General features: G+C 40.5%; 1 long non-coding RNA gene across 1 annotated transcript; it reads left to right on the top strand.

Moving 5' to 3' along the window:
- The first annotated feature begins 32750 nt into the window (after positions 1–32750).
- LOC127526829 (uncharacterized) lies at positions 32751–71596 on the top strand. The gene is made up of 2 exons (XR_007934266.1): positions 32751–32906; positions 71487–71596. It is a non-coding gene; the product is annotated as an uncharacterized LOC127526829 (long non-coding RNA).
- The last annotated feature ends 493 nt before the right edge of the window (positions 71597–72089 follow it).

Below are 72089 nucleotides of genomic sequence, written 5' to 3'. Positions count from 1 at the left end.
ATTTTTCTTGTGTTTTGATGACCTGTTGCGTCATATTCAGTCCTTCATCATCATTCTGGTACTAACATAACCAGCTTCACCATTTTGGATACACATCTACCCAGGGACATGTGGTCAGGGGAGGCAGGCGAGGCTCCATTATGAAAAGTAAAAAAACTAATAATGATAACATAAAATAAATTTGCCCACTGGTCTGTGCTATAAATTTGTTTTCTGTATGATTCCAATAATTTTGATCATTTTTATAATCAAAATCACTTAATTTGCACATTTTCTGTTCAAATACAGGGGAGAAACACAAGGTGTGGCAGCGATGAGCCTCACCTCGGACTGCGCTGTCCCTCACACACTGGGTTGATGCATGCAGTTGGTGTGTGCCTGTTGCTGTCTCTCTGTATGTCACCAATATAATGTTTGCAGACACATTTATTATACACCCTGACTTTCCACAGTCTGGCTAATATCTTTAATGAATGTGTGTGACATATTTAGTCTTGCTGGGTACTTTGGCTAGTAATTAATATCAATAATAAAACTCTTTTGACAGACTCCCTGGAAAGCCACAAATGATATCTTTATAATTGTTTCATTTTGTTGTATACTATAATTTACTTTTAAGGGATACTATAGTCATTTTCAACCAAACGTACGTCAAGTGGATTTGAGAATTGTCTCATGCTGTTCTGTGGTGCCATTACCCTTATTTAGTAAATTCGACTGTATGTGTTTGGACTTTGGGAAGGCTTAATAACCAAATTAATTTCTTTCAGCTCTTCTGTGGTATTACATGCTGCTTTTTTGTTGGCATGTTCCATTTCAGGGGCAATGATCACATGGTATAAAATTAGGAAAAAATAAGATAATCAAAAGACTGTTTTTTTCTGAAGACCCCAAGAATTTAATAAAATTGGAGGAAGTCTTTTAAATGTTGCAGTAAAATAAATGGGACTTAAAAGTAAACAAAACTTTAGGAGTGGCTCACTGAATACACAGATGTCATAGAGAAGAATAAGATGTTTATCTGCCACATGCTCTTTACAGCTTTAGGTTGAAACTGAGCAAGTTATTCCTTTGAGTGTCAAGACGTCTTTATTGCACAATTTCTGGTCCAGTGTAAACACAAATAATTTGAATCAAATAATCCATGGTATGAGGCACTACAGATTGTAATCAGCCTGATGACATAGCTTATTTCCACTTACGCAGTGGGAACAAATGGAGCAGCATGGTAGAGCAATTGTTTAGCATTGATACTTACATTGCCTAAATTCTGGATTGAAATCCTGTGGCCAGTCACTGCCTTTGTTCTTCCTGTTCCTACGTGAGTTTTCCTCCCAAGTTACAGTATGTTTTCGGGCCATTGTAAACTGTACCCATATGAGTGTGGATTTGTGAGTGAGTGGGCTATGTAGGGGATTGGCACTTCATCCATATTTGGTTCCTTCTTTGCTTAAACAGCTGCCAAGAAAATAATAATATAATGAGCTTTATTTAATAATAATACATTTTATTTATTCGTAGGCGCCTTTCTAAACACTCAAGGACACTGAACAATAGATAAAACACACATTATAAACAAAACTAAAATACAAAAATTAAAATCAGACAGAGCAATTGTAATCAAAGATGAAAAGCAGTCTTAAACAAATGAGTTTTAAGTTTAGATTTGAAAAGTGAAAATGATTCAATATTTCTGCACTCAGATGGTAGTGAGTTCCAGAGCTGCGGAGCAGAGCAACTGAATACTCTGCTCCCCATGGTGATAAGATGGACGAAGGGGACAGTCAAGTGGATGGAAGAAGAGGATCTAAGGGTGCGGGAGGGAATGGCAAACATGGAGGAGGTCAGACAGATATGGAGGGGCAAGGTTGTGGAGAGCCTCAAAAGTTAAGAGAAGAATTTTGAATTGAATGCGGAACTTAACTGGAAGCCAGTGAAGCTGCTGTAAGACGGGAGTGATATGGAGAATAGAGGGGGTTCTAGTGATGATGCGGGCAGCTGAATTCTGGACCAGTTGAAACTTATAAAGAGACTTGCGAGAAAGACCAAAGAAAAGGGAATTGCAATAATCCAAACGAGAGGTGACAAGGCTAAGAACAAGGACAGCAGTGGTGTGGGGAGTGAGGGAGGAGCGAATACGATTAATGTTATGCAGGTGGAAATATGCAGACCGGGAGATGCTATTGATGTGGGACTGAAAAGATAGAGTACTGTCAAGGATGACATATTTACATATACTGTACAGCATCACTTTTTTTAGTATTAGCAAAGTGACTCACAACAAAAGAGACAAAAATATTATCTACAAAGATCAGCTGTTAGGGGTTTCGATGTCACATCCAAAGGAACATTCAAATCTCCTATTATTAAAATCGTAATTAATAAAAAACTTACTGTGTAAATCCTCAAGCTCATTAAGAAGACCTATATGGAGTCTCGGCGGGTGGTAAATAATTAACATATTTGTGACCATTCAAGTGGTAGGCAGTCAGCATCCCCCAGAGTCAGCCTACAGTAACAGTGCAAGTGGATCGAGGTCTGATGGTGGTTGATATCCATTCCCTAATTCCCAAAATGTTGTGACATTTCATTTGCCATTCTACATTAATGACTCTGAATGACAATCCACAGTACTGATTCAGATGCTAGCATAAACGTTGGTCTATCAGCTGATTTATTCTAGCTAAAAGTTCCGTACACCTCAGCAGTTCCAGACAAGTCTAGTATTTGCGTCAGATACCTAAGGAAAGAGGAATAAAAGTATTTAATTTCCCATAATCTGATATCTATGCTGGTTTAATTGCCATTTCCTAGGCATTAGCAGCACAAACTTTTGTGGTTATTGGAGCAGACGTTTTTCTAGCTGATGCCTAACTCTTTTGGTCATCTTTTATGACACAGAAAGGGACAACGACCTCATTTTGGTCACAGAGTTATTTTCCTTAATTTGGTATAAATTGGAAAGTCTGCTTTTGAGTTTTGGCATTTTTTCTGTAAGTTCACTGCAGCCTTAATGGCTATCAAAAGTTGTAAAAAAATAAGAAAATACACAGATGCAGTGTTGAGGTTCTTGTTTGCACCCTACTTAATGAAGTAATTATAGAAATAATAATATCAAGAGACCACTTGGTTAGAGACAGGGCTTCTTTAGCCTCAAACTGGAGCTCTCAAGGGCAGGGATCTATCTCTGTCAGTTGCTGGTTAGTGAATGAACCCCGACTTCCAGTCCGACCGGTTGTTAAATAGAGGCGGGACTTCAGGTTCCAGAGAGGAAATGACATCAGAGGCTCCTTCATTCTAGGATTAAAAAAAGAAAGAAAGTTAATGACACTGTCACACCAACCTCAGTTCCCCCATTTCCTACCTGTAGAAACCCCCAAAATGCACACCCCCTTAGGTGTGTGTATCTGACAGCAGGTTTGAAGTTACTGGAGCCATTTTAATAGAAGATTTATTTAAAGGAGAAACTTCAGCCCTCATGTGTTCTGTTCTTTTAATAAGGTCAGAAATCAAAAACCCTATGGACTTTCACAGTTCCCCTTTGAATATATCCGGAATATCAAAAAACATTTATATGGCAATTTCATTTTATGGGAAAACTTGTGAGCCTTTCATTTGATTTCCGAAATTGCTTTTTAACAATCAAGCCCTTCAAAACTCAGAATCAGCAGACTTAATTATAACAAGCCAAAACGTACACAAAGCTCTAAAAGTGTATTTTGAACAGGGAGATAAAACCATAATCAGATCAATTATGTGTTTATTCCTGTAATCAGCCGCAGTCACTTTCATCTCTCCTACGCCCACGCATACCAGAAACTGATGACCTGCTGGCAGTTTTCTTTTCTGTTTTGATGCTCTGTGGAGCCACATGGTGTAAGAAAACAGTAAAAACTTTTCAGAAAACCCAGTGAAAGTTTTTTGGTTTTTTTTTGGATAATGAAAGTTGATCTTGTTTACACAGAAAAATGACTGGAATCTAGAAACAACAGATGAGAGTTAAGAAAACAAGTAAAAGAAATAATCATCCACCTCATGAAAAGACCTGAATTCACACTTCCTGTTCACAAGGACTGAAGCACTTGTGTGGGAGCCGGACTCTGATTCATTTACTGATTTTAAACAACCGCACATCAGAAGAATCCTTTGAAGTATTTATTGTTTTTTACTGCTTCACTGTAGTACTATAAAAGTTGTATTTTGATCTGTATCTTGTGATGGGGTTCCCAGGGGACAGGAAGTTACCAGAGAGGAAAGGGACAATTTGATCACAGAAATAATAATAAAAAAAAACATATAGGTGCAATGTAGAGGACTGCCAGGGAGTGCTAAGCTATAGCAATGTACCGGATCTCTGGAAGGAGTAAAAACTCACTGCAGGGAGGAAGACAGATCTCAAAAGAAAGTGCATGAGCGACACAGCACATGTGCTTTGGTGGTACTTTAGAGGTGGACACGTGAATGAGCTACCACACCTGTAACAGAACAATTCAAATTGAAAGCCTGCAGACTTTGTTTACCTCTATTTTTTCCCTTTGTTCATATTTTTCATGTGTGTTGTAACAATAAACACACTATTTTTGTATTCTTTGGAATTTTTGGTATTTATTCTGAGTGCAGAGGTTTGGCAGTATAGCCAACTCTCTTCTATTACAAAGTTTAAAGATCCAAACAGAAAGCTATCTATTTGAATTCAACAAGGCTGATCATAAAAATTCTATTATGCCTTTGTGCAGACTCTGTGACATTAAAGCTGGCCCTGTTAAGAGGAGTCAATGTCTTGGGTATCTTGCATGCCCGGTTGAGAACCCTCCAAAGTACATTTTGTTATCTTGTAACTGTCACTGAAGTTCAGCTTGCTAGAACGCAGGTCAGGTCAGGTTAGGGAGCATTGGTACAGTTTGTTGCCGCACCCACCACACAATAAAACAGCTCAGGATCCTGGTTGGCAACCTCCCAGGCAGACACGTGGTCCAATCCCAACCTCCAGAAATGACCCTCTGTCTGTTGCAGCTCGTGTTATGTGGGCATCCCCTTGGCCTGGTCCAGCCACTCAGGTCCCCAACAATGAGGATCCTGCGAGCCAGATCACCCTCAGGGAATCGCGCCACATAGCCGTAGTGCTGTAACTGACACTCCCTCACAATGCAGGTATTGTGCCTCATTTGGGATTCCATTGGCAACCGGTCATTCGACACAAAGTCAACCCAGCAGTTCCCAAGGATTCTCCGAAGAGACACAGTGCCAAAGGAGTCCAGTCTTCATCTCAGGTCACAGGATAACTGATTGTTATTCCAAGAGCTAAGCATAAAAGAAGTGGTGAAGCAGATGCTATTATTCACCAAAATCTGAAATGCTTTACCAACAGAGATATGCTAAGCTAACACTGTGTATCATTTTATAAAAATCTTAAAAACAACTATTTGAATTTGGCCTTCTCATAACAACAGTTTAGTTCTGTCCTTAATAAACTAGATATCCATAGAATTATCATGCTCTTCAATGAATCTGTATTCTTTGTTAATCTTCACCTTTTTCTGTTTTCTTTTCTGATTCTTCTGTGGTGGTGTGCCACCTGATCAAAGTAATGTGCAGCGCCTGTGATGTTTGAATGTTTAAATAAAAGCAGAATCTTCTAAGACAAACCCTTAAAAAAAACAGTAAAGAACTACTTAAAAACATTTATGTTAGGCAGAGTACCCAATTGAGACTGGGACCCCTACATATTCTGTTTTACTTTAGTTTTTTGTATTATTATTTCTGTTCACCCTGGCCAACTGAACTTATCATCGGACCGTCATTCAAAGACATAAAAAGTAAAACAATTCTATATTTAGGGACTCTATTTCTCTTAATTATATATCTATCTTATGTAAGCGTGCATTATTTGTGGGTACTATTTATGCATTACATTTCTTAACTAATTGTTATTTGTTTTCATTTGCATGCAAGTACTTCTTTGACATCGTAAAGCACTTTGAGCTACATCATTTATGTGAATATGTGCTATAGAAATAAATATTGTTTTTGTTGTTTTCTCCATGGATTAACACATTCAGAGTGAAGTGCTAGCTTTTGAAGGGATCACAAAGGCAAATTAGAGTGTAGACTATCAATCAAGCAATCTTCATTTTGTATAGTGCTTTTAAATCTCCTCTTGAGATGCCATGCCTGCACATGCTCAATCAATTCAAGATTTATTTTCTTTTGAAATATTAGCAGCTATTCTTGGCAAAGTAGGAAGCTGTCGAGTCATAAATAGTTTCTGATAAGATAAAGTCAACACACCAATATGTATTTAATTTATTTATGATATTTTAGGCTTTGGACAGTCCAGTTTTTAAAAACTACTTTCTCTTTTGCCTTCAATATCTTTTTACTTGTGACTCGAGCAGAGGTTGTTTTTTCTGGCATGTGAAGTGATTTTATCATCCCTTCTGCAACAACAACATTTATTTCTATAGCACATTTTCATACAAATGATGTACAGTAGCTCAAAGTGCTTTACAGGATGAAGAAAGGTAAAAGAAAAATATAATAATAAGATTAGGCAATACTAAGTAACAAAGAATAAAGTAAGTTCCGATGGCCAGGAGGACAGAAAAAACAAACAAAAAAAAACTCCAGAGGGCTGGAGAAAAAAGCAAAATGTGCAGGGGACCAATTGTAGTAAGTTAATGTTAACGTTAAATTCTTAACCAAAATAAAATGCTAGTTTTACCTAGCAGTGTGAATACAGTAATGGAAGGATCTGTTTAATCCCCTAAAAGCTACTATGTTAATGGAACATTCTGATGTAACAACAGAAGCTTGTATAAAGCTGTGTTTTTTGGCTTTGCCAGGGAAATTTCAATAAACAAAGGGCATTAGCTATAGTTCTGTCGGTTAATGTATATCAGATGTACTACATAACTTACTACTTTTCTATATAAAATATTTGTAGTGTGGACGCTAGGGGTCGCTGTTGCCCCGTGAAACCCAACAGATAGACATTCAGGACACACGTTTAAAAGCACCAAGTGTAATTTTTAATTAGTTTCTTCAATACAGTCCACAAAGCACCACAATCGCCACAATTCTCAATACAAATAATCAATAATCAATAATAGTACACTAATCCTCCACTTCCAGCAGCTTCGTCACCCAAACTCCCAACTCTGACTCAGCTTGCTGGGTCTCTACCAGTCCTTTATATATTCCTTGACCCGGAAGTGCTCCTTCTCTTCTTCCGGGTCAAACGCCACATCACCAGTCCTCAAGTAGCCCGGAAGTACTGTGGGCTTCCATCCTCCTGACTCTGAAGTACTTCCAGGTTGTAGGAAAAGTAGGAGTTCCCAGGTCCTTTATGAGCTCCCCCTGGCAGCACCCACGGCACCAAACAGGGCTGAGAAAACAGACTCCATGTCCCAGGATGCCCTGAGGGAATCCAGGGCACAGTTACCGTCCAGGGAAACTGCCACTTAGCGTCCTGGGGGAGGCAGTGTCCTGGAAAGGCAGCCTTCCTCCATTCTTCCAGTTCGGGGACGTCCCGGCCGGATTGAGCTGCTGGCCGTCTCTCACAATAGTTTTTTTTTAATTATTGGCAGGCAGTGTGGTGTAGTACTTAAGGCTTTGGCTCTAGGACTTTAGACCCTGTGAATGTGACTTCAGATCCTGGTATTGAAACTGCGTGACCCTGAGCAAGTCACTTCACCCACCTGTGGTCCAATTGCAAAAACAAAAGAAATATAACTAATCGTTCCTCAAATGTTGTAAGTCACCTTGGCTAAATGCATCATTCAAATAATAAGCAATAATGATATTATTAGGTCACTGAACCTACTTACTCTTGAACATGCTATACAAAATTATTCATGAATAAAACATTCCTCCATTAGATCAATTTCTGCTTTTCCTAGTGACTGGACTTTAGTTGATGGTCATTGCAAAGCACATTTTAGAGGAATGTGTATTCTTTGAAATTGAAATGTGTAATCAGTAGGAATAAGGTGAAATTTGAATATATGCAATTATTATAATGATTTTCATTTGTTTATGTCGCTCACTTGAGTGTTTTTGTCAGTTGTATGTAGTCCTCCTTTAATATCTGATTGTATATGTAAAGCAGTGCTTGAAGTGGATATACATAACTGTATGTGTTAAATGGTGTATTAACGTAAAGAGTGTAACTTCGAGCATTGCAACACAGTTTCTGTGGCTCTCATTAGAAATTCATGATCTAAGACCAATGCTGGGGTATTGTGCTTTTAAAAGCACTTCAATACAAGAGTGGGTAGTGGTTGGCCATTTCTTTTTTATATCCCCAAGAGAAGAACAGATAATCAAGATGAAAGTCTGTACACATCTAAATGTACTGGTAGTCAATAGAAACAAAATAGGGCTCGCTAACCACTAAGCTTACTATCTTTCTTGAGCTTTGATTAACTTTCTCTTTGCATTTCATGTGATCACATCTCTTTTTTCTGTCCAGGGCACCACACAAGCCTTTAGTCTTCTATCCGCCTTGTTGGTTAGTGGCACTATTCAAATGCCCCGTCATCAACTATACATCAACTATCCCAGACCCTTTCTGTCAGTTCTGTGCCTTCACAGATCCTGGTATGTATCTCCACATATTCTGTAGCCATCCTTCTACTTCTCTGTAGAGGCCACACACCTCGATATCTCTTTCTACAATTCTGGCTACAAACATTTCTTTCTTCTCCCTCTCTCGCTCTCTGTGTCTCGTTCTCTTTCACAACTCCATCAGAAAATCTTTCCTTTGCAAACTATAACTGATGAGAAGCTGAGTGTTTCTACTTGATTATTTAGAAAGTCTCATTTTGCAAACTACTGCTAACTCTCAGCCTTGCAGATTAATGGATCTTCCAATACAAATACTAAGAGCTGGTCCTCTGCTCTAACACACATCCAGAACTGGATGCCCTTATAGAATCAACTGCATACTATCTTTGCAGTACTCACAAGTTTGGGAGCATTTTTATTTTTCATTCATCTTTCTCCTTTTGTTTTCCATCCATCCATCCATTTTCTAACCCGCTGAATCTGAACACAGGGTCACGGGGGTCTGCTGGAGCCAATCCCAGCCAACACAGGGCACAAGGCAGGAACCAATCCCGGGCAGGGTGCCAACCCACCACAGTCCTTTTGTTTTCTTCCAGAATATTTCTATCTGAATTTACATTGTTATGTTTGAACAAAAACATGCTTATGCATAAGTGTTTACTGGAAATTGTCTTTAGTGACAATTTGATCTCAAAAATATATTCTGCTCATTTATTTAAAATGAAATTCCTTGAAAGAGTGAGGCATACTACATTGCCTATTAAGCAGCTCATGCATTTTTAAGATGCCAGGTACTTATAGTTCATTATAGTTGTAACCAGATCAATGTACACATTACAAAAAGAGTGACCTTTTCCAGAAAAGTGTGTTTTTATATCCCTTTGACAATGCAACAATATACTCAAACTCACACCCATGTTTAACTTTCAGTTTTAAACATACAGTACATCCCCACCTACAGTAAATGTCCATGTTCAGACACGCTTAGGTTTAATTATTCACAGCATTTCACAATCACCTTCCTATGCACAAACATACCCAGCTTTGCATGTGTGCCTATAGAATGAAGCCTGTCAAAATTGACGTATGCAGCGCTATGGCTTTCTTGTGGTTGTTTTAAAGGTTTTCACGATTCACTTCCACCTTCAGAGTATTTTCATTTAGAAGCATCTGTTCTGAGGGTATAAAGTCTGCATCCTTCTGAATGGACTTGAATGTTGGCAATGATAGCCAAACCTGATTCTACCACAGTAAGCAAACTGGTTAGCATGACATTGCAGTCCTTTAAATGTTTGTTTAGTGATTATTTTAATATTACAAATATTTTGCACATTCAGCACCTGACTGTCAAACTGTTGTAGAAAACAAAACATTTATTTCACTGTTTAGTTTAATTTAATGTGTTTACCTCCTGTGGTATTGATATAATCAATACAAATCAAATTTGAATAATTACCTTTCATGTTAATCTTATTTTAGTGTATACAAATCTTGCAAAGTGTTAGCATGAGTGGAAAAGGCTCGTTTCATTATTTTTATTTATTATTATTTTTCCTTCATCTATTGACACAAGCGTGTGCTTGGGACGCAGCTTAAGGGCACAGGTGATGGTAATTACTCGCCGAATGAGAGGTTTCCATTGTGTTCTAACGCCCTCTCTCTTCCTCCTTCTGCATAATGGAAGATTAATGTCACTTTTGTTGTTCACTGTCATGGACCCTCCCCTTCCTGTCTTTTGCTTTACACAGTCATGCCTCAGACCTTTTTTTGTGTTGGTTTCCTCACTTACACTATCTATCTATCTATCTATCTATCTATCTATCTATCTATCTATCTATCTATCTATCTATCTATCTATCTATCTATCTGTCTGTCTGTCTGTCTGTCTGTCTGTCTGTCTGTGTTTACTAATTAGAATCTGATAAATGCTATACGGATGATATAAAAGAAGTCTTATTAGTACTTACACCAAGCAAACCTAAGTGAGTCAAGGGGGTCAGACAAGGAACCCTACTAGACCTTATGGTCAGACAGAGATGGAACAAATTACCCAGGTTTCTTTGACAACCAGCAAGTCCGCGATTCTCAAAAGAATCACAAATCCAAGAATGGCTGGGAACTTTCTGTTCCCTCCGATACTTGAAGGGATGAAATATCATGGAGGGTGGGTGCGTCCTGAGAAAGTTCATGTAATGAAATAAATATATTTGTACTAAAGCGGTTTCATTTTGGAGCTGTGACTCAGTTGTAGGCGCCTTCGTTTGTTTTTATCCATGCAGTCTCTTTTTTGTTTTTCTATGGCTGTGTCGTCAACGAGAAGTCGGTTGCTTACGGCGGCGGATTCGCGTGCTGATTTCCGTTAGTTGAGTGATAGTTGAATCACATCTCTCCGTTATGTGATCCAAATATGCCACACAGACCGCTGACACAGTGGATTAGAGCAGGTTTAGTTCACAGGTTGTGTTGTTTGTGCGCCTACTGATTCTGGGAAGCCGCTGGGTTTGACTCTGAGGCGCAGTGCGCATGCGGTGCGTCCGCCGTCTGTGCATAAATTAAACTGTGGTTTAGTAATATAGATGAGATGAGAGTAGAGCCTGTAAACTGCAAGGACACCATCTGCCACCACAGAGAAAGCTGGTGAGAATGTTTCAGTGTCTTTTATGGAGTCCTTATTTACAAGTACTACAAAGAAATTTGCTAAGTCATACATCTCAGCAATTTACTGGGATTTGCTTATGTACATATTTAACATTGGCCCAAGAAACTTGGCTGTTAGAAGGCCTGCATCTCCTTTCCGTATTTTTCTTTTCTCTGGAATAGAATTCATTGGCAAGAAACAATGCTTGAGTGGTACCATTGTTCTTACTCTGCTGTAAACTCAGTGTCTGCATGATGCTTCCCATAGCTTCATTTTTGGTTTCTAGCCATCAGGGTATGGTACTCCTTCCACTGGTAGAAATGGTCTTAATAATTTTCTTGAAAAGAGGGACTTCCCTTACTGCAAAGGTCCAGAATATTATAATTGTTTTCAAACATTTCTTTAACATAGAAAAGATTCTGCAAAAGAATCAAAATTATAGAGTTTACAATGCTGCAGTGAAGTTTGCTGGTTTTGTTCTCACATACACCAAGCCAGGAAGTTCATGGGAAGTAATATTCTAGGTCTTGAGAAGGGAAACTGCAGGGCATCAATCCTGGGATAACCTGCTTGTGTTAAAGGGGTTTAGGGATATTCTTATCCTGGGAATTAAATCTGGGGTCTCCCCTATCAGTGGCCCATTGAGCTTAGAACTGTTAGGGGAGTTGGGGAAAAGGCTCAACTAGCTGGAGTTTGTGTTGCCCAGGAGAGAGGAAGAGAGAGAGTAAGAAAGATGCAGGTAAGTGGTAGAAAGTGACTCTTATTGTGAATTTGTGTTTTTTGCCACTTTTTTTCCAGTTTTGTCATAAGTCATGTATGATTTCTTTTAATTGTTGTTATCATTACATAACTGCACTGCCATTTTAAACATTTTGATTGTGTCTCAGCCATCGTCAATTAGTCACACAGCAGCCTACATGCAGACATCTTGTGTATTATCAACATTACTGTTGCCAGTCACTGGCTTTGTTAGATGTAACATTATAATGTTGTGGTTATTAAAGATGGCATTACAAGGATGTGTGGCATTTAGTTTTCCGATTTAACATTAAAAGACCAATCCATGCATAGAAATATCATTTTTCAGCAGGTGTTTTTGATATGCTTTCTGATTAAGATTGTTTGCTTTTTTTGGGTTGGTGATTGGTATTTCAAAGCTCTTCATGGTACATAGTTTTTCCCTGTTCATACTTTTTTCCCTATTCCAGCATCTTGGCTGTTGCTTCTGTTTAGTGGATACTCCATTAAACCTTTTTTTCCCTGATCTAGAATTAGTTTTTTGCTTCACTGTGAGTATTGCCTTGCAAAATCCTAGCAAGAAGTGCAGGAAATAGTTTCTGCTCTCCATGAGACTGAACCAGCAATATCCATTTTGAACCCATTTTGTCCAATTTAAGGTCATGGTGTATCTGAGTCTATCCTAGCAGACTTGGCCATAAGACATAAACCATTCTTGGACGGGGCACGTGTCTATCACAAGTCACACATTTATTTACACACCTATACTCACACGGGGTCATGTAACATGCATGTAATCCAAGCGTGGGAGGAAGAATGGAGAAGCCACACAGGCATTGGCATAACATAACAACTCCACACAGATAAGGAGCATGCCTTGGATTAGAATCCCACTGTGGTCAATGAGTGCATCTTTTCATTAAAATATGCATCTTGGGTTTGTTTTTCGGAAACTAAAACACTAGCAGGAGTTAATTGATTGGAAAAAAAAACATTTGTTAAGGAGCAAAATAAAAAAATAATAGTCATAAGATCTAATAGTCAAGAACATACAATTTGTTGAACACGTGCTTTAAATTTTCTGCTCTATTGAGTCTTCCTTCTATGTTATATATTGTTTCCATTGTGTGCATTCAGTCTATTGCTGTTGACTAACAAGGTGGCTGTCACGTTATCAATTAGCACATATGCTCTGCAGCAACAGTAAAAGTGTAACTGGAAAATAGGGGAATGCTAGCACAAAAGACAAAAAAGCTCAAAATAGAAGCAAAACTTAATTAGAAGAAACCCACATATTGAAAAATATTCTAATTTGTAAAAACAGATTCAAATGCCGGGAGCTGTGAGACAGAAGCAGTCCAAACCTCGCCACCCTGGATAACTAATAGTGGGTATAAAATTAGTTAATCTCTGAAGATATAAAAGATTGTGGGGCTAGTTGAGCATTGTTATTTATTCCCAGGTTGCTAAAACCTATTCATGTTAGGATCCATAAATTTCACTTATTGAATCCCAATAGTTCCTAGCACTGTAAAACCTTCTCCTATTAGTTAGAAAAAATAATGTGGAGGTGGAGGGATTCACAGTAGCATAGACCTCAGCTTGGTTACTGGTCACATGAAGTCTTCATGTTCTCCCTGTGTCTTTGAAGACTTCCTGTATGTATGCCAGGTTTCCTCCTACCTTCCCAAAGCGTGCAGGTTAGGTTAACTAGTGATGGAATTTAGGAGTGTGTCCTGTATCAAGAGGCAGCTCCCTATTACACTAGTGAGTAAAGTTGCTATGGATGAGAGTATATATAAATTAACCAAACAAAAATTAATTTAATCCTGACTTTAGGCACAAAAAATGGAAGCACAAAATAATTATTAGCAGATGTATGTAGCAGAGTACTCAGCTTAGATATTTTTGCAATAAAGGTTTTTATAAATTATAATTTTTTTCTATGGCCCCCCCAGGTAATTAAGCACCAGAACAAAACCATTAATTTCCTTTTATATTTGCTCTTGTCTAGTTTACAGAAGAAAAGCAGCATATTTTGCCTGCGTGACAGCCTTAATTCAATTCCTGGGGTTTTGTAATTCAAAACCAGGGGATGGTTATCCCAGTTCTCACGACCTGCCAACTCAGTCTTATCAAGTCTGTGAACTTTAGAGGCGTGCTTTTTATCCCGCTAATGTATTCTTCTAAGTTAATAATATATTTGCTTTCTTTACTCAATGCTGGCATCAAACCATTTTACCCATGTAGCTCACAGAATGTGTTTATTGGCATTTGTGAAGTTCTGAGCAGGATATTTTTGTCCTTTCTGGAAATTTCCCATGGTTAAACCCCGCCTTCACTCTTTTTTCCCACACTTCTCCATGACGTGTTTCATTTTTACTTATTTCCTCTTGAAGGGCTTGTGGTATGGTGTTTTTTTCATACAAGGATTTTCTAAAAGTTTCAATTCACTTTATTACCTTCACACTGAGAGGAATCAAATTACGTCATTATCATGTTAGAGATGTGTATGTTTCTGAAAGGAGAGGTCAGGGATATTTAGACTCTTTGGTAAAGGAAAAATGAATTGCACACTCAGGCAAATGCCACCAAGAAAAACTGAATAGGGAGATGGAGAGAAAACTCAGGTAAAGAGAAGGGGAGCTCAGGGATGATAAAGAAAAAAGAGACACAGACAACGGAATGAAGCATAGTTAGGAAAAGAAAAGGGCACAGTAACGGATGTTATGTCTAGAGCAGGGGTGTCAGACTTACAATTTGGAGGGCCACATTTGGCTGCAAGTTTTAATTCCAGTCACATTCTTAACTGGTAAATTTTCCCATTGCTAAAAGAACAGACTACATTTACCTTCATTTTATCTAACTTGCTTTTCACATCCATTAATTTATTTTTTCCTTAACAAGCTCAACAATATTAATTCAGTGTGGAAGACAGTAGGACCTTAGGGACCTTCAAAACTAGATTTGATGTTGTTTTGGAAGAATTAAATGGAGAGCACTGGGGAGCTTTATTGGGCTGAATGGCCTGTTTCCCTCCAGACTGTTCTAATGTTCTAATGAGATGCAAAATGTGAGCAAACAGATGACCACTAACTTCGGGGAACCCAAACTTAGTTCCTGGAGGACCACCATTTTTACTCCAGCCAATTCTGGCTGTTAATAAAATATGTTGTTTAATTCTGTGTATTTTTAGTGTTCTTGTTTTGCCACACCAGACATTCCGAAAACACAGGATTTTCTTCTTCAGAGGGCACCCTAAAGGTGTTTTGTGAACTATAGCAGATAAATATTTCAAAGACCTTCACTTTTTTATTTAAAATTATTTGATTGGAACAGTTATTGACAAATGAAATAAAGTTAGCTGGTCTTTTGTTTGTTCACTTAGCATCTCATTATTGTTTAGCTGCTAGTTAAGGAAAAACGATAAACAGTTCAGATGTCTGAGTCTTAAAAAGCAGGTTAATTAAAGAACACAGAATGTTAGAAATTTGACGAACAGGATGAGACCATTCAGTTAAATAAGTTAGTTTGTTAGCTGAGATGTCCTAATATCCATCCATTTTCCAACCTGCTGAATCCGAACACAGGGGTCTGCTGGAGCCAATCCCAGCCAACACGGCAGGGAAACCAATCCTGGGCAGGATGCCAACCCACCGCAAGACACACACAAACACACCAAGCACACACTAGGGCCAATTTAGAATCACCAATCCACCTAAACTGCATGTCTTTGGACTGTGGGAGGAAACCCACGCAGGACACGGGGAGAACATGCAAACTCCACGCAGGGAGGACCCGAGAAGCGAACCCGGGTCTCCTAACTGCGAGGCAGCAGCGCTACCACTGCGCTACCGTGATGTCCTAATATCTCATTGAAATATTTCTTAAAGGAGTTCAAGGTATCTTCTTCAACTGAATGTCTTGGTAGTTTGTTCCAGACTCCCACAACTCTTTGCATAAAGAAATGCTTTCTACCCTAAACGCATTTCTTCCTAAAGTGTGTTATTCAATGTTAAGGTGAAAAAACTCTGCTGGATCTACTTTATCAATGTCTTTGAGGATTTCTAATGCTTGGATTAGGTCCCCACACAGTCTCCTTTGCTTGAAACTAAACAGGTTGAATTCTCTGAGTCTGTCAGAGTACGACAGGTCCTTAAGTCCAGAGGTGCACTTGGTTGCTCTCTTCTGCACAGCTTCAAGTGCTGCTATGTCTTTCTTGAAGCTGATGAGCAGAATTGCATACAGTACTCCAGATGTCTTCTCACTTGTTTGATATATAATCTGAGAATAATGTCCCTTGCTTTATATTTTTAACAATATAACCTAACATTTCATTTGCCTTTTTAATCACTTCTGCACATTGCTTAGATGATGAAAATGTTGTATTAACCTAAACCCCTAAATCCTTTTCAGAGATTGCATCCTCCAGGATGGGGTGTCCCTCTTGTATTTATAACTGACATTCCATTTACCCACGTATGAGTACCTTGCACTTTTCTACATGCCATGTGCTCTTTAACTAATAGAGAAAATGACTAAACTGAAAACCAGAAGCCACTTCAGCCCTCTAAGATCTGAGTTTCAAATGCCTGGAGTACAGGCCAAGGCAGTCGTTCTGAAGTTTAGTCCTGGAGGTCTCCTTTGGCAGGTTTTTGTTCCAACCAGTTTTACAACCCGTGAGTTACTTTACATTTAATTGATCTCATTATCTAATTAGCTGCTCCTTTTTTATCTCTTATTTTGCATTCAGAATAGGGCAGTAGTATGAGATTTACATTTCTAGTGTCAAACATGCACGCATGGGAACCAGCCACAGGGAACAAAAGAAGGGAATTCCATGCCCAGTCAAGGGGTGGCAGGGGCCATTCAACCCTCTTATTTTGTCCCCACAGACCAGACATGGGAAATCCTACCTGAATATGAAGACGTCACTTCCACCTCGACTCTGAGGATGTCACTTCCTGTCCCGGCCCCGAGGACAACATCACTTCCTGCCCCAGCACCGAGGACGACTTCGCTTCCGCAAACCTCCCTATAAAACCCCACTCCCTTCCCCTGTTGATCAGTTCTGTTTTGGACTCCGTTCTCTACATTGTTGCGCTGAATACTTTGCCTTATTTTGCAACCATGGTCAAGTACACGGGTGGCTGCCCAAAACCTTTGTTTTGTGTCAAGGCTCATTATTTAACAGTAGGTAGTAATTATGCTGTTTTCAACACCTTTCAGTGCTTAATTCTTTTTGTCATTTTCTTTTTAATTCACTTTTTCTTTAGAGTTTGCTCTTATTTTTATTAGACTGCTGATAATTAACGACAAGCTTAGCAGACACCAGGGCAAGTGAAACTGAACGCTAACGGGAGCTACTTCAGATTTATCCACTTGCGTTCTTATTGGTAATAGGTTAAATTACCAGAACATTAAAAAGAAGAAGAAAATTACAAAAAAACAAAAAGAATGAACTCTTACCTATCAAACACACATAAATTCTTCCTTCATTTTGTTAATTTTAAGCATACCTAGTTTGAATTTTTTTAACTGGTAAAAAATATAAACTTGGAACTAACAGCTTGCTTAATTAAGGTCAAAATTCAATTAAAAGCAGAAGTTGAATGGGATTAAAACCAGCAGCCATAGGCGTGAACAACTGTTGAACCTGTAAAGCATCTTGAGATGTTGTTGCACTGAAAATATGCTATATAAAATAAAAGTTATTTATTTGAGTGCAGTTTTACACTTTTTCATTTACTAATAGATCTCCCAGTGGTAAATGGAACCAGCTACTTAATGGAAATCTCAGTTTATGGGTATTTGAAATATCTGTCTGTTTCTATAATTTGTAGGACCTCATTGGTAATTTAATGATAATGCACTGTGGAACAAAGTGACTTGCAGTGTCCCCAAAATAGTTGGGGTGCCAACCAGGCCACTCTGTTTAATTTTCTTTGGCAAAACACTAAATAAAAAGACACAGAAATAAACAAGTGCATGGGGACTCTATAACAGCAAACAAATGTTCAAGTAGCCTTTGTTCAGGTCTAACTGGGAGCTCCATCCTGATATGCATTCAGGTCACAAAGTGAGATGCCACCTTCTGGGTATGGCCCTTTTTTATGTTTCAGAACAGAAGGAACAGGACTTGTGGGAGTGATGGGGGTGTGATTAGTCAGTTTCCTAGGCAGTCTTCTCTGAGATGTGGAGGGAAGAGACAAGACAGTTAACAACAACAGCATCTCTTGTCCAATTGTGGTACCACAACTGATCAGAGTCGGTAAGCTGATCCTCAGATTCACATGCGTGACAGCACTAAATCCTGACTTGCTGACTAAGTTCCACCTGCAGCAAAAACCCCATTCTGTAAGCCTACATCCTATGAGGTATAACTAAAGACCATGTCACATTACGTGACTTTTTCAGTGATTTTTAGTCTTAACGAGTCTAGCAACTCGTTCCAACTATTCCATGACTTGCTCTGACAAAGTCAAACAGATTTGATTTAGTTGTAGGAATGATTTTTTGTGTGCATGAGAGCTGACAACCAATTAATACTCATCCAGAAGTACAATGCATTTAATGCAGCAATGAGGAATAAGAAACATGTGTGTTTTGGAGCTCACAAGTAGAATAGAAGCTTGTCTGTCTGATGGCTTTGTGTTTCATGCACCATGACAGAATTGAAAAAGAAAACATTGGCTGAGACTGTGGCTGAACTTACTGTTAACCCTCCATGATTTTTTCGATCTCCATGCTTCCATTAGTTTAGATTATCTCAAGGCATAACGTGAGCTACCACAGCTATGCTGATGACACACAACTGTATTTATCAATAGCACCTGATGACCCTGACTCTCTTGGTTCACTGACACAATGTCTTACTTGTGTTTCTGGGTGGATGAGTAGTAATTTTCTCAAATTAAAAAAGGAGAAAACAGAAATCTTAATGATTGGCAAAAATGGATATAATGAGGGTATTAGAAATAAACGATCCATTAGGCTTAAAAGTCAAGAAAGAGGTAAAGAAATTTAGGGATAATTATTGACTCTCACCTAAATTTTAAATCACATATTAATCAGATTACTAGGACAGCAATTCTTCACTTAAGAAATAGAGCAAAAGTTAGATCCTTTATAACTTTGCAAGATGCTGAAAAATTAGTTCATGCTTTTATTTTCAATAGGCTAGATTACTGTAATGCACTCCTCTCAGGACTACCCAAAAAAGACATCAATCGATTGCAACTAGTACAAAATGCAGCTGCCAAAATCATAACTAGGAAAAGAAAATCCGAGCACATCTCTCCAGTTTGATGTTACTACATTGGTTACCTGTGTCATTTAGAATTGACTTTAAAATACTGCTTATGGTTTACAAAGCCTCAAATAATAATGTTTAAGGTTTTTATATATATCCTGTAACCTTTTTTGTTGGTATAAATATGTTTTATCTAACTGCCTTACCTTAACCTTTCTTATTTCTATTTGTCTGTTTTATTACATTCTGTCTGTTACCTGTTATTAGATGCAACTGAGAAGGCAAATTTCATGTTTTCCTGTGTAAACATGACTAAATAAAGAAACCTAAACCTAAATAATCTCGCTCCATCCTATATCTCAGAATGCCTATTACCTTAGGCTGGGTTTATACTGTACTTCACACAACATGACGCATGCTCCAGCAGACGCTACTGCTACACAAGCGGTGTACTGTTTTTACTTGTTCATACTTTATGTAAATCTGGAAGATTGCACTGGGTGGTAGTGCGAGATATCATCACGGTGAGAAAACGTTCGGCTTCGCAGTGCTGTGAATTGCCTGCAACATCCATTAAATTTCCAGGACACATTGCCACAATATCTCTGGAAAGGATGTTTAATGATTACTTCCATCAACCCAGAGATGCACCCATTCTGGCAAGCATTGGTTGCGAGACAGAAGCAAAATCCCTGGACAGAGCATCAGCAAATCGCAAGGTAAACACAATCATACACATACACTAGCATCATTTTAGCTTCACCAAATACCTAAACTTTCATGTCTTTGGAAGGAAACTGGAGCACACTGTGGAAACCCACCAGGAAAACATGCAAACTCCAGGCAATGAACACCAGGGACGCGACTCCCTGCAAGGCAGCAGCGCTACCACTCTGCCACTGTGCCAACACAACATGTGTAATTATTAACAGTATTCATTATTTAAATGAAGTTAACGACTTATCTGTAAAACGTAATGTAAAAATCTAAGGATTCTAAAAGTGCAGAGAGCTGGAATATCATAAATTTAATATGTTCTGTGTGGTGATCTATTGCTGCTTGATGCTGCTGTCAGTTCAGGAGGAAGCCCCAGAAGCATGTAGCGATTAACTGGGTCGGTTTTAAGGTGATGATCACAACGATCTACTTTAATGATAAAATAAACTACAAGGTTAAAGTGGACATTTCGAGATTAAAGCTGAAATTTCCACTTTTATCACAAAAATAGACCTTTTCACTGTGTCCTTAATTTTTTTCTCAGTGGCTCAAATATGCTGCTGTACATTCTGATGCTGTTGTGAAGGTGCAAAAAAAAAAAAAAAAGATGGCACAGAAGATGGTATGTGAGACGTGGGGAAATATGTGACACTTGAATATAAAAGCACCCAGAATGCATTTGTATGTCGGTATTTTGCTTCATCAAACACCGAAGCAAGCACAACAATCCTGTAGGATCCACATAGCAGCTTGCTGTCACATATTAATAGTAAACAGAGACTCTGACGTGCGCACATACATTCTGAGTTTGAAGTATAAACTTACCCTTACACTGTAAATCGTAACCTTAGATCTTCAAATGAGTGTCTGATTATAATTCCAAGAGCTAAACTTAAAAGAAGTGGTGAGGCGGCCTTCTGCTGTTATGTCCCTAAAATCTGGAATAACTTACCAATAGAAATTCACCAGGCTAATACAGTGGAGCACTTTAAAACACTGCTGAAAACACATTACTTTAACATGACTTTCTCATAGCTTCATTTTAGTGTAACCCTGATATTCTGTATATGCATTGAATTATCGTTTTTATCATGGCTCCGCAATCCGTACTAACTCCTAGTTTCTCTGCTGTTCTTTTTCCGGTTTGATCTGCGCCACCACCACCTGATCAAAGCACCGTGCAGACCCTACATTTGTGGATTGAAGACCAGATCTCCACATGACCATCATCATTTAATTATTCCACGTGAAGCCTGTAAGCCATGAGAACTGATTTAGGTCATTTATGTCAGGTAGAATGCCCAGCAGAGGCTGAGTGGTCTTGTCACCTCAGAACCCCTGCAGATTTTGTTTTATTTTTTTCTCCAGTCCTCTGGAGTTTTTTTTTTTTGTTTTTCTGTCCTCTCAGCCATCGGACCTTACTTTATTCTTTGTTATTTAGTATTGCCTAATCTTATTTTTATATTTTTCCTTTTTCTTTCTTCATCATGTAAAGCACTTTGAGCTACATCATTTGTATGAAAAGGTGCTTTATAAATAAATGTTGTTGTTGTACAGCATGGTGTTCGTCAGGCAGCACACTGTCAGAAGAAGTGGCGAGCTCAACTGTGCTGGAAGGTGAGCACGTGATCACTAACTTTGACATGGCCAGTGACTTTTTTGTCATTTAAACTGACACAGTCCAGAGAAGAGATCAGCAACTGTGGTTGGCAAATCTGACATATCCACTGGCTAGAAGTTGTATAATGTGACATTGACTTTATTGTGGTGTTCTCAAAGATGACAGAACAAAACATTTATAAAATGAAGAATGCTTTTGATGTGTATACTGTATAACATCTATTAAGGAAGGCTTTCCAACTTGTTCTTTGTATGAATACACATTCTCACTCTTTCTTCACATTTTCACTCTAACTCTATGATTCTTGCATTGTCCTGTCCAGGTTCAGGTCTCACCTAGGCCATTTCCTGAATTAAGGAATACATTGACCTTGGGCCTAACAAAGTACCCATAAACATGATTGAAGTACTTTGATTATTATACCACTGGTTCCCGTGTTTCTTTGTTGACGGCTCTGAGTAAGCACTTATGCTACCAGAATTCTTGTCTGCAGTAATCTTACTTTTTGTCCTGTTTTACTATGAAGTTGTGAGTTGGCAACTTTTGTTTATAGTTCTCCTTGTGTAGGCTCACCCTAGTCATACAGATAAATATGTGGTAATTCTGGTCTTATTGCTTTCAGGCAAGTTCATAAACATAAACCTTAGTGGATTTTTGAACCTAAACATTTCATGACAGACTAGCTTGCCAACAAGTGATTCTGCCTTAACCTAAATAAGGCCTCCACCAGGCTCTGCTTAGTTTGGGCTAGTTGTTCTTTGTAGTCACTATGATGATTCATTAAGCATATCTTGATTTACTTATTTTCGCACAGTAAATCTAAATGGTAGCTGCAGTATTTACTAGTCCCCTGATGGTGGGAGGAACCCTCCTGTACATACCATTAAAAAAGATTGGATGACTCTCATTTCTGTTGCTGACATGTATTGAAGTACTTGTGTTTGTATGATGCCCTGGGTTCCCGGAGCCTTGGCATCATCCATTTTCCAGGACATCAATAGTTAAAAGAGTGGCTGGATAAGAGATACTTGTCTTTAAACACAGATAAAAATAGAGATGTTAATTATTGGAGGGAATGATGCTAATCAAAGCAATATTTTGTCATTATTTAGTTCTGTTGGAATCACCATTAGTTTTACTGAATCAGCCCACAATCTAGGCGTTATTTTTGACACTAGCATATCATTTAAAACGCACAATACCAAACTGTCCAAAGCATGTTTTTTCCATCTTAAAAATGTTGGAAAATTAAGTTGTTTTCTAAATACGCAGGATACTGGGAAATTAATTCATGCATTTATTTCTAGTAGGATCGACTACTGCAATGTGGTGTTCACTGGCTCTTGAAATTGTTCTTTGTAGTAGTTTCAGTTAATTTAAAATGCTGCTGCAAGAATTGTTACAAGAACAAGAAAATATGAACAAAGAACTCCAGTTCTTAAATCCTTACACTGCCTCTTTCAAAATCCTTCTTTTAACATATAAAGCTTTAAATGGCCAAGGTCCTGCTTACTTATCTGAACTCATCATTACTTACAAACCAGAGTGCACCTTGAGATCTCAAGATGCTGGTCTGCTAATAATTCCAATGATTGGGGAAGTTGAGCTTTTAGTTACAGGGCCCTGAAGCTGTGGAATGGTCTGGCTACTAAGAGGTGCCCCTTTAGTCTCGGCTTTCAAATCCAGGCTGAAGACTCACTACTTCAGTTTAGCATACCCTGAGTAGAGCTGCCGATTTGCTGTTCACACTGCATCTCTGTGATTAGTCATTAGTACTAAAATATAAGTAATAAGATATTTATAAACTGTTACTAATGCTTGCCTATACTGTTTCTCTTCTAGCTACTCACATTGGTGCCACTGCTCTACTGCCAAGACGTTTGTCTGCTTATGGAAAAGTCATCTCTGATTAAGGAGCACTGGAATTATTGGATAGAAGTGTCCTTTCATCAGATTGGCCAGCCCAGCACCGTAGGTGCTTGCACAAGACTAAAGAGCATTAATGAGCGGGGCTGGCACCACCATTAAGTCAAATTAGCTATTCACCAAGGGCAAAGATCATAAAGGGGAAAACCCAGCTGCACAGGTTAGCTACCAACAGTTGGTTGGGGCACTAATAAGCTTGGCCTAGGGCACAAAATAACCTAGCACTGGCACTGTCAATAAGGAAAGGCTGTGCTGATTGAACTTCCATGTGAACTAGCAGTCAGCCATTTTCCTCACTGAACACCTTGCGGCCACAAGGGTTTCCACCGGTGTGCACCCATATCTACAAATCCTGAACCACAACTGTTTTTAAATAAAAAAATTATGCACCACAAGGAACCCCCGATGTGCATTATCCCAGTTTGATACAATATAACATAACAGTCTTAAACCCAGTTCACCCAGTTGAAGGTCTTAAGGGTCAGGATCTATCCTGTCTAAAGCTTTCTCCTACTCATAAACACATACAGGACATTTTAGAACTGACACTTTACCTAATGGTTTTGAGGATGTTAGAGGAAAACCCTTGTAGATACAGAGAGAACATGCACATTCCAAAATGACAAGGTGCAGGGGTTGGATTCAAAACAAAGACTGGATCGATAATGTGGCAGCACTATCCCCTGCAGCAGAGTGCCTTCCCTGTGCATACTCCCTTATACTGGGCCTACTTAATAAACAATTAAGCATGACTTATAGGACATGATAAATTACTGCCATTTACTGTACTTAGAGATCAAATCTGACACAACCAATCAGCACATAGGCACTGGTGCATGCAGACATCCCCAACACCAACTGGCAAGGGTTCGTACTGGAGGCACACAGAAACTGCTTTAATATAGAGACATATAATATTTAAACTTAGAAAAACCTCACATAGGGTTAACCAAGGTAAAATGGGGTCTGGTGGCAGCAGCAAACTTGTATCTAGTGTTCCAAAGGACTAGGAAAGGAACATCTGACATAGGCGGCAAGGAGGGTACTGTGCATTGGCAGAGATGGCCCATGTAGTAATGTCAGAGCAGATGGAAAATATTGTTGGCAGGGTCAAAAACCTGTGTTTACTGACCTGAATGCCCCAGAATCATTATAGTCAGGGAAGCTAAAAAGTGTGAAGCAGCCTTGGAACAGAATAAAACAAGTAAGCCCGCGATTCGCTAGCGAATCGAAAATCCAAAAATGGCAATCAGTTTCTGTTCCGTCCGATATTTGGATGGATGACATATCATGGAGGATAGGTGCGTCTGGGGAAATGTCATTTAATTCAATAAGCATATCTGTACTAAAGAGGTTTCGTTTTGTGGAGATGTGATTCTGTTGCCTTTGCTGACACCGACTGCTGGCAGAGTGGAGCACAGCAAGTGTAGTTTACAGGTTGTGGTGTTCATGTGCCAGACACTGAGTCGGGGAAGCTGCTGGGTTTAAGTCTGTGACCGTTCTGTGATCTATATTACTGGCACAGTGGATTAGAGCAAGTGTAGTGAACAGGTTGTGTTGTTTGGGCGCCACCTACTGACTCTGGGAAGCCGCTGCGTTTGACTCTGGGGCGTGCGCCACGGCGCAATATGCGCCTCGGTGGGAAGCCGCTGCATGATGAAATATCATGGAGGGTATATGGGGTGGTGTGGGCGGTCGCGTCCGGGCGGCTGTACAACCTGGCGTGCACGCTTTACCTCAGGTGTAGTTCACAGGTCGTAGGCATGGTAAAGTTTCCATTTAATTCAATAACCCTATTTGAACTAAAGCGGTTTCTTTGTGTGGGCGCCTTCGTTCATTGTTTGTATCCATGACTGTACAGGTTGTGTTGTCTGGGCGCCACCTACTGACTCTGGGAAGCCGCCGCGTTTTGGGAAGCTGCTGCATTTGACTGTGGGGCGGGCGCCACGATGCAGCACGTTGTGTTATTTCGGCGCCACCTACTGACTCTGGGAAGCCGCTGCGTTTGACTCTGGACTCTGGGGCGGGCGCCAAGGCCGCAGCGTGCATTCATGCGTTTGACTCTGGACTCTGGGGTGGGCGCCAAGGCCGCAGTGCGCATGCGCCTCGGTGCGTCCACTGTGCATATATTAACTGTGGTTTAGTAAGATAGATGTCTGACCCACTTTATAGAATATGACTGAGGCTACAGATGGCTGGGAGAAGGTTAAAAGACCACTTAGACAATAGAAGGCAGCATGAGGTCAGGCAGCTGCTACTGTGATCTCTTTTAAGCACATCTACTAAGGTCATTTCCACTGAAAGACTAAAAGATAAACTAACACCTTCTCATTAGTAGGTATGACTTCTGCAAATTATTTACCAAAGGAAACCACAAAACCTAAGAGACAAAATACCCAGGGGGATGATAACGTCAGTGAACAGGGGAAACCCGGCTGCCTGAGAAGTAAATACGGCTAAACAGAGACGCTCCGCACCTGCCTGTTATGTGAGCACAACAGTGATAACAGGCCTTTGGGGTATTTAATATTAACCATAAAAATATGCAAATCAAACTTAGTGCAGCTTTTTTCTTTCCTAATGACACTGAAAAATAGGAAAATCTGCTTACACACCCTAACGGGCATCGCCTCATTTCTTGTTTTGCATGTGTGCTGATTTCTTTTGAGTTTTATTAAAATATTTTTCCTTGAGGGGCCTCATCTTTTACTTTGTTCTTTAATAACTCAGCTTTTAGCCATTGGCAATGGTTCATATTTCTACAAGGGGAAGTAACTGAGATAACCTTGGTGGTCTACCATCCCTTTTGGTCAACTGGAAAAATTCACCAAGCCACCATAAGGAGTGAGGAAACTAAAACTCACGCCATACTAATGTGCCTTTTAATTATTTAGCTAAAAAAAACAAAGAAAACAAAAGCAAAATCCAAATATAAATTCAAGACAATTAAAAAAAATAAATTCAAAAGAAAAAACAAAAACACTAGTTTCAAAAATGCTAAAGAAAAAAAAATAGTAACTTTGACAAAGTCTTCAATTCAAAACTCAAAATCCAAAACTCCAGAGTACAGAATTCCTGAAACCAGAAGAGTTCAAATTAAAACTTAAAAAACTTAATAAAGTAGAACTAACAAAAAGGATGGGAGAAAAGCATAGCTTTGACACCTAAACGTAAGACAATACTGCTCCAGTGAAACAAAGACTAAATGACTATTATTATTACAATAATTACCAGATGCTTAAAAAAAGACAAACTGTAGCACCTTGGGCTGGTAATGTAATTAAGAGGCCTCCACCCTCCAGCATTAAAAACAATTAACATAATTAACAGAAGACAAAGAGACCTACTAAAGCTAAAATGAACAACAATAGCATACTGAACTAGAAATAAAAGCAGAAACATTTTTATGTGGACGGGCCAGGAGAAAAGACAAGATCAAAAATAACACAGTTAAGGTCAAAATCAGATATCAAGAGACAACATCAGAAACACTAAACCAAAAGGTCAAAGTAAACAGCTAACGTCTTATCTTAAAAATTCACAAAAGAAAGAAAGTAGTTTGCAAATAAATTAATAAACTAGAGCTTCAAATGGTGTCATTTATGTAGTTGCGCCAATGATGACATCATCACACTGTCCTGGTGCATTGTGGGATATGTTACCATGGTAACAAGAGTGCAATGTCTTCAAAATGCAATACCCATTGGAAAAAAACAAAATAACATTGAAATTAACATTTCAAAATGATAAACTTTTAAATTAAGTGTCCAAATGAAAACAGACATCAGAAATAATTTTCTGGGCTAGAAAACACCAGAACTCATTTTTAAAGCTCAAAGAAAGCACCAGAACAACTAAACATAAATGGTAATTACAACAAATAGACCAATTAACCAAATTTTGTCTGAAACATTAAAGCTCAGAAAAAATTAGAAACAAAAAAAATAAACCCCAGCATGGGACACTCAACATAACAAGTGCCTTCCTTCTGAGAAAAGGCCACAGCATGTCATGTCTGCAGATGGAGTATGTATCAGTCCACAACAGACAGTATTGTGATTCTTCTGCATATATTTCACTAAGGTCACTTATGCCAACACACACACAGTATCTACTATATAATAAAACACTGAGGTCTATGTGTCCAGTCCTTCCAATCAATCTGATTGGTCAGTTTTTGGCATACACAAAAGCATGCTGTTGGTAGATCACTTCTCAGAAAAACTCCTTTGGATAGCACCATTCTGAATAATTGCATGCCTATTTCAAATCTTCCTCCTATGGACAAGATTCAAGAGAAAGTTGCCTATCTTCAAATTACTGAATTTCTGAATAATAACAACATCCTTTATAATTTTCACTCAGGTTTTAGAGCACATCATAGTACTGAGAGAGATTTATTAAATGTAGTTAATGACCTCAGGCTTAACACAGATTTTGAGACAGATTTCCATTCTGATCCATCTAGATATATGCATAGCTTTCAGTACCATTGATCATAAAATCTTGCACCATCATTTAGAAACAGTTGGATTTTCTGTCACTGTCACATAACAAGAAGAGGTTTTCGGGTTAAACGGTGAAATTTTATCTTTATCTTTATCAACTGAGTATGGAGTAGCACAAGGCAGCATCAACTGTCTACTGCTCTTTTCTCTTTATATAGTTCCTTTTGGTAATATGTTCAGGAATTACTCTGTTGATTTTCATTGTTATGCAGATGATACTCAACTGTATGTATCTGGAGATACTGTGGTTCTGCGTGTAATGGATAATTTGCCCCAATGCTTAGCTGCTGTAAATGAATGAATGTGCAATAATTTTCTGAAGGTCATTGATGTAAAAACTGAACTGATTGTTATTGATCCTCAGGCAATGAGGGAGAAAGTGAAGTTTGGGCTTAGTAATTTAGCAACCCAGACTAAACATGAAGATAGAAATCTTGGGGTTTACCTGGACTGTGATTTATATTTACAATATGGGGTGGTGCAGTGGTAGTGCTGCTGCCTCACAGTAAGGAGACCAAGGATCATTCCTACTTGGATTTTGCATGCTCTCCCCATGTCTGTGTGGGTTTCCTCCTGGTGCTCCAGTTTTCTCTCACAGTCCATAGACATGCAGGTTAGGTGGATTCACAATACTAAATTGGCCTTAATGTGTGGTTTGGGTGTGTGTTACCCCTGCAATGGACTGGTAGCCTGTCCAAAGTTTTGTTCTTGCTTCCCCCCCATGCCAGCTGGGATAGGCACCAGCACCCTCTGCAACCCTGAACAGGACTCCATTTTTGCTGGCTTAACAAAAAAAACAATAATAAACAGCAGATTATTCAAAATACAGCAGTCAGGACACGGTCAAGAACAGAGAAAAGAGGTCACGTTACACCAATTTTGTGGAATCTCCATTGGCTGCCGGTGTCTTTTAGAAAACTGATTTTAAACTTTTACTTACTTCTTAAAGCACTTAATGCCTGGCACCATCATACATTACAGAGCCCCTGTCTTTTTACACTCCCACAGGAAACCTGAGATATGATAATTCTAAAATTCATTATATACACAGCATTAAGCAACAAAATAGTAACCCAGCCACAGGGGATGCACAAACCAGTGTGTTTCTTTGTGCTGGTCCCAAGCCCAGAAAAATGGGGAGGGTTACGTCAGGAAGGGTATCCGGGGTAAAATTTTGCCAAATCAATATGCGGACAACAATACAAATTTCCATACCGGATCGGTTGAGCCCCGGGTTAACAATGACCGCCACCAGTACTGTTAGCCAACAGGTGAAGAAGAAGAAGAAGGAGAAGAAGAGGGGGGAGACATGTCTGGAGGCAGGAGGAGAGGAGAAAAATAAAGAGAGTGGAACTGAGGGTAGGAACTTTGAATGTTGGCAGTATGACTGGTAAGGGGAGAAAGTTAGCAGATATGATGGAGAGAAGGAAGGTTGATACTGTATATTGTGCGTGCAAGAGACTAAATGGAAGGGGAGTAAGGCCAGGTGGATTGGAGGTGGATTTAAATTGTTCTATCATGGCATGGATGGGAGGAGAAATGGAGTTATTCTGAAGAAACAGTATGTCAAGAGTGTTTTGGAGTTTAAAAGAGTGTGAGGCAGAGTGATGATTATGAACCTGGAAATTGGAGGTGTGATGATGAATGTTGTTAGTGCATATGCAAGTTGGGTGTGCAATGGGTGAGAAATAAGATTTTTGGAGTGAGTTGGATGAAGTGATGAACAGTGTAACCAAGGGACAGAAAGTGGTGATTGGAGCAGATTTCAATGGGCATGTTGGTGAAGGGAACAATGGAGACGAGGAGATGATGGGTAGGTATGGTGTCAAGGAGAGGAATGAAGAAGGTCAGAGGATAGTGAATTTTGCCAAAAGGATGGACATGGCTGTGGTGAATACATATTTTAAGAAGAGGGAGGAACATAGGGTTACGTACAAGAGTAGAGGAAGACGCATACAGGTGGATTACATCCTATGCAGAAGAGTCAATCTGAAGGAGACTGAATACTGCAAAGTGGTGGCAGGGAAAAGTGTAGTTAAGCAGCATAGGATGGTGGTCTGTAGGATGACATTGGAGATCAAGAAGAGGAAGAGAGTGAGGGCAGAGCCAAGGATCAAATGGTGGAAGCTGAAAAAGGAAGACTGCAAGGTTGAGTAAAGGGAGGAGGTGAGACAGGCACTGGGTGGCAGTGAAGAATTACCAGACAGCTGGGAAACTACAGCAGATGTAGTAAGGGTGACAGCAAGAAGGGTGCTTGGTGTGACATCTGGAAAGAGGAAGAAGGAAAAGGAAACCTGGTGGTGGAATGAGGAAATACAGGAGAGTATACAGAGGAAGAGGATGGCAAAGAAGAAGTGGGATAGCCAGAGAGATGCAGAAAGTAGACAAGAGTACAAAGAGATAAGGCACAAGGTGAAGAGAGAGGTGGCGAAGACAAAAGAAAAGGCGTATGATAAGTTGTATGAGAGGTTGGACACTAAGGAGGGAGAAAAGGACCTGTACCAATTGGCTAGACAGAGGGACTGAGCTGGGAAAGATGTGCAGCAGGTTAGGGTAATAAAGGATAAAGATGGAAATGTACTCACAAGTGAGGAGAGTGTGTTGAGCAGATGGAAAGAGTACTTTGAGAGGCTGATGAATGAAGAGAATGAGAGAGAGAAGAGGTTGGATGACATGGAGATAGTGAATCAGAAAGTCCAATGGATTAGCAAGGAGTAAGTAAGGACAGTTATGAAGAGGATGAAAAATGGAAAGGCCGTTGGTCCAGATGACATACCTGTGGAAGCATGGAGGTGTTTAGGAGAGATGGCAGTGGAGTTTTTAGCCAGATTGTTTAATGGAATCTTGGAAAGTGAAAGGATGCCTGAGGAGTGGAGAAGAAGTGTATTGGTGCTGATATTTAAGAATAAGGGGGATGTGCAGGACTGTAGTAACTACAGGGGGATAAAATTGATGAGCCACAGCATGAAGTTATGGATAAGAGTAATGGAAGCTAGGTTAAGAAGTGAGGTGATGATTAGTGAGCAGCAGTATGGTTTCATGCCAAGAAAGAGCACCACAGATGCAATGTTTGCTCTGAGGATGTTGATGGAGAAGTTTAGAGAAGGCCAGAAGGAGTTGAATTGCGTCTTTGTGAACCTGGAGAAAACATATGACAGGGTGCCTCGAGAGGAGTTGTGGTATTGTATGAGGAAGTAGGGAGTGGCAGAGAAGTACGTAAGAGTTGTACAGGATATGTATGAGGGAAGTGTGACAGTGGTGAGGTCTGCGGTAGGAGTGACGGATGCATTCAAGTTGGAGGTAGGATTACATCAGGGATCGGCTCTGAACCCTTTCTTATTTGCAATAGTGATGGACAGGCTGACAGACAAGATTGGACAGGAGTCCCTGTGGACTATAATGTTTGCTGATGACATTGTGATCTGTAGCGATAGTAGGGAGCAGGTTGAGGATAGAGAATAGGGATAGGGAATCCATGAAACTGCTGTAATTCCCTGGAAAACGGGAACGGCCAAGCTCACATATATAGCGTGTAAAAGTGTAAAAATCGATCAAGAAATAACAGAGTTATAGTTGAAAATAATTAAGGTGGCGCAATTGCTGCAGCTTGCACTTCATCAGACAACAGCTTTGAACAGCAGAACAGAACAGTCTGTTGCATCCGCATTATCTGTACCAAGAAACTTGCCATCACAGAATGATGACAAGAAACTGGTTGCATCAGTAAAAGCTGAAATGGCGGTGTTTCAGAGCAATGGCAAGTGCGGGCGTTGTTTAGAACAAGTGTATCAGTATCTGATGACTGTGCCATCTACTTCAGTGGAGGCAGAGCGTGCTTTCTTAGCGGCTGGCGTACTTCTGCACGAAGGTGTGCTCTTGCCTGGACGACTGCACGCTGGATATGTTAATAATAATAATAATTTATTATATTTATATAGCGCTTTTCTTAGTACTCAAAGCTCTATCCGCACAGGGAGGAACCAGGAACTGAACCCACAATCTTCCACAGTCTCCTTACTGCAAAGCAGCAGCACTACCACTGCGCCACCTGTGAGGACATTATGCTTTCTATGCTCTTATTACCACAACTAAAGATACATGTACTTATATGACAGCATGAACTGCTTGTAGATAAAGTTAGTCTTTTATTTGTGTCAACATATTGCAGTAGTTTTATTAAAAATAAGTTATCGGTCATTCTAAAACCGTTCACATGTGAGATGCCCATGCACTGTGTCATCCCCAAGAGTCCGGGATTCCCGAATTCCTGGGAATGGATAAACCCATCCGGGAATGGATTCTCTAGTTGAGGAGACCCTGGAGAGGTGGAGATATACTCTAAAGAGGAGAGGAATGAAGGTCAGTAGGAACAAGACAGAATACATGTGTGTAAATGAGAATGAGGTCAGTGAAATGGTGAAGATGCAGGGAGTAGAGTTGGCGAAGGTGGATGAGTTTAAATACTTGGGATCAACAGTAAAGAGTAATGGGGATTGTGGAAGAGAGGTGAAAAAGAGAGTGTAGGCAGGGTGGAATGGGTGGAGAAGAGTGTCAGGAGTGGTTTGTGACAGACGGGTATCAGCAAGAGTGAAAGGGAAGGTCTACACGATGGTAGTGAGACCAGCTATGTTATATGGGTTGGAGACGGTGGCACTGACCAGAAAGGAGGAGACAGAGCTGGAGATAGCAGAGTTAAAGATACTAAGATTTGCACTGGGTGTGACGAGGATGGATAGGATTAGAAATGAGTACATTAGACCAGCTCAAGTTCGATGGTTGGGAGACAAAGTCAGAGAGGTGAGATTGCGTTGGTTTGGACATGTGCAGAGGAAAGATGCTGGGTATATTGGGAGAAGGATGCTAAGGATAGAGCTGCCAGGGAAGAGGAAAAGAGGAAGGCCTAAGCGAAGGTTTATGGATGTGGTGAGAGAGGACATGCAGGTGATGGGAGTAACAGAGCAAGATGCAGAGGACAGAAAGATATGGAAGAAGTTGATCCACTGTTGTAACCCCTAATAGGAGCAGCCGAAAGAAGAAGATGATTAAGCAACAACACAGTGGATAGTCAGCTTTTGGTTATTCTGCCCCAAGTTATGGAACACACTACCAGATGAAATTGGAGAAGTTGAATCGATTACTAGTTTTAAAATATTATTAAAGATATCCATCCATCCATCCATTTTCCAACCCGCTGAATCCGAACACAGGGTCACGGGGGTCTGCTGGAGCCAATCCCAGCCAACACAGGGCACAAGGCAGGAACCAATCCCGAGCAGGGTGCCAACCCACCGCAGGATATACACAAACACACCCACACACCAAGCACACACTAAGGCCAATTTAGAATCGCCAATGCACCTAACCTGCATGTCTTTGGACTGTGGGAGGAAACCGGAGCGCCCGGAGGAAACCCACGCAGGGAGGACCCGGGAAGCGAACCCAGGTCCCCAGGTCTGCCAACTGCGAGGGAGCAGCGGTACCCACTGCGCCACTGTGCTATTAAAGATATATATTATTTTATTTTGGCATTTTCAATGTATCTTTTTCTTTCTTTTTATTTTATTGTTCTATTGTTCCTTTTCATTGTTGATTTTGGGTTTTGATTTAAGTTTATATTTTGTGGATGATTTCTTATTTAATTTGTAAAGCACTTTGAGCTGCAATTCATATATCGACAGTGCTATATAAATACAGTTTATTATAATTATTATTACTAGGGGGCTTTGCCCCCTGCTCGCTTTGCTCACCAAGAGCCAGAGCTACATGCCGTTGTGAAGTGTGGGGCTGAACGCACGTCAAGGAGACGCGGCTGCTCCTCCGAAACCCCTCTTAAACGCTGATACAATGGGAAACAAATATATATTTTTTTTACCTCCTCTTTGCTCAATCAGCCGCTGGCTTCTTGCTGCTGCTGTGCCGCATGATCTGCACTTTGCTCGTCTACCCCTCCCCCCATGCCAGCGCTACATGCCATTCTGAAGTTTGGTACTTAACGCACCCCAAGGAGACGCGGCTGCTCCTCTGAAACCCCTCTTAAACGGTGATACAATGCTCGATCAGCTGCTGTTGCCATGCTGTGTGATCTGAACTTCGCTCGCATACCCGTCCCCCCCCACCACCAGCGCTAGGCGCCACTGTGAAGAGGGGGGCTGAATGCACCCCATGGAGATGCAGCCACTCCTCCGAAACCCCTCTTAAACGGTGATACAATGCTCGATCAGCTGCTGGCTTGCTGCTGTTGCCATGCTGTGTGATCTGAACTTCGCTCGCATACCCTCCCCACCACCACCGCCAGCGCTACGCACCGTTGTGAAGAGGGGGGCTGAATGCATCCCATGGAGATGCAGCCGCTCCTTCGAAACCCCTGTTAAATGGTGATACATTTTGCTACTTCCATTATCTCTAACCTGCTTTGCATGTGTATCACGGGATTTGCTTCCAAAGGATGTAACTATGACGTGACTTGTCCATTTCGCAGGAAGTGAAAGTGTCTCTCTTCAAAAGATCTCTCTGCAAAAGATCACGTCTCGTCACAAGATTTTTTTATATAATAGAGAGATTATTATTATTATTGTGTAGATTGTTGGTTTTATACTGCACTGTGAGTTCTGGTGTTCAGAACATACTACATAGGGTTGAAGGACCAAGGGACAGATGCAATTTCTTCAGATATTGCACATTGTACAGTGACTGGCATATATTTAGTCTTTATATCTACAGTTTTTAAATTGTATGTTAACAGTAGATGGCCCTAGGTGTCAGGGTTCCTGAGGTTCCTAGAAGTCAAATGTTTTGGAACGCTTGCCTCAGTGCACAGTCCATAATCCATTCCTGGCCTTTAGCTTGCCAACATAAAGTCATCTGAAATGAATACACAGATTATTCAGGTGCAGATCACACTCTTCTAATCTGACATGCTGTATTTCACATCTGTTTCATAATAGGGGTTACACACTTCCATTGAAGCATTAAAGAAGCATTGCAGCACAATCTGGAAACAGTTTGGATCCAAAAATGATATCATATGAGTAAACATCTGTACAACAAAGCTAAAGTGCAGATCTGCTTAAAGTGCAGTGAGCAGCACTCTATCAGCTGACTGCGGCTTTTACAAGTTTAGCTTTTGAGGCAGATCACACCAGTAATAACACTGTGCCATAGTCATGAGTCAACAAAGACGGCTCTCATGTGGTTCTGCCTGCTGCACATGTCAGCAGTTGTACCTGTCCTACAAACCTTTAACCTTCAGCATTTTCACTACCCGTAACTGCTTGTCTAATTAGCTTTCAACTTTTATATTTTGAATTGCTGGGTTCACATTGTTTAATTCTGTGCCAAGTGAATGAGTGTACACGTGTCAAAAAGTGTAATTCTAGCAATGTGAATCACATCCTATCAAATCTGCTGTTCCAACACAGTTCTATTTACAAAAAAATCATTTAGCAAAACAGAGCTGCCATTTAATTTGTGTAGCACATTTAAAAATTTAAACATCAATTTTTTTCTATGTCATTTATTTCAGAGTTTTCTGGTTTTCGTTTTAATGTTCCGCTTCAGAGTTTGGATGTTTTCAATATTTATGCTAACTGCTTTTTTCCTTCTTTCTGCAAATGTTTTGGCATCAGCAATCAGCACGCTTTAATCTGTAAATTACTATAAATCTTGTTAACTCTTGTGGGATAATAATAATATTCAAAAAAGAAAAAGGAAAACATAATAAGTTAGGATATTTTGCTAAGCCATATGGAATTGTTGCCACTTTGCAACAATATCGAGCATAATACTGTAACAAGCTCTGAGATGGAAAGACTGAGACACACACAAGAAATTAGTTATTTAAAAGTTATTTACATATCAATGATCCATTGCAGACACACTGCTGTCTGTCTGTGGAGATGGTGTTGACCGCATTGAGAAGTTTGCTTACCTCAGCAGCAACATTCATGTGTCTGGCATTCCTATAAAGTCAGGAAATGGACTGAAAGAGCATGGGGGGCATGAGGTCGCTGGAAGGGGGTGTGTGGTGCTCCCAATATCTATGCAAAAGTCCTGGTGCTTCATGTCTTGCTATATGGTTGTGAGTCATGGACGCTATCCAGTGACCTGAGACAAAGACTGGACTCCTTTGGTACTGTGTCTCTTCAGAGAATCCTTGGGTACTGTTGGTTTGACTTTGTGTCGAATGAGCGGTTGCTCATGGAGTCCCGAATGAGGCACATTGCCTGCATTGTGAGGGAGCGTCAGTTACAACACTACAGCGCAATTCCCCAAGGGTGACCTGGCTCATAGGATCCTCATTGTTGAGGACCCAAGGGGCTGGACCAGGCCAAGGGGATGCCAACATAACACCTGGCTGCTGCAGATAGATGGTCATTTTTGGATGCTGGGACTGGACCGTGTGTCTGCCTGGGGTGTTGCCAACCAGGATCCTGAGCTGTTTCATCATGTGGAAGGTGCGGCAACATGCTGTACTAGTGCATGCTCCCCAAACTGACCTGACCTGACCTGGCTCCACCATGTCTTACTCTACTGTAGCGTCACTGTCTTTAAAAATTTCCTGTTTCAATTTCTTTCATCATTACATCATGCTGTCCCATGGTACTCCTGTCAGAGGTATAACAAAAGTGGGAGAGATATCTAAAAAATTACAGGAAAGTAAGTTAAGGTTCTATGGACATCTGATTTGGAGAGACAATTAATATGTGGGTAAAAGAGTGATGGGAATGGAAAAGCAGGAGAAGAGAAAGTGAGAAGGTCAAAGAAGAGGTGGATGGATGAAGTAAAAGAAGATCTAAAGGAAAAGGTCTGGGGAGGAGGCGCAGGACTGAGCTGTTTGGAGAAGGTTGGTCAAGCACATCGACCCCACACAGAAACGGGAAAACATAATGAGGAAGAAAGACTCCCATGGTGCTTCTGGTGTCTGTCAACGCAGCATATCGCATGTAGCTTTCTTATTGTACTTGTGAGGTTTATTTTTTCCTTTTTATAGTTTGCTGTATTGTAATCTTATTTTCCTTGCAAAGAGCCTTGTGATGAAGCATATTTTAAATGGGTATAGGACAGTGGTTCTAAAATTCAGCCCTGGAAAGCCACAGCAAGAAGCACGTTTTTGTAAATAAGTAACGAATTTCATTTTATTCTGTTGTTAGTGCTTTTATTCTTATGTTGAAAGTTTTTTTGCCTTCTGAGGATACTGTTCAAAGAATCTGTGGACTCGAGAAGGTTAGTAATATTCAGTCCTTATTTTTTCTCATCCATGTCTTTCGAGATATTTTATCAAAACAGATATTTCATGATAAAAATATACAGAGGTGAAAATAATGCCAGATTCGATAGTGAGAGGCTGGCTCCTTTGTCATCTGCATCTTATTTTTAATTGTCAGCTCATTAAGAAACTGAGAAGCAATTAAAAGAGTGCAGCTGTGTAAGACTAAAAGAAGCAATTAAAGGTTGGGAATTTTAATAAGCGACTTAATTAAAATGAAGCACAAAAATTTTGCTTGAATAATAATTGACTTCTAAGTAAGGGACTGAATAGAACAAAAATCAGCTGCCACTGTGCCATCAAACACAAGCTTGTGGACCCCAATGTAGAATGAAGTTGGTATTGCCATCTTTTCATTGTCATAGCAAAGTAGACTTTCATGTCAGGCAAAGGTCTATACAGGGGTGGGCAGTGTCGGTCCTGGAGGGCTGCAGTGGCTGCAGCTTTTCGTTTCAAGCCAATTTCTTAATTTGAAATCAATCCTTGCCAGTCTCAGACCTTATTTAACTTTACAGCTTGTTAGTCTGCAATGTTAGGTTCTTATATCTCAGATTTTTTCCTTTTCAAGGATATCGTCCAAATGATTTGAAGTCTAAAGCGGATAATTTTCAGTCTGTCACATTTTTTCCTTAAGCTGTTTTATTAAACTAAACAGTGCATGATGAACACACACAAATGTGAATAGAAACAAGCTAGACAGAGAACTGCTGGCTCCTTTGTCATTTGCATCTTATTGTTAATATGCAGCCATTAAAAATGGTGAATGCAGTTGCTTAAAACTGAAATAAGCAATTAAGGGTGGAGAACCTTAACAAGCGAGACCACTAAAATGAAGTATCAAAATGTCACTTGATCGATAAGAGCTTCATCAGCAATACTTGACTTCTCATTAAGAAACTGAGTTGGAACAAAAATCTGCAGCCACTGTGGCCCTCCAGGACCGACTGGTCTACGATGTGAAATCTGTCCTACATACTTATGACCTTCCTTCATCAAAGCAAAGCAAAATCTTCAAGGAACAAAAAAGATGAGTGTCTATGTGGGGAACTGGCAAAATGAGAATTTATGAGCACACCAAACATCTTGTAAATAAACTGCTTTCTCTGCCTTGATGTGAGTAGGTATCAATCACGAGAAGATGCCCCACAGCATCCCACAAAATCTTAGATGCCTATTCATTGCCTTGTCAATTGTCTTTATGTGTAACAATGAGCTCAATAAGAAATGTCACCTTTTCTTTATGTAATGCAGCAAAGCCAGATTCAGGGCTGTCTGCCTCCCTGCTGTATGATCTGGAAATTGTAGAGAGAGAGAAGAGCTGCTTGTATTAAATGATGAGATCAAACACGTCACTGGGATCAGATACCATCGGTCATGAAGTTCTTAAAGAGGTTAGTGAGTGCAAATATAAACCACTGGCACATATTTTTTGAAAATATCTTAACACTATGAAAATTCCTACGTAAGCCAGGAAACTTGATCCTGTTATTAAAAAGAATGATAGGTCTGACCAAAGTAACTGCAGGCCAGAGAGTTTAACATGCGCTATGGTTAAATTAGGGGGTCAATTATTAAGGAAAGAACAGTTGCATTAGTGACCAGTCAACATGCCTTCAGTATTCTGGAAAGCATAAAAAAGTATATGATCTGAGAGGTGCATATATTATTTACCTTTACTTTCAGAAGGCTTTTATTAAGGTAGCATTTGAGAGGCTTGGCATCAAACTAAAATAAATGAGAATACAAGGGATATGGTTTAGATGAGTGCAAAACTGGCTCAAACGCAGGGACCAGAAATGAACCATATATAATTTGATGTTAATAGTGGTGTCCCACAAGGATTGGTGCCATTATTATTTTAATTAATATAAATTATACCAATATAAATATAAATAAAAATCTGATTAAGTCTACAGATGATACCAAATCAGGTGGAATTGCAGATATTTTGTGGAATCACCAGAATCTTTAAAGAGAGAAGTTGGCAGAATACAAACTTGGGCAGATTTATGGTAGGTGAACTTTAAAGTAAGCAAGTGTAGGGTGTTGCATGTGGGAAGTAAAACATTACATTTGAATACACAATTGGAGATCTGAAAGTTGAAAGTGCAGTTAATTATGCTAAGTGGTGTTACTTTAGCTGAAACTGGTAACCAGTATGCCTTGGGTAAATCTCTGGCCTTGATAATTTACCCATTCTCCAAAGCATATAGGAAAACAAAGCTTGTGAGATTGAAAGCTCTCCACTTATAACTTCTGCTGTTAAGTCAAGTCAATCTTATTTATAGAGCGCATTTAAAACAACAGCAGTTGACGTAAGTGCTGTACAGTTTCCATAAATACACCAACATGTATAAATAAAGTAATGCAAGTTTAAAAAGCTAAAGTAAAAGGTTTTTAGACTGGATTTAAAAGTGTACAAAGTTGGTTCTGACCTAATATAAAAGGGTAGACCATTCCAGAGCTTAATATCAGCTACTGTAAAGACACAGTCCCCTCTAAGCTTAAGTCTAGAACTTGGCACAACCAATAGCTTCTGGTCAGGGGACCTAAGTGATCACGAGTGAGAGTAAGAGTGTAAAAGTTCAGTAAGATAAGAGGGGGCTAAACCATTTGGAGACTTAAAAACAAACAATACATTTTTAAGTGCAATCCTGCAGGGAACAGGAAGCCAGTGAAGAGAAGTTAAGACTGGTGTGATGTGGTTCTGTTTTCCTGTGCCTGTAATGAGCCTAGCCGCAATGTTCTGGATGAGCTGAAGACGAACAAGGAATGACTGATTAATTCCAGTGTATAGTGAGTTGCAATAGTCATGTTGAGAAGAGACAAAAGCATGAATTAGTTTTCGAAAATTATTTGCAGAAAAAAAAGACTTGACCGTAGCTAATACCTTGAGCTGATAGAAACAGGCTTTAACAATGGAGTTCATTTGTTTGTCAAACTTGAGGGCATTATCAAAAATTGCACCAAGATTTTTTGCAAAAGGTTCACATTAGTTTTTCAGAGGGCCAAAATTACTTGCAGGAGCACAGGTAAGATCAGAAGGTCCAAAACACACAATCTCTGTTTTTTTCTCATTCAGACTAAGGAACATCCATAGTGACATCCATATTTAATGACTCGATGCATGCTCAATAATCCAGGTAAGGAAATTCTAGAAAGTTGATTCAGTTCATCTGGACATAGTTCTTTTCCAGGGAGATACGTTACATCACTCATCCAAGTGACTTCCTCAGTCTCGGTTGACTGCAGGTTTCTCCAACCTTATAAACAGTACCTTTGCATAATGACCGAAACTACCACCATTGACTTACAATGGGCCGTCTGATCAATGATATGCAAATTGTCCATTGATCAATGGCCATGGGTACCATTCACAAAGAGTTGGGGAATGGCTGCAATCACAGCATTGTAAGATGGTGAAAGATGTACCCTTAGGCCCCCTTCTCGGTTCAGAGATGGTTGTTCCTTTTTCACATAAATGGTCTCCTTGACTCCTTGCTCAAACTAGCGTTCCTCCCTGTCCAGGATGTGCACATCTTCATCACTGAAAGAGTGACCACTGTCCTGTAGATGTAAATAGACTGTGGAGTCCTGGCCTGACGAGGTAGCTCTGGATTACTTAGAGCATTCTTTAGTTGTCTTCCCTGCTTTTACAAAAGTCCAGCTGGGATAACTACATTTTCTCAGAGCCTTTTTGATATGATGTTCTTCTGCTTCCCTGGCTGATGTGTCTGTGGGTATGGTGTTTGCTCTGTGTTGTAGAGTCCTGATGACACCTATTTTGTGCTCTAGTGGATGGTGAGAGTCAAACCATAAATACTGATCTGTATGCATTGGTTTACGGTACACATCAACTTTCAAATGTCCCCCATTGCTGATGGCAATTTCACAGTCTAAGAAAGCTAGCCTGTCACATTTCATGTCCTCCCTGGTGAACTGGATGCGTTTGTCCACCGAGTTGATGTGGTCAGTGAATTGTGGTACCTCCTGAGCATCTCAACCATCTCTGAACTGAGGAGGGGGGCTAAGGGTACATATTTCACCATATAACAATGCTGTGATTGCAGCCATTTCCCAACTCACTGTGAATGGTAATCATGGACATTGATCAATGGACAATTTGCATATCATTGATCACACGGCCCATTGTAAGTCAATGGTGCTAGTTTTGGTCAGTATACAAAGGTACTGTTTATAAGGTTGCTGTCAACTGAGACTGAGGAAGTCACTTGGATGAGTGATGCAACGTATCTCCCTGGAAAAGAACTATGTCCAGATGAACTGAATCAACTTTCTAGAATCCATATTTAATGTTTTCACACATTCCAATAAAGGTTTAAGAGAATTTGTGTAGTAATGAAAACAAATATTATGTTTTTTTTAAAGTGAATCCTAAAGGCAACATAAAATAGTAAAGAAAAATAGGCCCAAGGATGAATCCCTGAGGGACTCCACAGGTGAAAGGAGCCAAGGAAGAGGAGAAATTGCCCAGGCTTATCTGAAAAATGTGTGCCATTTCATTTCAAAGCAATACCTTTGACCACAAACTGCTCAAGATGGGCGATAAGGACGTCATGATCAGCTGTATCAAATACTGCAGTTAGATCTAAAAGCAACAAGACAATAGTATCTCCAGTGTCACTTATTAATAATAATAATAATATTATAATAATATTAATGAGAACAATGCCCATATTGCCATGTTGTGCCTCCAAACTCTCTACAATGATGTGCTTATTCAGGGCTCTAAGAAGAAGAAAACTGGCCATTGCATTTAAAAGAAGGCAGGCAATGAAGAGCTTAGAAAGGAAGACAAAAGATCCACCAATTTTAGTGGCTCAAAGACCATATACTTGCAACAATATTTAAAAGTTTGATCAGAAAGAATATTTCCTAAGGTGTTTTATCAAATGGAGTAAAGGGCAACATAACCAAAGAAGGATACTGTGGTTGGCACTGCTGCCTCACAGATGCAACCTCCTGGGTTTAAATCCTGCACCTGGGCACTATCTGTGCATAATCTGCACATTGTGCTAATGTCTCCACGTATTCCCCTAAAGAAATGTGTGCCACAATACAACATAAAAGAAAATAAACATTGATTGATTGACAGAGTTTATGTTTGAGTCGAACACGATTTCAACAGCTTTGTAAAGTGCACTTGCAGCTTGTGACTGGGAAAAACAACTAAGAGAATGAACACAAGTGTATGGGTCTTATAAATTATTACACACCGTGCTATAAATATTCAACAACACCTCCCTGTCTACACACAGATCTGAAAATCAATGGACGGGAGAATTATATTCATGCTGCAGTGGACGGGTGTCAAATTGTAGAAAATAAAAAAAGAAAGAATATAATGTATCTAAGGTTTAGGAAATATGTTTTAACTAGGGGGCTCCGCCCCCTGCTCGCTTCACTTGCCAACCCCTGGTGTTGGGAATGAGAAAGAGCGTGATGTATGAATGAGATATAGAATAGTGTGAAGGTGTAGATGATGCAGATAGAAAGCAAACAATAAAGTGTGTGGCACAGTGTAAAGATTTATTGGAAAATTTCTTTGTACACGCCGTTTAAGTGTAAAAGGTAATTCCAGGTCAGAACTTGTAAGGTCAATGAAGATGGTTATTGTCGTGATCAGAGTCAAGTTTGTCAGAGCTTAGAAAGAGTTGTGTCTCTCCAGGAAGTAATGCAATGACTTGGGTATTTATGTTTTCCACATTAATATTTTTTGAACATAATATAGTGCGTTGTGTTAAAAGGGGCATTTGGTCTAATGAGATTGCTGTTCCAAATCTGTCTGTAACTAAGTCGGCGCAGATAAAGGCTTGAGGAATTGTAATAATATCTGGGTGAAGTCTATCTGTATTGGTGAGTGTACCATCTCCCAGTTGTAATAACCAATTGTTATGATCTGGATGTGGACATCGCATGTTTTGTACTAACTGTATCTTTTGAAAGCAATGCCAATTGTCTGCGTATTTTAAGTTGCACTGAACAATAGCTGAGCGCATGGAATGTGGAACAATAGCTAAGCACTGTCTAAAATCTCCTCGTAATAAAAGAACCTTTCCTCCAAAGGGAAGATTATTATTCATAAACGTTTGTAGAAGTTTATGAATGGTGTTGAGTAAGTGAGTGGATGCCATTGTACATTCATCCATAATTAACAGTTTTGCAAGACGGATGTCATGTGCAGTGCCACTGTTAATGTTCATAGTGGATATCGATTTGTAGGATCTAATGCAGTTCATAAAGATTTCACTTTCAGGTACATCGTTAGTTAGAAGCTTCTGTAGATATTCAGGATATGAATGTAAAGGAGGCAGTCTAATTTGACCGTTTTGATAACAACGTGTAAATTCATTACTTGTATTGCCAGTTGTTTCTTCAGGGAAGTTAAGTGAATGACAATGATTGCAAATTACATTCATTAATCCCAATGAATTTTCCTGAATAGTGGACTCATTATTGAACGCGTTGTCAGCTAACTGGCGCAATCGTTTAGCAGGTGTCTGTCGTTGATGTCCGTGACGTGTATGTTTTGCTTGTGCCGTTTGAGAGGCGCGTCGTTGTATGTCCAGTATTTGGGACGTGTTGTTTTGGAGCTGTAATCGATTTGCCTGTGAGGTGTGAGAAGCCCGTTGTAGTTTACGGCGTGCATTGTTTGTATTGAGCCTTGCCCGTTTTTGTATGTTGGTCAGTTGAGCTTTCTCTTTTTGGAGGCTTGCCTGCTTGTTTTCCGGCATTTGAGATGGGCGGTGTAGACGTCCGCGTTTATTTATTTTGTCCCCTCGCTGACGTTTCTGTATGTCTGAGACGGGAGGTGTTTCGTTTTGAAGCCGTGCCTGTTTCGATGCAGTACTGTGAGACGCGCGCTGCATGCGTCCACGTTCAGTGTGTCTGTCCATTTGGGTTCATTTCTGTAACTGTGTTAGTTGAGCTTTGCGTTTTTGGAGCCGAGACATTTTTTCTTCCAGAGTTTCAGAAGCGCGTTGGAGCCGACGTGTATTGTTTTTTTTCATGCGGGTTCGTGTGTTTGGTCCCGTTACTCGAGCCGTATCGGTTTGTACCCGTGATCGTGAATTCATGAATTGTTTGTTCTTCAGCGTTAGAAATATGGATAAGTAATAAGGAGGATTGCACTCACTGTTAATATGGAGCCTTTTCTGCGGTTGAACGGTTAATAGTGCCTCATTGTAATGAGATCCACCTATGCTGCATAGTGTGAATTGTGTTTGGTCTCGTTATCCGAGCCGTATCGTTTTGTACCCGTGATCGTGAATTTATGACTTGTTTGTTGTTGAGTGTGATAAATATGGATAAGCAATAAGGAGGATCGCACTCACTGTTAATATGGAGCCTTTTCTGCGGTTGAACGGTTAATAGTGCCTTATTGTAATGAGATCCACCTATGCTGCATAGTGTGAACGTGTTGAGATGACGTATGTTTAATACGGACGGTTCATTTAGAAATGGGGCTTTGTGTGTAGATTTGTGCATATTTGCGTTGTTGATTTGTTTCAGGGTGCACTGTTCCAATGCGATGCAGTATTTGTGCACATATGCGAAAGCAGTATGGGCCATTGCCTTTTGGTGGCCTGATATTTACTCCGGTAGATGCAAAAGCAAATGAAGTATTGTAGGATCTAATGCAGTTCATAAAGTTTTTACTTTCAGGTACATCGTTAGTTAGAAGCTTCTGTAGATATTCAGGATATGAATGTAAAGGAGGCAGTCTAATCTGACCCTTTTGACAACAACGTGTAAATTCATTACTTGTATTGCCAGTTGTTTCTTCAGGGAAGTTAAGTGAATGACAATGATTGCAAATGACATTCATTAATCCCAATGAATTTTCCTGAATAGTGGACTCATTATTGAACGCGTTGTCAGCTAAGTGGCGCAAGTCTGCGGACGGTTCCTTTAGAAATGGGGCTTTGGGTGTCACTTCTTATTGATGTTAGTGTGTTTGTGGGTCTGAATCGTCGTTGTTGTGAACGTTTCGTGTGCCATGTCCGTAGTCTGTCCCGTTTCGTCTCTAATGGGCTTGGTGTGGCGGTCACAGCTTCTTTTTTTTGGTGTGGTAGGAGCTTGTTGAATCCTCCTCTTTGTGCGCGTCCCGTTTCGTGTGCAATGGGATTCGTGCGGCGCTGTGTGCTTTGCCGGCGTCGGTGGGGGGGGGGGGGGGGGGATGTTGCTTGGAGTGTGTGGTGGGATTGGTGGGGCGCGAGCGTCTTCTTTCTTTTTGTGTGCCAGGGGCTTGTTCAATCCTCCTCTTTGTGTGTGTCCCGTCCGTTGCTTGTCGGGGGGGTTGCGGGTTCTTTTTTTTTGTGTACCAGGGGCTTGTTGAATCGTCCTCTTTGTGTGTGTCCCGTCCATTGCTTGTAGGGTGGAGGGGGGGGGGGGGCTTGGAGGTGGGTGTGGGATTTGTGGGGCGCGAGCGGCTTCTTTTTTTTTGTGTGCTAGTTTCGTGTGCAATGGCTTTCGTGCGGCGCTGTGTGCGTCGCCTGCGTTTGACTCCTTTTTTTCTGTGCTCACTCCTTTTTTCTGTGGTCGCGGCTTTTCTGTGGTCGCGGCCGCCTCTCGCGGTGCCTCATTTCTTGGGGCGCCTGCGCAGTACGTCTTTTTGTGGCTACGGCCCATGGCCGGATGTCCCTGCGTCCATCCGGTTTAGCATTCTCGGTTAGTAATGTGGATAAGGCATTTATGAAATATTTCTAAACTATATAATAATACTGCAATGGAGAATTTTTAGTACAATGTGAAAAATATGCCTCTTTTTCCAAAGCTCTTTAAGCTTATTCATATGATTATCGGTAGTTTGATGGGTTGTGATGCTGCCTCACAGCTCCTGGCGTAAATTCTAAACCAGTCACTATCTGTGTGGAATTTGTATGATCTCCAATTTTTCATATATGTGTTTCACCTGATGGTATGTTTTTGTCACTCATTGTCACACGTGTATGCTTGGGGAACAACTTATGGGCTTAGATGATGACAATATTACCCCGGACCACTCGAGGACACTAAACAATAATAGTATGTGTTCTTCTTTCCCCTCTGCAGAAAGAAAGATTGACGTACCACCATCTATGACGTCACTTCTGGGGTTAACCCATCTGCATCCGTCTCTTCCTCCCAGAAACCATCTTGACCGATTCAATGCGACCAGTCTCACTATAGCGCTTACCACACTTTTTTTTTTTTGCGTTCTTTATAATATACAGGGTTTGCCTCCGGGCGCCCCAAACCCTTTATGAGTGTCTCTGTGTTTTCTTACACCATATGCTAAAGACTTACACTGCTCCAGCGTGCACTGGATGGTCACCCCATCTGAAGGTGCTCTCTGCCTTACATCAAGCACTGCTGGGATAAATTTGAGTTCAGGGTGACTCTAGAATGGGATTGAGTGGGGTCAGAAAATTAAAGGATGGATGATTAAAAGGATGCTGTAGTACCAAATATAATAAGCCATATAGCACTTAAACACATACCTACAGGCATTTCAAAGAAGTGCTGAATACGGTGAATAATAAAGAACTGGTTTTTTTTTTTTGTTTTTCAGTCCTCTGTGAGTTATGAGCTAAAGGCTGGCTCTCTCTCAGCCTGGGCTGGCCAATAAAATGGGACTGTAATAACATAATCATGGGACAAAGGTTCCCAGGCAATGAGACATGGGGGCGTTGTAGCAAAGGTGTAACTTGATTTCCCAGACTGATACGAAATCTTAATCGAAGGGCATGGCATTTCATGGCATGAAGCCATTGTGGAGACTGGCTCGGATACAGACAGGCAGACACGCTCATGTCTTCCAACACACGTTTATTTATACTACTTTTTACAAAGTCCAAGTGCCACAAACCCCAATCTTCCCCAAAGTCCAGGCCAACCACTCTGCCTCTTCGGACCGCCTCCTTCTCTCTTTCTTGCACCTTGTCCTTCCACCCGACTCCAGCCTCGAATGAAGGGAGATGGCCCCTTTTATCCATACCCGGATGTGTTCCAGGTGTGCACCAGCAATCCCGCGGACACACCCCAGTGTGGCGGAAGTGCTGGCTGTCCTCCTGGAAGCACTCCGGGTGTTCCCAATTTTCTTCCCCTCAGCACTTCCTGGTGTGGCGGAAGTACTGGGGTCCAGGGTCCTTCAGGCAGGGGGACGCCCCCTGGCAGTGACCACGGGCCCCTACAGGGTTGGGCTTCCAAGCCCTGTACCCGTGGCCCCCAATACTACCAGGGCGGATGCCCCCTCGTGGTCTGGAGCAGGAATGAGACCTCCTCCTGTCTTCCTGAGCGTCCCGGCCGTGCATGAGCCCTGTCCGGGTGCCACACCATGTTTAAATTCAGGCTATGTCTGTCTTCTTTGTGGAGGTTTTGTAACTCTCGGCCTGTTGTTTGTGCCCAGGTTACACTATGCCAGGTGACAGATGTAAAGACGCAGCTTGTATTGAATGAACAGAATGATCCAAACACTCTGCTATGATGGTCCTGTATCTTATTGCCTTTGAAACCTTTGCTCCATTATTATATAATTGAAAATTGAATTCCTATTTGATCTACCTGTCAGGAATGAGAATGGGCCAAATTTATACCACAGAATTTTAAATAAATACTCAAATAATATATAAAGTTGAATTTAAAGCAGCAGGACTTTGGCACAAGTAGGTAGTCAGTTTTGCACAAAGCCTTGAAACAAACTGCCACTGAATCCATGCCTATAATGGTCACTTTCTCCTTTGGCTAACTCATACTGTTAACTACAAAACTCTTCTTAATTTATTGCCTCTAATTTAATCATAATTTTTCTTAGTTTCCTTTGCTTCATTTTATTCTCTACATTGTTGTTTGAAAGGCCACAATCTCAGCTGCTGTTCAGTTAACTTCATTCTTTCTTGCTGTCATTTTAACTGATATACTTGCCTCTCTGACCCTGTTTTCTTAAATGAAATAGTAAGGTTCCTTGCCACATTAACCTTTCAGTTATGTAATTTCTGATTTTCCACTGCTAATCTACTTTTGCTTACTTATATTTTCCTTCCCTGCAGTGGATTGGCACCCTGCCCGGGATTGGTTCCTGCCTTGTGCCCTGTGTTGGCTGGGATTGGCTCCAGTAGACCCCCGTGACCCTGTGTTCGGATTCAGCGGGTTGGAAAATGGATGGATGGATATTTTCCTTCCCTTCTAATGTGTCTTTCACTTACTGCCTTCATACTATTTTGACATCCTAAATAAGTTTCAGTTTTGAGTATTGAAGTAAGAACAGCAGGGAGTAAACTAGAGAGGTGTTAAATGTGCCCAGGATCTATACACAAATGAACTATAACCAGGACATAAAAGCCAAAATGGAAATCAAAAGCCAAAGGTATAACACAGTAAAGATCAAAAACAATAAACTATTTCCATAAATGATTACTTTTTTAGACAAATACTTTCCCCTTTATGTTTAAAAGTCCAGATGCCAGGTTCTTCTTCTATTTCTGTTTTCATGTTTATGTCATCTCACGTCCCACAGGAAGGTACATTAACATCACCTATTGTGTTAGAGTGTGAGGTAGCTGATGGTGAATTCAGGTTTCACCACCCAAACTTGTTTTTACTAGAAATTAAGTTTCAGTACTACATATCCTTTCTGACCCTTCCTTTACTCCTTAAATCTCTCTCACTAGAAGTACTTCCCATCATATTCTTAAACATTTGTGGTACAACAATATTTAGGACAGGCATTATCACATGTTGCAGCATTTCTGGCAGCCCACACATACCATTATCATAAGGGCCAATGATGTGTTTAAACCAAGAAGCCAAAACCAAAACTTTGCTAGCTACTTTTCTTCCTTTATGTTTCTACATACCAGCTGCTTCTCATGCACTAATTTGCATAATCCATAATACCATCTTCTCCTTGACTCACATCACCTTAACAACTGCCCTCAACTTCACTTCCTCCTTCTCCATACTAACTACCATATCCACCTCCAGCCTTTGAATTGCCTTTTTATTACTCAAAACACCAGCATGAGTTGGCACCCAACAAAACCAGACCACTATACCCAGGCATTCCAATCCATACAACACAGAATAAATACCCACTAGCAAATCACTTCAGACTCTTGAACACTGAATCTGAACGAAGTATGGCTCGACATGGTTCATCTTCTTCCACTACAGTACTTCTGTCAGCTCTGCTGTATACAAAAAAACTCCATTTACTGTATCTTTTGATCCATCAGTGTATAGTTGTAGAAAATAATAATGCTTCTGCTGTGAATATACAGTATTTACTTCTTTATTTATATTTCCACTACACTTATAGTCCATACCATTTCTTAACAAATGGACACTGGAAACTTCCATTTCAGTATATTTCAGTATACAGTACTTTATCAACCACTGTTGGGGTTTAGTTCCTGTTCCTAAAATTATATTTCTGGACATATTTATTCTTTGCCCATCCAAAGCCATTTTCCACGGCACAGGTATACTCCTAGCAATTCATTATTAGTGTCTAGATTCCATGTTCCACCTCAAAACTTTGCATATATATCCAGTATGTTAGGCCCAATTTGTTTCACACCCACCTTGACCTGTAAAACAATAATATGAGTATTGCAAATTGTTCTACAACAGCCTAAATTTCATCTTATGTATTTAAGACTATTTAAATGGTGTCACCATATACTTTAAATATGCTTTATTTGATCTATATTCTTGATATGATCTAAGTAAGATTCAGTAATATTTGTCAAGTGGCCTCTTAGTTGTTTCCTAGCCACAGAACACATAAGATTAAGGACACATTTACTTTATCCACTAAATATCTTAACAAGAATTCTCCAAGTCAATTGTGCTTCAAACCATAAGCCCAGATAACTAAAAACTAGAACATTAGATAAAATCTGTCCTTATAAATAAATATGTTTATTATGTATCGTGGTATAAATTTAACACCTTATTAAAGAAAGAAACATCCCCTAACAGGACAGTTCAGTAATAAGACAGGAGAAAAGCTGTTCATCCATCCATTTTCCAACCCGTTGAATCCGAACACAGGGTCACGGGGGTCTGCTGGAGCCAATCCCAGCCAACACAGGGCACAAGGCAGGAAACAATCCCGGGCAGGGTGCCAACCCACCGCAGGACACACACAAACACACCCACACACCAAGCACACACTAGGGCCAATTTAGAAACACCAATCCACCTAACCTGCATATCTTTGGACTGTGGGAGGAAACCGGAGCGCCCGGAGGAAACCCACGCAGACACGGGGAGAACATGCAAACTCCACGCAGGGAGGACCCGGGAAGCGAACCCAGGTCCCCAGATCACCCAACTGCGAGGCAGCAGCGCTACCCACTGCGCCACCGTGCCGCCCAAAGCTGTTCATTGTATCTTTTAATTATTCCTCAGCAAAATGCCTTGGAGGGAGCATTCTTCAAAAGCAGTCCATTACAGCATGGTTAGAATGATCAGAATAGTCAGAGAAACAAAGCATAGAGGTTCATTTTCTAAACTACTGAATTTACATACAGTGTCAATGCATACATTTTACTCTGGCTGGTTCATTGGTTTACACCCAAATTATTTATATTATATTATATTATATTATATTATATTATATTATATTATATTATATTATATTATATTATATTATATTATATTCTGGTTCTTCTTATACCTTTGAGATGAGACACCACCCTTGAAATTTCTGTGCATATAACAATTGTCCATTCTAGTTTATAGGACATCTGCTGATTTCTTAGTCATCTCTTAATCATTCTTCAGTACATTTTGTATATTACATCAACCTTTCTACTGGTACATTCTTTATTTACTTGACCATCTCAGTATTTTTCCTAAACCAATTCTTATATTTCAGTGTACATTTTGTTGTTCACTTGACCTTTATCTGGTTTCCTGGTGTGCCTGATCAGGTTTCTGACATTTATTAACCTTTTATGCTATTTCTTTAAGATGAATGCTATGTTACCCTAAAATTATTCTTCCGCAGTATGCATTTCTTTTAGGTGAAAAACATCTTGCCTGAAGAAGCAGCCTGAGTTGTCTTGAAAGCTTGCATACTGTAATCTTTTTAGTTAGCCAATAAAAGGTGTCATTTTACTTGACTTCTCATTACATTTAGAAATGAAATTTCCACCGCCCCTCATGCTCATCGCTACCTGTAGGACATCCTGTACTTAATATAACAGCCTCTTTTCCATATGGCCCCATCATCTGCATACCACACCTAATTGAGGACTAAATGATTTTTAAAAAAAATATTACTGTAGAATAATAAACAATATACAGGACCAGTGACCCTGCTCTGTGCAGTTCCATTATCTACTTCAAATTCATAGACAACTCCTGCCCAAATGTTACTCTAAATGAGTAACATACCTTAAATCCCCCAATACCCATTTGGTCCAGGTAATTTATCAGACACTCCCTCCATGATGTTTTATATGCCACCTCCAGATCCTTTGTTGTAAAAACTTTACCTTACATCATTCCCTAATCATACTAATGCATTCAATGTGGATCTACCTTTATGAAAACCACATTGATGACAACTTATCAAATCTTGTTTTGTGTAAGGGCTGTATTGTATCCAGAGTATCAGTAGATTATTTGATGATTACTTAAACTAAAGAATAGGGGTGGCAGAAATTTTAGCACGGGACAGGGTTAAAACTTCTCATAAAGAAAAAATCTGTGGTTTTAATATAAAAATAAAAGATAACTTCAAACATTCTAGCCCACAGCTAAAAAGCTAAAGGAAGGGAGTAGTACATTACAAATTGTTTGCTTTCAAATCAGTGAGGGGTCATTTTTTAGTGACAATATCTTGGTGATCTGAGATAGAAGCCTGACATTGGGAGTGTATTGTAAAGCCCCCAGTACAAACAATACTTTCACTTGGCATTTCCTAATCTATCTTACTAAACCACAGTTAATATATGCACGGCGGACGCACGGCGGAGGCACCGAGGCGCATGTGCACTGCGGCCTTGGCGCCCGCCCCAGAGTCCAGAGTCAAACGCAGCGGCTTTCCTAAAAGCGGCGACTTCCCAGAGTCAGTAGGTGGCGCCCGAACAACACAACCTCTGAGCGCCCAAACAACACAACCTGTAGAGTCAAACGCAGCGGCTTCCCAAAATGCGGCAGATTCCCAGAGTCGGTAGGTGGCGCCCAAACAACACAACCTGTAAGCGCCCAAACAACACCACCTGTAAACTAGACTTGCTCTAATCCACTGTGCCAGTAATGTAGATCACATAACGGTCATTCAGTTTGGCGCCCGCCCCAGAGTCCAGAGTCAAACGCAGCGGCGTCCCAAAACGCGGCGGCGCCCGCCCCAGAGTCAAACGCGGCGACTTACCAAAACGCGGTGGCTTTCCAGAGTCAGTAGGTGGCACCCAAATAAGACAACGTAATGCGCCGTGGCGCCCGCCCCAGAGTCAAATGCAGCAGCTTCCCAAAACGCAGCGGCTTCCCAGAGTCAGTAGGTGGCGCCCAAACAACACAACCTGTGGGCTACACTTGCTCTAATCCACTGTGCCAGTAATATAGATCACAGAACAGTCACAGACTCTAACCCAGCGGCTTCCCAGACTCAGTGGCTGGCACACGAAAGGCAACGGAATCATGTCTCCACAAGACGAAACCGCTTTAGTGCAGATATGCTTATGTAATGAAATGACATTTCCCCAGACGCACCCACCCTCCATGATATGTCATCCATCCAGATATCGGACGGAACAGAAACTGATTGCCATTCTTGGATTTCCGATTCGCTAGCGAATCGCGGGCTTACTTGTAATATTAGAAAAGCAAGTTTAGAGGTAAATATTATAGCTATCCAATGTCTCCCTGTGAAGGCTGAGCATGGATCACCCATTAATAATATTAATAAGAATTCTTTACATTTATATAGTGCTTTTCTCACTACTCAAAGGGTTCTCTATGCAGGGAGGACCCATTACAGAAGAAAAGATCAAAGTAAAGAGAAGGAGAAAGCACTTTCAGACGATCCTGAACTGACCAGATCCAACACCACTTGTAGACATAAGGTAAGGTAAGGTAAGCCATCCACAAACTTAAGAATGGTGAGGCTCCAGGAGAGGATGACATGTGCCCTTAGATGCTGAACGGAGAAGAACAAGAGACACCACACATACTATATCACATCCTGCAAGACATCCGGGAAAAGGAGACAGCCCCTGATGACTGGAAAACTGGTCTCATCATCAAGCTGGCAAAGAAGGGAGACCTAGGGGTTTGCAAAAACCTTTTGCCCCTTCTAGCAAGGTCTTCAGCCTTATTATTCTTCAGCGCATCACGAAAGCAGTAGACATTATTCCTCAACAGGTACAAGCTGGTTTCAGGAAAGAGAGATCCTCATTGGCACCGTATTCGTCCTCAACCAGATTCTTAAGCAGACTCCTGTATGTGGTTTTTATTGATGTTGAGAAAGATTCTGAGAGCCTACACTTCACGTTATTTAAGAAAATCCTATGACAATACGTCATCCCTTTGAAACTGGTCAGCATCATTCAGTACCTCTACTAGAACTTTAAATGCTGAGTCATCCACATCAATAAACTGACAGGGTCATTCATTATGAACACAGGGGTCAAACAAAGATGAGTCTATTCACCATTCGTGTTCTCTTTGGCTGGCAACTGGCCAATGTGGAGCGTTACTCTGGGAAAGAGACGGCATGGAATGGACCCTGAACTCTATCTTAGAGGTCCTAGATTATGCCGACAACCTAGGGTTGTTGCCAAAAAGACACTAAGACATCCAACAGAAGACAGATGACCTCAGTGAGGTAGCCAGCACCATTGGAGTCAAGGTCAACAACAAAAAGACACAGGTCCTCAGGAAGAATGCCATAACCACCCTCCTAGTTTCAGTAAATGGAAAGGATGTAGAGGGATTTGTCTACCTGGGCAGTAAAATGACAACATATGACAATTAATGCCAGAATCAGCAAATCCAACCAAGCCTTCAAATTGCTCAAGTCTATTAGGAGATGTACCAGTCTCAGCATCCACACAAAGATCAGGATCTTCAAGAACAATTTGCTCAGGATTCTTTTGTTGGCTCTGAGTGCTGGAAGACCACTGCCACCATTGAGTAGAAGATGACAGTGTTTTCCAGACAAATATCTATGGCATGTCCTGAAGATCTCTTGGCTAAGCAAAGAACTGCAAAACAAGATGAGGATAGCTCCCATGGCAGAGACAATCCAGAAATGTCAATGGAGATGGCTGAGACACATGTGTTGTATGCCTTCCAGATCATTACCAAGGACAACCCTTTGATAGAACATTAGAACACTCTGGATGAGAACAGGTCATTCAGCCCAACAAAGCTTGCCAGTCCAATCCACTAATTTCTTCCAAAAAAACATCATGTTGAGTTTTGAAAGTCCCTAACGTCTTACTGTCTACCACACTACTTGGTAATTTATTCCAAGTGTCTATCGTTCTTTGTGTAAAGAAAAACTTTCTAATGTTTGTATGAAATTTACCCTTAACATGTTTCGAACTGTGTCCCCATGATCTTGATGAAATCATTTTAAAATAACAGTCTCGATCCACTGTACTAATTCCCTTCATAATTTTAAACACTTCAATCATGTCACCTCTTAATCTTCTTTTTTTTAAAACTGTAGAGGCTCATTTGTTTTAATCTTTCCTCATAATTCAACCCCTGTAGCCCTGGAATCAGCCTAGTCGCTCTTCTCTGGACCTTTTCTAGCGCTGCTATGTCCTTTTTGTAGCCTGGAGACCAAAACTGCACACAGTACTCCAGATGAGGCCTCACCAGTGCATTATAAATGTTGAGCATAACCTCCTTACACTTGTACTCCACACACCGTGCTATATAACCTAACATTCTGTTTGCCTTCTTAATGACTTTTGAACACTGTTGGGAAGTCGATAGCTTAGAGTCCACTATGACTCCTAAATCCTTCTCATAAGGTGTACACTCATTTATCCAACCGCCCATTGTATATTCAAACCTAACATTTTTACTTCCTATAGACACACAAGTGAAAAAGAAGCAGATGGAGACTTAAAGAGACCTGCTGCAGGGCAATAGAAAAAGAATTGAGAAGCAAAGGGCTCACTCGAAACAGCCCCCAATCAACAGCTGATAGAGCCAGGTGGAAGTCTCTTGTCATTGCCTCAAGCTCCAGAAGGCACAAATAGAACTGCAAGACAGAGATTATAGCTATGTGGGACTTTGGTTATACAAATACTAGGGGGCTCCGCCCCCTGCTCGCTTCGCTCGCCAACCCCTGGCGTTGGGGCATGACAAAGAGTAAGATGTATGAATTAGATATAGAATAGTGTGCAGGTTTGGATGATGCCTATATAAATAAAAAATAGAGTGTTTGGCATAGAGTAATGTTTTATTGGAATATTTCTTTGTATACAACATTAGTAGTAAAGATGGTGTCTTGTCTTTGAATGAGTCTTCCTTGGCATGGATCATTTATAACTTTAACTTTAACGTCAGATGAACGTCGAACACGTGAGAAGGCAACATAAAGTTGTCTATGTCCAAAAACGGGTTCAGAGAGGTAGATGCCAACCTTGTCCATGGCTTGTCCTTGTGATTTGTTGATGGTCATGGCAAATGCAGGTTTAATGGGGAACTGTCGGCGTTTCAATGTAAAAGGTAAATCCAGGTCAGAACTCGTAAGGTCAATTCTAGGAATGAGAACAGTATTGTTAGCATGTGATTCTGTAAGAACTGTTGCTTGAATAACACCGTTTTTAAGGGTAAGGTTGTGTTGTGGTCATCCGTCTGGGTTAATAGTGTTCAAATATTCTAAGGGGAAATTCAGATGTTCATTGTCGTCATCAGAGTCAACTTTGTCAGAGCTTAGAAAGAGCCGTGTCTCTCCAGGAAGTAATGAAATGACCTGGTTATTAATGTGATTAACATTAATATTTTTTGGACATAATATAGTGTGTTTTGTTAACCACATATGCGAAAGCAGTATGGGCCATTGCCTTTTGGTGGCCTGATATGTACTCCGGTAGATGCAAAAGCAAATGAACTATTGTAGGATCTAATGCAGTTCATAAAGTTTTTACTTTCAGGCACATCGTTAGTTAGAAGCTTCTGTAGATATTCAGGATATGAATGTAAAGGAGGCAGTCTAATCTGCCCCTTTTGACAACAACGTGTAAATTCATTATTTGTATTGCCAGTTGTTTCTTCTGGGAAGTTAAGTGAATGACAATGATTGCAAATGACATTCATTAATCCCAATGAATTATCCTCAATAGTGGACTCATTATTGAAGGCGTTGTCTGGCGTTGATGTCCGCGACGGGCATGTTTTGCTTGTGGCGTTTGAGTGCCGCGTTGTTGCATGTCCATTATTTGTGACGCGCTATTTTGTAGTTTTAATTGATTCGCCCCCGCTTTGCCAAAAGTCCGTTTCAGTCTACGTCGTGCATTGTTTGTATCGAGCCTTGTCCGTTTTTGTATGTCGGTCAGTTGAGCTTTCTGCTTTTGGAGTCTTGCTTGCTTGTTTTCTGGCAGGTCATATGCGCGTTGTACACGTCTTCGTTCATTTATTCTGTCTATTCGCTCCCTTTTTTGTATGTCTGAGTCGCGATCTCTTTCTTTTGAAATCGTGCTTGTTTCGATGCAGCACTTTGAGACGCGCGCTGTATGCGTCTACGTTCATTGTGTCTGTCCATTTCGGCACGTCTCTGTAACGGGGTTACTTGAGCTTTGCGTTTTTTGATCCGAGACATTTTTTCTCCCGGAGTTTCCGAAGCGCGTTGTATGCACCCCCGTGTATTTTGTTGTTTCATTCGTGTTCGTGTGTTTGGTCCCGTTATCCGATCCGAATCGTTTTGTACCCGTGACCGTGTATTCATGACTTGTTTGTTCCTCAGCGTGCGAAATATGGTTAAGTAATAAGGAGGATCGCACTCACTGTTAATATGGAGCCTTTTCTGCAGTTGAACGGTTAATAGTGCTTTATTGTAAGGAGATCCACCTATGCTGCCTAGTGTGAAGGTGTTGAGATGACGTATGTTTAATATGGACGTTTCCTTTAGATATGTGGCTTTGGGTGTCACTTCTTATTGATGTTTTGGGGGAGGGTAAGGGGTGGGTGGGTGAGGATTGTTGTTGCGCGAGCGTCTTCTTTCTTTTTGTGTTCCAGGGGCTTGTTGAATCCCCCTCTTTGTGTGTCCCGTCCGTTGCTTGTAGGGTGTGTGGGGTGGTTTTGTGTTCTTTTTTTTTTGTGTTCCATGGGCTTGTTAAATACCCCTCTTGGTGTGTGTCCCGTCCGGTGCCTGTAGGGGGGGTTGCCTTGCTGTTGTGCGCGAGCGTCTTCTTTTTTTTTGTGTGCTAGTTTCGTGTGCAATGGGTTTCGTGCTTTGCCTGCGTTTGACTACTTTTTTCTGTGCCTTTTCCTTTTTTCTGTGCTCGCGCCGCCTCATTTCTTTGACTCCTTTTTTCTGTGCTCACTCCTTTTTTCTGTGGTCTTGTCCGCCTCTCGTGGCCCCTCATCCGCTTCTCGCGGCCCCTCATTTCTTGGGGCGCCTGCGCAGTACGTCTTTTTGCGGCTACGACCCATGGCCAGATGTCCCTGCGTCCATCCGGTTTAGCATTCTCGGTTAGTAATATGGATGAAATGGGATAACCTTACAAATAATGGAGTGAAAAAATAGGATTTCATAGCTCTAATCAGTGGCTGTTTTTACTGCAAGTATATTTAAACACCAACAGGAGAAGCCTGTTTAGATTATAACCACCATTGAATTCGGGAGCAAAGGAGATTGAACCATTAGGATCAAGTGACCATAATAGAATACATTTGCCAGTGCTTATTAAAAAAATTAAAACATAGATGATGTGACATGTTGCACTCTCCAACTCTGCTGCCTAGCAATGATGTAACAGCAACAGTATGAAACTAGGAGGCTTCGCCCCTGCTCGCTTCGCTCGGCAACCCCCCGTGCCTGCTTTGCTTCAGCAGTTTCAGATGCGCGTTGTAGGCGCCTATGTTCATTGTATTTGTCCATGCTGGTGCGTTTTTGTAGCTCCGTTAGTCGAGCTGTTTGGTTCTGGAGCCGAGACAGTTTTGCTTCCGCGGTTTCAGACGAGCGTAGTAGGCGCCCACGTTTATTTTCCTTATCCATGCGGTCACGTGTTTGTAGCTCCGTTAGTCGAGCTGGATCATTTTGGAGCCGTGACCGTGACTCCATTAGTTATCCGTTGTTCACCGTTAGTAATATGGATAATTGCACTTACTGTTATACTGTTAATACTGAGCGTTTTCTGTGGTTGTACTATAAATGATGCATCACTGTAATGTGATTTACATATCAGTCAAGCTCGTTCGTTTTGAACCCTTGCCTGCTTTGCTTCCACAGTTTCAGACGCGCGTTGTGGGCGCCTGCGTCCATTGATTGTATCCAGGTGGGCTCGTGTTTGTATCGTTGAGTTGTATTGTGTTTGAAGTTGGTGTAAAGCGTTCAGCGGTTTGTACAATCCCAAGCAGCACATTATTCCTAACTTCACTCTGCAATAGTGCCACTCACAATATGGCGGTGACGCCTGCGCCTTCACTCCGCAGTAGTGCCACTCACAATATGGCGGTGACGCCTGCGCCCTATCTTTGTGGACCTGTGGGGCCTCTTTAGCCTCTTCCGTTTGAATCTGGGCTGCAGCGCAGAATCCTCTTTTTTGTGTGGATGTATCGTTAGTCGTTAGCTATGGGCGCGTTGTTGCTTCATTTCTCATTCACGTCAGTTGAGCTCTTTCGTGTTTGGGCCGTGACTCCTTTGTTCGCGGTGGATACGACTTCGCTTGCGGTTTATGAGACGCGCGCTGTACGCGCCTGCGCAGTATGTCTCATGGTCCCATCGCCGTGTACCTGCGTCCATTCCATCCGGTTTTCGCCGTGTGCCTGCGTCCATGCCATCCGGTTTACCATTCTCGGTTAGTAATATGAATGACAGCACCCATAATAAAACTAACCTGGTGTCACAGAAAGATGCATTCAGATCTTAACCTTCTTACAAATGATTATAAACATGCCCATTATCTGACCTTTAAAACCTCCAAAATGCTATTCAACATGATTTTAACGGTCCAGGAAAAAAGTAAAGATTAAAAACAGAATTCAGATCTTGACATCAAGTTCTAAGTTCGAGCATGTTATCCACGAGCAAAATCACAAGGCTAAAATGAAAAAAAAGTAATAGAGTAATGTTCAAAGTTTACCAAATTCTGTCCTGCCCCAGATTTTCAAATTAATTGCTTACACTCTTTATCATCATTTTAGTTCCAGATAGTGATACAAAGAATTTCTTTAAACCATTTTTGGAGGGAGTTTTTATGAATCCAAACTTGGAGACAGACAACTCTGAATGGTCTTGGCAAAACAACCAAGGCTAGGAAAGGCAGAGTACAAAGCAAAGTATCAGAAGCCAGAAACAGAACCAAAGGAAATGCTGAAAGCATAGAAAGAGAACTAACTCTAAAGTTGCTTTCACAGCATAACTGCAACCCAGATTTTAATTAAGTTTTTTTCCAGATATTGTTCTATCTACTTATAGTTCTATGAAAGCATCCACCCATGAAAAAGGGTCAACCAAAGCTGTAGCCAACTGCACTAGTGATGTTCACTCAAATTATAACACAGAAAATACAATGACACAGTGTGTGAATTTTTAGCATCAACATGCAGTCTGATCTCACATTTATAGTTTACTACATAGCTTTGGTTTAATTACTCAGTCAACTGGAGGTTTTGAAGAGAATTTCTGAGTGTTTATTTTTCATTTTATATTCTAAATTGTCCCTAGTGTGTGCTTGGTGTGTGGGTGTGTTTGTGTGTGTCCTGCGATGGGTTGGCACTCTGCCCGGGATTGGTTCCTGCCTTGTGCCCTGTGTTGGCTGGGATTGGCTCCAGCAGACCCCCATGACCCTGTGTTCGGATTCAGCAGGTTGGACAATGGATGGATGGATGGATGGATTATGAATGCATTCTTTTAGCTTAAAAGTCTTTTCAGGATTACTTAATAAGTTCTTATTGCACCAACAAATTGCCACATGCTGTTTTACTGAAACCTTGAGTGAAAGGTAACATCAGACAAGGTTAATCTTTGGATGATAAAAAGTCAAGAAGTCATCTAAAGTTGGTCAAAGTTTATGACTGCAGTAGCTAATCTTATCATGTCAGGATTCAGAAGATGACAAATTAAATGTCTGTGTAGCAACATTCCAGCCCAGGTTCATATTTCTAAAGTACCGTAAGCATATCACTTTTTTGAACAGTCAATAATGTGCTGCTTGACAAAGCTGGTGTTACATAAATGCTTTCCAGTTATGGCTCATTCTTCCACAATCTCTGTCTCTTTTTTTTCTTTTTTCAATTCTTTTGTGGTACATAAAACGCTAGATATCAGACAAATGATCCTCTCTTCTGTTTTCAAAGTCCAAAACACCTACATTCTGTACATAGCTGTATTACATGCATTGTACTTCCAGATGGCTGGCATCTCTCACACACACACAGAGCCCACCTCTGTGATTTAAGAAAAAAGTAAATCTTTTTGATTTTGTTGGGGAGAGTCACAGACTGGCTGGACTGAGTCGATGGGGATGTCAGACTACGTGACTTCCGGACATGGGAACATGTTGTGACAATGAAAAAGACACATAATATGGCAGGGCCTTGAGTTGCAGTAATAATGTGAAACGGGATACAATTTAGTGCCTCTGATTAGACCTAACTTGTGTAAATGTTATTCTGAATTACCATATGTAGACCAACAAATCTACATGTGTTTTGTAGACTTGAAAAAGGCATACAACCTCATCCCATGGAGTATCTTGTGTGGGGTGCTTCGGGAGTATGGGGTACCAGACAAGCTGTCACAGGCTATTTAGTTCCCATAGTTCGATTCGCTCCAGGTGGGTGTAGGACTCAGCCAGGCCTGCCCTTTGCCACCAATTCTGTTCATAATTGTTAAGGGCAGAATTTCTAGGCACATCCAAGAAGTGGAGTTTTGCTATTTCGGTGGCCTCAGGATCACATCTCTTTTTTTTGCGCATTATGTGGTCCTGCTGGCTTCATCAGGCTGTGGGTCAGTGGCTGGGATGACGATCAGCACCTCCAAGTCTGAGGATTGAGTGTCAGGGTTGAGAATGAGGTGCTGCTTCAAGCTGAAGAGTTTAAGTATCTCCAAATGTTGATCACAAGTGAGGGAAGAAGGGAATGGAAGATTGTCAGGAAGATTGGAGCATCATTCACAGTCATGTGGACGTTGTACCAGTCAGCCATGGTGAAGAAAATACTGAGCCAAAGTCGAAACTCTCTATTTATTGGTCAATCTACATTCCTACCCTCACCTGTGGCCACAAGCTGTGGATAATGACCAACAGAAGTAGATTGTGAATACAAGCCGACAGAAATTAATTTCCTTCACAGGGACTCTGGGCACAGCCTTAGAAATAGGATGAGAAAGATGTATACATTCAGGAAGGAACGAACCATTTGAGGTGGTTTGGGTATCTGATTAGGATGCCTCCTGGACACCTCCCTGCTAAAGTGTTTTGGGCTTGTCCAGTTGGCAGGAGACCTTGGGGCAGATGCAGGACACGTGAGAGATTATAGCTCTCAACTGATTTGGGAATGCTTAGGTATTCCCCTGGAGGAGTTGAAGAAGGAGGCAGGGAAAAGGGGTGTCTGAGCAACTTTGCTTAGACTGCTGCCCCCACAATCCAGACCCAGATAAGCGTCAGAATATGAATGGATCGATGGGATTGGCATATTAGAATTAAATCAACCATTTTTAACGACTTGTTCTGAATAACACTTGATATCTGGGTGGGATCTGAATTTGCAACAATGGGCTTTAAACTTCAAAACACTAGTCAATGGTCTACATATTCTTATATCTTTTGCAAATATAGCTAATTTTCACAATTTGCAGCTATATAAGGAAAACTGGTCACAGACCATTACCTCTAACATGAAACTATTTAAAATTGAGTAACACAAACACCACAGATTACTCAGCTATGCTACACCTATTAATCAAGGAAACTACTTTGACTCCTTGATGGTGAATCAGCCCCTATCAGGTCCACACTCATAAACACTCATGCGTTCTCAATTAGTAATCTCAACCTCTTTTCCTGCATTTTGTTGTCACATATGTTCTGTGTAAATATAAGAGAGAGAGATGGCATCAGCATTCTCCTTCACATTTCTGTTACCAACATATAAGTTGATTCAAATGTACAGGGACAAATGTGTAGCACTAAACTTTATGCCACACTGGCACTCTCTCCACATCACAAACTGGTTTATCTGCAATACACAACTTCAGAAGATGAAGTTAGGCCAGAATCAAGCTGCTTTCTCGATTGGTCAAAAAATGTAAGAACAATGGCACTCACAATGCTTAATGAAAAGACTTTAACAGAGGTGCCAGGCAGGATTGTAATTGAAACAACACTGTCACACACATGCGCATGGAGGACAGTTCACAGGTTCAAATACTGTTATTCATCAACCAGACCGGAAGTTGGCGCTCTCACTTAATCTTTTCTTCTCTTGTTCCTCTGCAGTTCACCCAAAGACCCATTCCCTTGATGACATCACCACCAGTCCACCCACTGTTGATGTCACTTCCGGCCAACATCATGACATCATTTCCCATACTCAGAATCCATCATACCACTACATCAGTTCCTGTTTCGGCCATCTTGACTCTTCCTTTTGTCCACCATATTTAAGCTCAGTTATTAACCTGGTAGCCAGTTCTATTTTGAACTGTAAAGACGTGTTTTCTTTATTTTTTGCAGTACACAGGGTTGCCAACCTGCGATGTACAGAATTAAAAGGCCCTTCTAACCAAATGATAGTTGAAGTCAAAGTTGGAAGAAGAATTGACAAAAATTCACTTGGCAGAAAAAAGAGAGGGCAAAGAAGAAGGTAATTTTTAGGCAAGAGCAGGAGTAGAGGCATGTTATCATTCATTTGTGATTAAATATTATATCTACAGTGGGTGGTAAAATTTGCACAAAATATCATTGGAACAACACTTCCTGCATTAGAAGAGATCTTTAACACCAGAGTTCTTAGGCGGGCCCATAACTTTATTAAAGTTTTGATGTTATTGTGAAATGTCCATGTCATTTTGGTGATATAATTATGACTCCATTTTGTTTTACCACAGTGGCCATTTTGTCATTTAGTTTCACACAAGATGTCATCTTGTTTATTGTTATGAACTTGTAGAGAGTCTATGAACATAGTAAAAAAACTCAAAAATGACCAGTAAATTAGGGACACATTAACTCTGGATATAAAGAAAAGGGAAAATGCAGAGTCTTTATAAATAAAATATTTAGTTAAAAAATTGTTCTGAAAACAGTGAAGCTCAGAAAAGCACAAACAGCAAAGCAGGAGATATATCGAAGGGTAATAACAAACCAAGGGAAACAAGTGCCAATACACATATACAGAATATGAAGTCAAAAAAGAGCATAAGGTAAAAAAAAATTAAGTAGTATCACAAAAAAGTACAAAATAATCACAAATGAAATTCACACATTTAATGAACTGCAAGGGACTATAGCTTCCTCTCTGGCTTTATAGGGCTGAGGCAGTCTCTTCACAGTAGGTGGCCCCACCTCTTAGGGGATCACCCACAAAACACATTTTACATAGACAAAGATACCTAAACATAAAGAAACTACATGATTAAGAATACTAAAATAAAAAATGAACAAAGCACTGATAAAAGGGACATTTGAACCCCAGTCGTGGGTGGAATCCTGGCCGAAATTCAAAGGTTTATGGTATCCAGAGCCACTGCTAATCATGTCACAGGAATTTACATCATCATGATGTCTTGTTTATTTCCCTGTAAAAGAAAAAAGCACACAGGTGCTTTGCCTTGTGAAACAAATTGTGTTTCGCTTCCAGTGAAATTCGTGCCGTTAGCACAAGAAGAAAGGCATTATTTTCCTTTAAGGATGCTTTTTCATGAATTAATTCCACATGCACCTCCCTGCTATTTAGTGTTGATCAGTGAAATTCACCAAACCGTCTCTTACAGCGAACATGCTGTATTCGGTGGTGACCCTGTTCAATAAATATTTTACAGGAAAATCGTGCTTAGGCAAACATGTTTTTCCAAGTGCCCCATGATGCTTTGTGAGACCAGTGTGACATCACAGAGCTGCGCGGAACTTTCATTCATGCTTACTGTAAGATAGTTGCCAAAGTTACCAGGATCACAAGCACAAGATAAAACACAAAAGATTTTCCTTCTGCACCTGGAGCTCCGACTTCAAACAGTGGAACTGAACAGTTTCACTCCACCTCTTCGTGGCACGACCAATTGTGCCCTGAGAGTGGAACTCTGTGAGCACAATGATCTATGATGTATTTACTTATTGATAGTTTGCAGCTGTTTGCTGTATTTGGTTGTGGTTCGTTCTGCATATTTTGTTGCTTGAGGAATGGTGGGACAGTGGTTAGCACTGCTGCTTCATAGCTCAGATCACATATTTGGAAACTGTAATTGTCCAGCATAGTTGGCCTTCTTTTCCTTAGCCCTTAGGGACACCTAAAAGGCCACTGCACCATTATAATCCACTCAAAAGTAGTTAAGTTCCTTATTGACTTCAATGCATTTTGTGGAATTGAGCGAAGGTCACCAACATTTCCCTGATTTTTCAGGGTTTACTCATCACTACTGCCATTTCATTTTTAAATAAATGTCTCTAGTGAAAAAAAAAAAACATAACCTGACTTATTTTTTTTTTTTGTTCTTTATTTTGCCTTATACAATTTCTTGTATTAGGAATTTGTTAGTTTTCGCATACCCCTTGGGGTCAGAGCACAGGGTCAGCCATTGTACAGCGCCCCTGGAGCAATTACAGGTTAAGGGCCTTGCTCAAGAGCCCAGCAGAGCAGTGGCCTTTTTTGGCAGTGATGGGGATTCAAACCGGCAACCTTTGGGATACCAGCACAGATCCTTAGCCACAGAGCCACCACTCCACCCTATTTCCTGTCCTGTAGACAAGTACTTCTCAAATTAGCTTCTTCAAAGGCATATCACACCAAAACAAACATCCTTATAGCTTCCTTCCTCATACCATAAAGGTAAACTAAATTATAAAAAAAAATCTTTGGGAGTGGCAATCATCCTTGGGCACTTCCTGGTGTTAACAGGTCTTTAAACACATTGATTCAATTTTGTATTAAGACTAAGCTCTGCTTTTAGCAAACTGAAAAATTAAAGTGAATTTTCTTTCATGAAAAAGTGAGGGAACCACCCAGAGGAAAAGAGAGGACACTACTAGGAAAAGAGATTAAAGGGTAGTTTGTCCTAGCCTTCGGAGAACTTGAGTTCCTCATATCCCTCAAAACTATCACTTTTAGCTTCTACATTTTCAAAAGAAACAACGTATTCTGAGCCCCTTGGTGGGCCCTGTAGCCTCCCAGGGTGGCACTGACCAACAGTTTGGAGAAGCAATGCTGTAGAAATTTTGTTGAGCCATCGGATGTGTGTTGTGTTGAACTTGTAAGAGGATTTTGACAATTCAGATGACAATCTTGATGATCGTAATCCTAAAGATGTATCTGAGACAAAAATGAAATTTGAAGCTTTATTTTGCATGAAGTATGGGAACTCTCATGTGCAGGAATCAAAAAACAAGAAATGATGTTGGCTAGGTAACAGAGAAAGGAAGCAGCTTTCTGTGAATGTGAATTTTCCTGTGAAGAAAACAAAATGAGATGCACAGTGGTGGAGAATATGCTGCACGTCACATTTTAAGAAACGTACTACATCTCTGTGATGATGTGAATGAGCAGTGTAATAGAATTGATTTGACTGGTGTGCAGAAAATTATTTGCATTATGTAGCTGTGGAAAAAAACACAGGTGAATATAAAAGTACTGTATGAACATAGCTTTAGTCACAAGAATGAGTCGGAGACATCATAAAGAGTTGGGGCAGCCACCGTATATTATTTTCTTGGCTGCAAAAGTCATTTTTTTTTATGGTAGCACGATATGCCTATATCAGAGTCCAAAACAGAACTGCCTGCACTGAGGCAAGATGGCAATTTTAACAGTCCGGAGGGGAAATGACATCATTGGTGCAGGAACTGGGAGTGGTGTCCTCGTACCCGGAAGTGACATCATCAATGGGGCTGGAAACAGGCGGGATTTCCAGAGAAAGGTCTGCAAAGGACTGAGAGAGATAGTCAGTACACTCCACCGCCCCCTGGCCTGGCATAGAATTACTATTGTTTAGGCACTTCAGCTGTTGCCCATGCACACGTGTGTGACAGAAGCAATATTCCTTGTTTTCTGCCGCAAAAAACTTTAACTCCCCTGAAAAACTTATTTTAGTGAGTCTGCATTTCGCAATTGTGAAATTGGCAGCAAAACTAATTTGGTATCAGCTGTGGCAGGTGGCTGGGAATCAGACCCAGTCAGGACACCTGGAAGGACCGGGAGGCAGACTATACATTCTCCAGGCCACGAGGGGGCAACCACCCTGGTTAGTGTGGGGACCACGGGAACAGAGAATGGAGGCTCAAACCCATTGGGGCCCGTGGCCACCGTCAGAGGGCGCCCCAAGATTCATAGAGCCTGGGATGTTGGCACTTCCGCCACACCTGGGAGTAGTGGTGGAGGACCTTCCAGGAACGCCTGGAGTGCTTCCAGGTGCTCATGCGGCACTTCCGCTACATCAGGAAGTGCCGCCGGAAGGACATCAGGAAGCTCCTGGAGCACATCCGGGTGAATATAAAAGGGGCCGCCTCCCTCTAGTTGAGAGCTGGAGTCGGGAGGAAGAGGACAGAGCCTGTGAAGAGGGTGTGTGGTGCAGGGACACTGTGTGTTGTGTGGACATATGTAAATAAACGTGTGCTTTTAGGAACCATTGGTGTGTCCCTGTCTTTGTTCTGGGGCTGAACTTCCACACAGCTTTGCAAAACTGCATGCAGATTGAAACTTGTCTGTTTTTCTCATCACTAGTCACTGGCTTTTTTGATCTTCTTTCTCTGAACATACCTGTAAAAACATTTCTTTTGGTTTCTCATCTCATTATCTCCTGGGGCCTCATGTATAAATGGTGCGTATTCACAAAAATGTTGCGTACGCCCGTTTCCATGCTCACATCATGATGTATAAAAACTAAACTTGGTGTAAAGCCACGCAAATTCTCACGCCAGGTCAAACCATTGCATACGCATGTTTTCGGCTCAGTTTTGCAAACTGGTGGCACCCAGTGTCAAAGCAGTGCTACTGTTACTGTGTGGTTTTCCTTTACTTATTTGAAACACATCCCTGACACGGCTTTATCGAATTCATTGACATTAAATTGTTTTTTAAGTTTAAGGCATCTGATTGTAATCAACCTGTAACAATATAATGATGCATGGAATGGCCAAACTATTCCAAATACCATAGCTGCTTTAGCATTGTTACACTTAGTGCACCAGTATTTTAACCCATTGTATCTGTGTTGGGAATTACAGCTCTACAGCAGCTGATCAGAAAGCTCTACGGCAGATTCTGTCAAGAGCGGAGAAAATTATCTGGGTACAGCATCTAGCACACACTGCCTCAGCCATGCGCACAGTCTATTTGAACTTCTTCCGATCGGCAAACGCTTCAGAGCCTTTCCTGTACAGACCTCGCAGATCAGAAACAGTTTCATCCTAAGAGCTATAAATGCACTCAATCAGTCCATCAAGTGCTCCTGGTAGAAGTGTTTAAACTTATAAGTATAAATACCTCACTGTAAACTTGCATTACAGTTGTAATATTGCAAAACATGAGCCACTTATGTTTTCATATTGTATATTTTTCATTGTTTTTTTATTATATTATTATTATTATTATTATTGTTGTTTTTATTTTATGATTTTATAGGAAAATAAATGGAGGATTTGCGTATTGAATCTCATTGTACCATACAATAACAAGAAGACAGCATGTTTTTACAGATGATGACGACTGGCTTCTAAGTCAATTTAGATTTCCAGGCACTATCTTCTTGGAGCTCTTGATATCATTTTTAAGATGGAATGCAGTAAAGTATATATATTACATTATACAGATACATTTTTATGTTTATATAAATAATGTACACTGTTATTAAACATGTGGACACGGTGGACAGCGGTAGCGATGAACTGGCACCCCGTTCAGGGATCATTCCTGCCTCGCGCTGTGTGCTTGTTGGGGCTGGTGTGACCCTGGATGGATTGATGGATGGAATAGTTAAACATGTACTGTGAAAATATTTCAATGTTCCTTAAAAGCTTTGAAGAATCGGCGTTCTAAGCTTACAGATGGATTGACTTTTATTAAAGAGCTGATTGTGTGGTGATTGGTTACTTGGAGAAAGAAAAGAAAGGACAGGAATTGGAGGTTAGTACATTTGAAAGAGACAGTACTGCTGCAATAAATTATTTCATCAAGGGTCACGCATGGCGCAGCAAGCATTTTGCGGGATACAGGAATAAACTCTGGATGGGGTGTCAGCTCATCACTACTCCTGTGCCACTGTGGCCTTATGTTTAATACATGCTTTAATTCATTTCATCATGAAAATGATATCAAGCATACATCTTAGTATTTAAATTGTTCAGAGAGCTGTAATATCATGAATGTAATTTATTCTGTGTCTTGTTGTCATAAGAGAATGCCCGTTTAATAAGAAGCAAGTAGTGATTCACACACATAGAGTACATGGAATACGAAGCATTTAGCGTGCTACTTTAGTTACGATAGGATTTGAGAAACTAGTAAATTAAAAGATTTTAAGATGAAGTTTATGACGTTTTACTTTAATAACAAAATAAACTACGTGATTAAAGTGGAAATTTTGAGATTAAAGTTGACATTTCAAGCTTTTTTTCCACTGTGTCCCTATTTTTTTCTTTTCTCTGTACCTTAGTAAGCTTCCATATGAAACTCAGACAGTGGGCTACGACTCGCCTTTTCACAGCGACTTTGATATGTGACAACTTCTTTTTTTATTTCAGGCACTGTGCAAGTTTCTGATCTTGAACTTTCGATCAGCTTCATTTTGTTGTTTATACAACTGCTTAAACCAACAAATAGTACATTTTTCATTACCTCCACTTGGCATCCACCCAAATTCTGCTTTTGCCACTGTCTTTTCACAGAACACTGTACTTAAGGGAACATTTATGTTGATTTGCATATTCAAAGAGGCGTAATTCTGGGAGTAGACGGGGTGAGGTGGCAGACGTGTGCACGAGCGGTACATTTCACGCAGACTTGGATTTATGTAGCGGGAGTGCATGGAAGTTGGCTTACACACGGTTTTGTGCATCTGATTTTTTTTTTTGTGCATACGCACATTTCAACTTTTGTCCGTAAACCATGTTTTAGTGCAAATTCTACGCACGCCGTTATGTATGAGGCCCCTGGTCGTTTTGCTCTTGTCTCTTTGAGCTGGGTGTTTTTTTCATACCTTTGGCAATAATAAATCAAGCCCAAATAGACAAATAGGGAACTGACCCCTGTTTAGTTAGGTTTTAAAAGGTAAAGGATTATTATTTTCAGTTGTATCCTTTTTCCAAAGCCCTTCTGTTTTACTTTTGTTGTAATACAATTCTATTATCCTCTTGGCATTCTTGGACTTATTTTGTTAAAGGAACACAGGTCACATACTATTTTCTGTTCAGCTTTGTTAGAACACAAAGTCAAAAATTTGCGATTTCTGAATCTCCAAGGAGCTACATTCTAGAATTGATCCTTTAAACAAATAATCTGTCCACAACCGACCCCCAAAAGAAACACAATGACTTATGTATACCAATAACATTTCAGTAAATTGGCAGATGCATTGTATTAAATGGCTTATGGAAATGGATGAATGAATGAACAGATTTACTGAGTTTCCTTGTACTGTATGTTAACTTCTTTGTTATTATTGCACAGTAAAACCAACAATGGGGGCTGAAGCTAAGCACATCATGTAAAGTATGAAATTTCTTCTACCTACACAATACTAATCCTTTTAGACAGCTAAAAATCTAATAAATGATAACATACTGAAACATGAGCCACTCTAAGTTTATCTGAGCATGATACTATGCTGTATCTTCAAAAACACACATACAATGCATTCCAGCTAAAGTAAGAAATCTTAATACTCAGTTGACTAATCTAAGCATTGTTTCATAAGTGTTTAACTGCTTGTTAATTTTTGGCTTAGCACTACTTGGTAACAGAATAGTACTTGTCCATTCACCACACACCGGATGTATAGATGATAAACAAAGCAATACCATGGAATAATAATTTCCATTGTTAATTCTGTGTTCTTGTGAATCTGTGTGTATGGTTACAAATAGCTCTCCATGATGCAAGGCTCTCTCCGACATTCCGATTGTGACATCTTTCACCCACTCTATGAAAAGCACACAGCATACTAAATTGGGTGTGAGCAACATTGGGATCACCAAAGGAAGGAGTGGTGAATTGTTTCTCTGATCAAAAAACAATTGATTAACAATCATCCTGCTCAGAAGTTTAGTTCTTTGCTACCTTATTCCAAGTGATTGCCAATGAACCATTGTCTATCATCCAACTGTACCTTCTTGCATGTGAACCCACCCTACCCCAGTCTACAACAGATCACTCTACTTTCAACAAAAAAAGATAACAGTGGTATGTTTCTCATTTCCTAGGAACATCTGCACACTGGGGTGTTTTCCGAACAAAGATTCTTAGTGAAGCAGTATTTAGTTGTATGAAATTAAATCAAATGTGAAAAACTGGCTGTACAAAAATTTGGGTCCCCTTGTAATTTTGCTGATTTGAATGCATGTAACTGCTCAATACTGATTACTTGCAACACCAAATTGGTGGGATTAGCTCATTAAGCCTTGAACTTCATAGACAGGTGTGTCCAATCATGAGAAAAGGTATTTAAGGTGGTCATTTGCATGGGGGTGATGAGGATGGATAGGATTAGAAATGAGTACATTAGAGGGTCAGCTCAAATTGGACAGTTGGGAGACAAAGTCAGAGAGGTGAGATTGTGTTGGTTTGGACATGTACAGAGGAGAGATGCTGGGTATATTGGGAGAAGGATGCTAAGGATGGAGCTGCCAGGGAAGAGGAAAAGAGGAAGGCCCAAGAGAAGGTTTATGGATGTGGTGAGAGAGGACATGCAGGTGATGGGTGTAACAGAACAAGATTCAGAGGACAGAAAGATATGGAAGAAGATGATCCGCTGTGGCAACCCCTAACGGGAGCAGCCGAAAGAAGAAGAAGAAGAAGAATTGCAAGTTGTGCTTCCCTTTTGTGCTTCCCTTTGACTGTCCTCTGACAGCATGGGATCCTCAAAGCAACTCTCGAAAGATCTGAAAACAAAGATTGTTCAGTCTCATGGTTTAAGGGAAGGCTACAAAAAGCTATCTCAGAGGTATAAACTGTCAGTTTCAACTGTAAGGAATGTAATCAGGAAATGGAAGGCCATAGGCACAGTTGCTGCTGTTAAACCCAGCAGGTCTGGCAGGCCAAGAAAAATACAGGAGTGGCACATGCGCAGGATTGTGAGAATAGTTACAGACAACCCACAGATCACCTCCAAAGACCTGCAAGAACATCTTACTGCAAATCTACAACGGCATTCATGCAGAGGGAGAAGTATAATGTTCTGGAATGACCGTCACAGTCCCCTGACTTGAATATCATTGAAAATCTTTGGGATGATTTGAAGCAGGTTGTCCATGCTCGGCAGCCATCAAATTTTACTGAACTGGAGAGATTTTGTT

Source organism: Erpetoichthys calabaricus, chromosome 2, assembly GCF_900747795.2.
Source record: "Erpetoichthys calabaricus chromosome 2, fErpCal1.3, whole genome shotgun sequence".
NCBI classification, from domain to species: Eukaryota; Metazoa; Chordata; class Cladistia; order Polypteriformes; family Polypteridae; genus Erpetoichthys; species Erpetoichthys calabaricus.
Note: the sequence above shows the minus strand (reverse complement) of the source record. Positions and strands in the feature narration are given on the sequence as shown.